Genomic DNA, 60,948 nt, shown 5'->3' with positions numbered 1-60,948 from the left:
TGCGCTGTACAATGTTTGTGCTAATAATCAATGGTAATATACTAATAAAAGACCTGCAAAAGCTATAAAGGAAATGATAAAACAATAGAAAGAATTTAAATTAAACATGGTAGTAAAATAAAAAAAAAAGTGGTTGACTTTGACTTGACAAGATACAATTGGCATACAGGTATTCGTATGCTGGATCAAAATTCAGCTTGCACATGGAATCCTTGATATTGAACTGAATTTTACATTCACAGGGCATATTCACGCTTGAAGAAGAGTGTTTTTAGGTTCCTGCGGAATGCTCCATGTGCTTCAAGCTCTCGAAGTTCCAGTGGCAGTTTATTCCACAATTGTGCACCTAGTGTTTTTATGGCTCTTGTACCGTATTTGTTTGATGATTTCTTCACTACCAGTTTCCATTGGTCGGATGATGATCTCAAGGTCCTATGTGGCTGGTAAACAGGACATAGCTCTCTCATGTATGTTGGCGCTGAGAAAGAGTGTAGTGATTTATGTATTATTGTCAGCACTTTAAACACAACACGTTGCTTTCCAGGCAACCAGTGTAGTTGTTGAAGTACCGACGAAATATGTTGTCTGTAGCATGTTCTTGTGAGACAACGTGCAGCGTTGTTCTGAGCCACTTGTAGTCGGTGAATGGGGCGATCGGTCATGCCAAGCAGGAGGGCATTGTGATAATCAAGGTGGTATATGACTGTTGCATTGATGACCTTCGCACACGCTTCCTAGGTAAGATGGTGTTTCACCTTGGATATTTTCCTGATGTTGAAGTACATCTTCCTTACCACGGAGCTGACTTGTATTTCCATTGAATAGGTGGCGTCCAGGGCAGCACCGATGCTTTTAACAGTAGACGTATCTGTCAATATTGCCTCACCAATCTTCAGACGGATATCCTTCACACGGCACTGGTTGTGGGCGCTAGCAACCACCATTATCTCAGTTTTTCCATCATTTAGTAAAAGTTTGTTCACAGTCATCTAGGTTCGGACACTCGCTATGCATTCCTCCATAATGTTGACGTGATAGGTCCGCATTGCAGTATTTTTTACACTCAAACGGCTGTAAAGTTGACTGTCATCTGCGAACCCATGACGGTTTATGGCATATTGGTTGATGACTATCCTGAGTGGGAGAAGGTACACCAGGAAGAGAAGAGGGCCGAGAACAGACCCTTGCGGCACTCCGGTGGACAGTGGTACATCTGAGGACACACTGGTGTTGATCTTCACTGCTTGGATGCGTCCACTCAAGTAAGACTGTACCCAACGGAGTATATTTATGTAGCAATTGTCCATTATTACCTACTTATGATGTTTATAACTTCCAACTGATTCGGTACGGAAGAGCTTGTTCTGCGTATGACAAGTTTTAAAATCGAGGCAGGCTACTGACAAACAAGTTGATGTTCTAGGGGTTCCAACGTTTATTATTTTATTCTAACTATCAACAGATAATTGATTTGTTCATCTTTATGCATTTGTTTGTATATATAATGAAATATCTTGTACTTAACTTTTGCTGTACGATTATTAATTTTTTTTGCCACCTCTAAATTCACAACATTAACAAAGTGTAGGGAATGGATAAGTAATCAAATTATATATATATATAATGAGAGAGAGAGAGAGAGAGAGAGAGAGAGAGAGAGAGAGAGAGAGAGAGAGAGAGAACTAAAATCCTACAAAGTGTGGGATTTAATTTTATATATACCAGGTCACAGGCAATTGCATCGCTTGGGGGTCGAATTTACTATATAAAGAGTAGTAAACTCGACCCCCAGGCGATGCAATTGCCTGTGTACCAGGTTAAATAAATCAGGATATAAAAAGCACTAAAAATGACCAACGACACGAACAATATTGAATTCTTAAATTTTCAGGACTACCTCTCTCTTGATCAGGAAGATAGAAAATCTATAAATGTATATATATAAATGTTATAAAAATAGAAACAATTTTGCACTAAAACAAAGGTCTTGGGAAAATATATACATACCAATTGAAAATCGTCACGTTTTTCAGAGATTTAAAACACGTCTATTCTCTATTCTCAACAAGAGTCAAGACTGAACTATTGAACTATGATATACATTGTGTGTGTATATATATATATATATATATATATATATATACAATCATCAGAAGATTTGTTTCGTGATATAGGTACATAAGTACTAATACATATGTATTTTTCTTCTTCTTTCAAAACAACAAAACAATCATGCTATCATGCTTAATGTATCTGTAACGGCGATCTATAATAACTGAAAGGAAAGGAATAGTTCGTAATTGTTAGTTCATTCTTGACTAATTCAACTCTCGCACATTGTCGGTTGCTCTTATTTGTATAATATATGCACTGCACGCGCCCTATTTACACGTGCTTGGCAGAAAACAATGACATCGATAGGTTTTGACATCGAAGTCATCATCAGCAGTAGATAAAGTACATTGTAGTTGGTTTGTTATCGTCCCTTCCTCCAGAATTTTTCATTCATTTTGACACGTATCAGATTTAGGTGAAGTAGCATAAATTTAGACCTATGCTTACATGTAGCATGTACCAGTGAGGGTTCGTCATCAGGCCAACGCGCACAGCGAAACGGGACCCCTGTTTTTAAAAGACCCGTAATGCCACGTGTTTGGCGAAGTAGCCATCAATACCTATGTTTTCCGTCTTGGGTTTGAGCGGCCGTGGCACGAGCAGTACTCGAACTCACGACCTCCCGGTTACGAAAGAGTAAGGATCTATTAGACTAGATTAATTATGCTAGATCATGTGTAAAGCAGTAAAGGGTAGTTATATGATCCAAGAAATGCTGGGAAAAGCATGTGGAGTGCTAATAAGACAGTCACGTGGTCAGCTCTCAGCTCGCTTCGGAAAGAACGCATGTAAAAAGACAGGGTGTACTTTCTACAACAGTAGTGTTTTGTATGCATATTGATTAGAGCTTTCTGTTTCATTTTATTCATAGAATACCGCAGTATTGATATCTTATTTAGAATTTAACTTAAAAAGTGGAACATAATTATGTATCTTTAATATTAATTTTCGATCGTACAAAGAGCTGAATTTTTTTAGTATCCACTATATTTCCATATCTGATGACAAAAACAAAATTATAATATTTTGCCGACAGCCCGCCGTAGTTATTAGACGCCGACTATTTATTAATATTTGACATCCACTTATAGATACATATTCATCAAACATAACAGTGTCTATACATTGTGCAAGATTCATCTTCACATAATTATTCTCGAATATTCTATGGGAAAAAAAGGCTATGTAATATACGAAGCCCAGGGGGAAAACAGAAATGAAACCCCTTGAATTTTGGGACCAAAAAACTCTGAAAACTGGGCATCCTTTATTACTGCAAATCCTATTTCAGCACATTTTCATTATATTGAAAATATATCACAGCTCCAAAGGCGGCGAGAGAGTGACCACCTGTATGGAGCGCCAAATTAACATAAACTCAAATAATTGAAGATATCATCAATTCATTTGATGCGCGCAACAATTTAATTAAAGATCTCTTCAAATAATTAATGATATTATTGCGCGCATTAATTGAATTGATGATATAATTAATTCTTCAGCTGAATTGATGCGCGCTTTAATTGAATTAATGATATCTTCAAATGAATTATTGACATCAACAATTGAATTGATGCGTGCTACAATTCAATTGAAGAGAGCAATAATTGATATAATGCGCGCATTAAATCAATTGATGAGAGCAATAATTGAATTGATGCGCGCATTAATTCATTTGTTGATATCACAAATTCATTTGAAGAGATCATTAATTCAATTATTGCTCTCTTCAATTGAATTTATGCTATCTTTAATTAATTTGAAGAGAGCAATAATTCTTTTAGAGAGAGCAACTATATGATTAAAGATATCTTCAATTCAACATATCCGCAATTGAATTAATGATCTCTTTAATTGAATTGTTGCTCTCTTTAAAAGAATTGATGCGCGCATTAATTCCTTATACAAAAGCATTGTAAATAATTAAAGATATCTTCAATTGAATTAGAGGTCATCAAATTATTTATACCGAGCTCTAAATTAATTATTGCGAGCAATATTTCTACGAAATCGATGCTTTCTTCAATTGAATTGAAGAGAGCAATAATTGAATTAATGCGCACATTAAATCAATTATTGCTCTCATTAATTCAATTGATGCGCGCATTGATTCAATTGATGAGAGCAATAATTGAATTGAAGCGTGCATTAATTCATTTGACGAGAGCAATAATTGATTTAATGCGCGCATTAATTCAATTAAAGAGAGCAATAATTGGATTGATGATATCTTCAAATAATTGAGTTTATGTTAATTTGGCGCTCCATACACCTGAGACACACAATCGAACACTATGCATCGCAAGCATTTTCATTGGCTGAAAATTATCAACCCACGAATAACATACATCACATGACTAGAAACCCGTTTATACAATTTTTTTTTTTACTATACTTCAAAACGCGGAAAAAATTTATAAGTTACGGTATGAAATACATGTAAGAACACGCAAATTCAAAATAACTGTTTTACTAAAACCTGGTAAAAATGTACAGTATTTGATCTAGGGTGAAACAACCACAAGTAGTATTACTGATAACTGCTTCGTTCTTTTAATGTTAACTTTATAGTGTGTGTTTCATAAAACATATTTACTGGATATTTGAGAAATAATAAGTTTAAATCTATTTTGTTTTATTTATTGATTAGAATGGGGTTAAAACTGTAGCTTCGTCTGAATGTCAGATTAAAAAAAAATACAGATGAACAGTAAATTAAGATAATGTTGGAAAACAACTGTTCAGCGTGTCTCAAGACTAACACAAATCATCCACGTGACTGATTCTTATTTGTATTGTATTCCAGTCACGTGATCACCGGTTTGCAACCCTTTTCTTTTTATACTTTGTATATTTTGTTTAACCTTTTTATCATTCTCTGCGTATTCTTCTTTTCATTCTGTTTTTCCCCATGTAAATTTTTTTGATATGTGACGCACGAGACAGGTTTCCATCAAAGGTAAAAACATCCTCCAGGACAAGAAGTATATCCGATAATTGTTTCTGTTTAGGAAATGCCAACAAACACCTGACGTTTAATATCAACTTTCTGAGAAGATTAGTATTCCTTACGTCTAAAGTACACATATACTTGTAGGTTTTCATTTGGTTTTTCCAGGTTTCTTTTCAGTAATTAAACTCAAGGCGTTAACTGATTTCCAATTTAATACTAGTAACTTTAATGTACACGTGTGAAATGAAAAAAAAATGACGATTTAATGGAATTAAGAATAGAAGATTGCAACTAAAATATCTTCTTCTACTTGGTGATTGTTTTTGAAAACTTGTTCTAAATCCTATTGTTGATTATCTATAATTAATACTATTTTGCTAGCAGTTCTCAATGTGCTACCCATCACAAACTTAAAGTACAGACTTTTATCTCATTCATAAATACACATGCAATGATTGAAAAATCAAAGTACTGGAAAACGGTTAACATGATTCCTGGGATTTGTAACGAAGTCCTTTGTCTGACATTTTGATATTGAAGTCCTGCACAGTTCATGTACATATATTATAAGATCAGACAAAGAAATAATGAAATTTACAATATTTTACTAAATGACTAGGCCAGTAACACCCCTTCTCAGGAACATCAGTGCATCTCTTTTCTATCGATGCTATAAAAATATTCAATAAATTCCTGAAATCAAAAATTCCTTTCTAGGAGTAGATGTAGTAGAATGACAAATGATGATTCGTGCATAGTGAAATACCCTGGTAAACAATAAATTCTGGCATTTTTCCACATTGCAGTAGACCATTAAATAGATCTTCTGTGTGCATTTTTCATTACAGTATTTAACCTTTCATCAGTATTGTGTTCATGTCAATTCTATTAATTTGATCAATACTCTATAGTAACGTTTTCAGAATGGTATGCAGTTCGTAACACACGACTTTCCTCTTGAAGTTTTAGAAAACCTAATATCACCTTGACAAAACTCTACACAGACCAACTTACTTGTGAATCAGTCAGTACTACATGTAATTATCTCCTGATCAAAATTTGATCAAGTCTGGACTTCAGTCAATTGTGTGGTACCGTCTAATTATCGACACGCCTGGTACATATAGACCATTTAGATTAAAAAAAACCTTAATACAATCAGGTGTAATATTATAACTACATCTTTAACCTCAAGATGTTAGGTAAAGGCACATGTACCGCTACATTCTATAACATTCTGCAAAAATGGACCTTCAGTCCCGGCTTTGTAAACCTGGTAAAAATTACCAATAAACACTCGAATGTCGCAGAATTTATAATGTGTTCCTGGGCGTTTCAATTGCACAATATTACGTATTGAACCTGGTAGTATCGTGCAATTACCGGCCCTCAACCCACACTATTTGTTTGTATATAATATATTACTCCAGGATCGTATCACTTTCAAACGCAAGTACAAGTGAAGAAAATGAACAATGACTAATCTCATAAATCCCATAAAGAATGCAAAATTAATGGAAGGACAAACACGGAACCCTAGACATACCAGAGGTGGGATCAAGTATATAGGAGGAGTAAACATCCGTTGTTGACCAGTCACACCCACCTTGAACCCTATACCTTGATCAGGTAAACGGAGTAATCCGTAGTCAAAATCAGTATGTAACGTTGGTATGAAGCATGTAAGATAACATTCGACCCGGTGATAGCTTGTATTTGCAAATTACATCATTATAACAACAACATAATTTGTGAAATTCTGACTTTAATCGAGATAAAAACTAATCATACGCAGAACATTAATATAAGCTTTTTTTTTTTTTTTTTATCTATCCAGTTAATTGAGCACTGTTTTTGCCTGATCACGGACTTATATACATATATATATCTACAAATACTGTTACTATTCGATCTTCAAAAAGCCTTATAGTACGACTGATATTCGCAGAATAATGATAATATTCATTTATATAGCGCCCGATATGACTATAAATAACCACTCTAAAGTGCTGCACTCAATATCAAAGTACTGAAGGTACTGAAACGAGGTGACGTTTGGCAGTGACTTCAGCTTGTCTTTGGACATGTCTTTGGACAAGAGGCATCATTTCTACATTTGTCATTGAAACTACATACAATTCAAAAGCTGCACCCTCTTCACGCCCAAAGAGCTTTCTCAAAAGAGCTTGTAAATTTGAAAAACCACTGACTGTCAACAAAACAGAGCAACCGTCTGTCTTAACATTTGAGTTTGCATCACGTGCATGTGGATCGAAAACATGGAACAGATTGCCTGAGCAGAATACAGCAACAGAACTGCCATTGCATATAAATATACCTCCATCTTTGGTATTTGCAAAGCATAAATTCAGTGCTGTAGCAAGAGAGAGGAAAGGGCCGTTATCTTTAAAAGTGGATTGTATTTCCCCTGCATAAACTGGTAAAGCAGACACATGAAGCAACTGATTTTGAATGCAAACATTTTTGGGCAAGTCCTCTGGGTTAAGATGTTCATGTGGACAGGCCTGTCTTGCATGCTTGTATAAAACATCACCTTTTTCGAGAACAAAATGAATATCATTCGCATCCCAATCTCCAAACAATTTTTGGTTAACTGCATTAAATGCAATGCACACAAGTGAATTTGCTACACATTGTTTACCTCTGCTATATTCTGAGAAAGTTTCTGACCCTTGATGAAAGTTGGCAGACACGCATTTCAAAATTATGGGATTTTTTCTTACATTGTGACTTTTTCTTTTTTTTTTGACAGATTTTGGGCTCTCCCTTTGATGACTATCAAAATCATGATTTTTTCTTTTTTTGCTACCCTTCATATCTGATGACGACAACAACTGTCAGCTCTTGAAATAACTCATTCAATTCTTGAGTCAAAGTTAAACCAGTCCAAGAAAATTTCCACTCTTGAAATATCAACTCTTGAAAACAAGTGTCAACTCTTGAGATAATTCATTCAACTCTTGTGATAAATCATATTTCGTGACAAAGAAATGTAAACTTGATTTCCAATATATTACTTCCAATGGAGTTCTTTTCTTGAATAACAAATATATTCACAAAAACATGTTCATTTATATTTCTTAATCAATGTTTACAGTTATCTGACTTGACCATGAAAGAGCGCGGGAAATGGCGCTCGGCCCTTTCGATCGAAGATTACATGTTTACACCCAGATTTAGTATTAAAATCTCAAAAAATGCGTCCAAAAGAAATATTTTGGTAAACTTGTACGAAATTAACACATTGGGTTTCAGATAATTACTTTGAGTTAATGCGTTGGCGAGAATATATCAGTTCCCTCAGGCAAGACGTTTTCTCCTTGTTGATAAACAGGATAGCGTGGCGCGTATGGATACAGAGAAATAGTGCAGAGTTTAATATTAAAATTCTAATTACACACAATTTCTGCTTGATAAATACAACAGATCACATACAAGGAAGACTTCTTCAATCTGACATAAAACAGAATTTATATATAACAGTTTAGTAAAAATGGAACATAGTATCAATGTGAACTATTTTTTGATAGGCGATAAATCGGCTAATTAACATAATTTTCAGACATAAGAGGAGACAGCTGTTTACCCAGAATTCCTAGAGAAAAATAGACCATGTTTTCCCCGTCTATATGTGAAAATGCGAATGAATACAGAAGCAATGCAAATCGTTTCCTACAGTCCAATTCTGTTTTTCTAAGATCGTGGAATAAAATGTTGGCAAACGACAAATAATTTTGATCTTGTTTACAAACCAAAACACTAATTCGCGATTCCTTTTGATGTGTGGACTTTGTTTCATATCGAAGGGATAAAAATTGCTATTTCATAAATTCTTATTTAACTCGCTTATCGTAGAGGGTAAACATATGGATCCTATATCAATCTCAAAGTGAATTGTGACAGCTTTTACGTTGCATTAGCATATGTGACAACAAATTTTTTATATTAAAAATCAAAGTGATTTCGCAAATGGTAGTGATTAAAACAGGGCGCCATTGAAGCTGGGGTCTGACATACGAGGCTGACTTACGTCACCTCGAAAAAATGATACAGCATGTTATAAAAGTAGTAAAAGGAAATTATAATAGCATTAAGACAGATAATATCAAAACAATGCTTGAAAAACATCAATAATGTGAAGTAAAATTACTAAAATCTAAAACATGATATGCATGAAATCAAATGATATAAAATACAATAGTTGAAATAAATATACAATTATACACTTGAAAAAGTCATGTTAAAATGATGGTAAAGAAACCATAAAGATTTAACCACCTATAATACTAATAATATGCTAGTCTAAAAAGATGTGTTTTTAAATGTTTTTTAAAAGTGTTCAAATTCTGACAACGGCGGAGGGTATCGGGCAGAGAGTTCCAGAGTGTAGCTGCTGCCACATCCAAGCGCCTGTTTCCATATGTGGAGGTTCGAATCTAGGTCTAACTAATGTCAGTGAATTTTCAGATCTTAGTGAACGATTTGGTTGATAAACACCTCCTCCAAGTATTTTGGTGCCCATCTTCTGAATCACCTTATATGCGTAGAGGATAATTTTGTATTGGCTGCGCCTGTCAATAGGAAGCCAATGTAAAGAAATCAGCACTGGAGTAACGTGATCACTTTTCTTGGTACGAGTGATGATTCGTGCTGCCATATTCTGTATCCGCTGCAGTTTTGCCAAGTCGGTTGTGTTAATACCGAAAAGAAGAGCATTGGCGTAGTCGAACCGAGATGTCACGGGGGCACATACTAGGGTCTTGCACGCATCTTCTGTGATGAGCAACCGTATTCGTCCGATGTTACGTAGTTGATGATAGCAAGCACGAGACTCAGATGAGATTTGCTTTTCCATGCAAAGTGTCTCATCAAACCATACACCTAGGTTCTTCACAAACGGTGTCTCACTGATAATAGTGTCGGCAAAGTTCAGATGGTACGATGGTGAGTCAGTGACTATGGTTTTCGGTGAAAAAACAATGAACTCTGTTTTGTCATGATGTAATTTTAGCATGTTAGCGGACATCCACATCTTTATTTCGTCCATACAAACCCCAAGGCGGCTAGGGTGTTTTGCTAGTCCTGTTTAGGTTTGAAGACTAGATAGGCTTGTGTGTCATATGCATAACAGTGATGTAGAACATTGTTTTTACGACATATTCCACCAATAGGTTAGGAGAAAATGGCATAGAGCCGAGGTCCTAGGACAGATCCTTGTAGTACGCCGCAATTGAGACGGAAATCATCGGATAAGGTAGATCCTATGGCCACTTTTTGGGTCCTCTCTGAGAGATATGACTTAATCCAATTAAGGACCGAGCCAGAAATACCAAAAAGAACGAGACAAAGGAAAATTCCATAGAAGAGTTGTGTGCACTAAAAACCCACAACATTGGCAACAATTTCGTAACATTCGCAAAGAAGTAATTACTCTAGTTCGTAATGCTACAAGATATTATAAAATTAAACTTGCTAATCAGCTCATAGACAAAACCATTCCACCAGGTAAATGGTGGCGCATAGCTAAAACTGTAGCTCAGCTTAAAAAACAAAATTCCGCCCCTTCTCCAATTATGTCCCAAGATGGTAGAATACTTGTTCATCGTATTGACAAGGCAAATGAATTTAATTCTTATTTCTCAAATATATCAAGTATTACTGGGGATCCAGAATTACCAGAGTATGGACCTGGACCCCCTGATTTTGAAAATTTTATAATAACTGAACAAGATCAGTTGAAAATAATTATTAAACATTTCTGACCCTCCAGGACCTGATGGTATTTCTGCTAGTTTACTTAAAGAAACACGCTTTTCTATTTTTAAGCCACTCACAAAGATCCCTCAAGAAAAAAAGTCTTCCATATATATGGAAACAAGCAAATGTTACACCTGTATATAAGAATAATGGTAGTACTGACCAACTTACTAATTATAGACCCATTTCTATAACTAGCTCTGTGTGTAAGATTATGGAGAAAATATTATTTAAATACATGTACAACTTCATCAAAGATCATGAGTTACTATCCAAATATCAGTCAGGCTCCCAGCCAGGTGACTCACCTGGAAACCAGCTAGTTGAAATATATGATAAAATAATGTCAAGTCAAGATAGAGGGAAAGATATTCGTTTCATTTTTTGTGATATTTCCAAAGAGTTTGGCACTTTGGTCTTGTTCATAAACTGCAGGGGTTGGGTTTTGAGGGTAATAGATTAGGCTGTATTAAGGACTACTTAACTCAGAGACAACAAGTAACTCTAGAAGGCTTTTAATCTACAAACAAAATATTAGTTTGTTTCCTTGAATGCCCAAAATATATTCTTCTACAGCAATTTCGTGACATTGGTGTCCCTTTCCAGTTGAACTATATCCTGTATGACAGTTCTGAGTATTCATATAACTTGAATTGTAAAATTATTTCTTATGTTTATTACTACATTAAATCTTCTAAGCGCTTTTGTACATGTTAAATTTTGCACCTTTATTTATTCATTAATTTTCTTTTTTCTTCCAACGGGCAGGATTGATCTATATTAATCTATATATTGATCTATATGATATGTATATATGTATGTGTGAGAATGTAAGTGGGGGTTTTTGTAAGTGTACGTGCATGTGAATGTGTAGAACATGTTGATCTATAAAAATCATTTAATAGCAAAATTCAGCAAAACTCGTATTAACTGCATCTATTTTCATGTAAACCTCATTACAATATTGTCACATCTTCCAATAATCCGGTTATCAATCATGTCTTTGTACTTGACCTTTGTATTTGGAAGAGGGCCTACATAGGATATATGCCTGTTGCCCGATCCTATTGAGTTTCTCAATAAAATATGCATATAAAGAGGCGGATCCAGGAATTGCGGTTAGGGGGGACCTTTTATGAGGCAGGGGGTCTGGGGGCCGCCTTGAGGCCCAAGTGGGTCCAGTGAGAAACCCTGGTGGGGGCCCAGAGGGTGAAGCCCTTGGATTTTACAGATTTTATAAGGTTTGAAATATGTCTCCCATGTAGTAATTTTTACTATTTTCTGTCTTTTTAATAAGATGAAATTAATAAAATGACGCAAATTTTAATGGTTTTGGAAAAAAATCTAAGTTCTCCCAATAAAAGTAATTCAATAAATCAAAAGATTTTGACATTTATTCCTCCGAGAGTGGAGTAAATTATTGCTTCTTTTATCGTTTACAATTTCTAGACAAGAGACCACGATTTACCTGCGCCCCCCTTAAATCCGCCACTGATAAATATAATCACTAAGACCAAACTGGCCTTATGCACGAAAAAATGAAATGACTTTTTAATCAAAATTTGGTGATGTCTTACGACAATGGGGTCTTGCTGTACTTTGAATGTAAATCAAGAAGGAACCATTTATTTTGCAAGTTTCTATTTACAAAGTTAAAGTCATCTTGATGATTGAATATTTCCAGATTTGATTGTGCTTAATAAGTAGAATTTCACGACTGAAGGAAAGGCAATACTTAGTATCAATTTTACCAGAAGCAAATGACACTTGTCAAAGCAAAAATGACACGAATAAGTTTAAATACACCAGAGGACATTGCAGTGATGGAAGGGTTAACAGGATTAATTTATCCGGACAGAGGCAAAGATATAGACACAGATAGTTTGTAAGAGAAATGACAATCTTAAAATTCTCATGTATAGGATCTGACAATGATCTACAAAATACTGTATTTAGTAAAGATACTAATAATACTTTTTATAGAAATACTAGAAGATTGGGACATTTTAATCTTAAAAGAATCCTTTTGTAAGCTTGATAGTTAAAATCCCTCCACTAACTTTATATACGATATTTCATATGTATTTTAGTATGTTTTAGCAAGGAAGGATAAAAAATAATTTGAAGAGATAAAAAGATTTATTTGGAGCAGACACAACATCGTAAGTACGTATTGTTGACGTAAGGTGGACACGGGAGGGAGCCACAGATTGCGTGAACAGGATAGAACAATTTCCCATCGTCATTATTTCTTCTCGTTCCCTCGATGTATTGTGGGTTGTCGTCAAGGCACACGAATTCGGAGGAAGACTTAAAGTCATCGCTATTTGTTGTCAGAATCCCGCTGTACTGAAGCAGCCAGCTTGTTGGACAGGAATTTTTGGCAGGAATCATGAGTACAGCGGCAGGGACATAACAAACGGCACAGGGCACGTCATCATCCAAATGTACATTGCCATAGTTAAACTGGTACTCTGCCCCATAAATGGAGCCCTGATGATAAGGTTGTTGAGGGTGGATTTCGTTTGCTGGCAAGAAAGAACCCGGATTGTGTGGCAAACATAAGTAGTTGACACCACCTCCAACTGTCGAGAAGAGAGCTCCTGCTGCGATACCTATTACAGTATTCAAGAGATCTCAGATTACGTCAAATAAAATAATTTTATATATATGTAGCCTTACTAAGGAAGGAAACTAATACATATCTATATATGATATATTCCATCGCCATCGATAGGATGTTTTTACCATACCTAGATGACATGCAATTATATCGCTTGGGTTCGAATTTACTTTTAAAGAGTGAAGGTATAGACCTCTAAATATAGGGTACCCAAGTTCGTCGACTAAAAAAATAAACCAAATGGTATAAAATTCTACTCTGTATTCTAATATATCCATACATAATCAATCTACATTACTACCAAAGTTCATCCCGAAAAATATGAATTCGGAAACATGCCTATCAATCTTTTGGTCGACTTTTACCTGGGCCCGGGCACTATACAACTAATCAGAATGTTTGAGCATTGCAACGAGGTATTATATAGAATGTGCAGCATTCGATATCATTTCTAAGGTGAGTTTCTTACCCCAATTCATAAACTGAAGTCATGATAACTCCAAGTGACTGAAAATTGTAAAACCGTCTGCACTTTCATTTATCACAGCCATTTTGACCGGTGCCACGAACTACCCAATTTAATATCATTATCATAAATCGTAAAACACCCGTGTTTATGTGGTGTGGATAAAAATAGGCATATTAGGAAATTTGTATCTTTATAAAGACTTGTTATTAACATAATTTATGTACTATAATGAATTAATATCGATAAAAATTAGGATTTGAGTCTCTAAATCGTTATGGGTCCTTTCATCCTTTTTGAGTAATTAGTTGTACCGGTCAAAATGGTTGTGATAAGTGAAAGTGAAATTCGAACCCAAGCGACATAATTGCCTGTGGCCTAGATATGGTCGATCGTTCTAACGTACTAATCACGAAGCACTAGAATTCATTTTACTCATTTATCAAGTTTTGGATTCAATCCCTGTTCAGAGCGTAGGTGAGTGTACTACATACTACTTGTACATGATATTACAGCAAAATCGAAAGAAAATTTGTAAGTTGAACTTTCGGGATTTTAAAGAATAACGTGTCGAACAATAAATATATGATTCAGACTGTCGATCCAGTCGATGAATATAATTGGCAAGGGACACATTGATTGTATCTTGTTTAACGCATATTGAGACATCACCAAGACCGGTAAAGGGCTTCAAATTTAGGCCTTTGCTCAGCGCCTACGGCCATTGAGCAGTGAGGTTTTTTTCAGCGTGCCACATCTACTGTGACACGGGACATCCGTTTAAGGTCATCTCCGAGGACTTGTTACATTCACACCTGATGCCGAGCGTTTGGCGATGGAACTTTCACTACCTGTTTTAACGATTTGGGTTTGTCGCGGCCGGGATTCGAACCCGGCCTTCCGCATGCAGTGTGAACGCTCTAACCTCTAGACCACCGCGGCGCTAGTAAGACGTGTGCGTATTGTACAAGATTACTACGCACAAAAAGTGCATACACTAAGTCCCATTTGGTAATAACTAATTCTAATAGAGAGCAATCAACACCCTATCATGAATTAGAGTATTAATAGTCTCTTCAAATGCACTTGTTACGCTGTAGATCATATGGTGAGATATCTTATACCGGAATATACAAGGCTGGTGCCGTTCATCGCTGGGCAGTCGTGTCTTCCCCATCTTACATACGTACTTCCAACTAAAAGGAAACAGAGAGAGAAAAAACAACATTTAACATTATGTATGTATACTGCCAAAATAGTTATATTTAAGGAGTGTGCAAAGTGGTTAGGTAACCACTCCTCCTTTTTTTGAGAGATAAACAATGGAATGTTTTCCATAGTGGTTCCAAAGTTCTTGCTTCTAGATCTCTTGTCACTTGTACTTACTTCTGTCAATAGCTCTCCTCAGTTGCTGAAGTTGGATGTGTTCAACAGTTCCACCTTCTAACAACAGGCCTACGCATTGACAAACATTGAGAAGTACTATTCCGTTTATGAAGATAAATACTACCGCCATTTTAATCTTATCTTTGACCAGATTAAATGTACTTACGATGGTTTCAGGACAAATATCTACTACCAAAGAATTTATGTAACACATTGGCTGTTTATATGCTGAACAATCAATTATTTTTGTGTTTTTATGTTGTAAATTTTTTATCGTGATTTGAGAAAAATAAGCATGTTACTGCGGAACTGATTTCGTGGTTGAGGAGTTGCTATTCTTTAGTGACCAACTCTTTATTGTAGTTTACTTAATAGTTTCACGGATGTATCTACTCTATGAAAACAACAAAAATCAAAGGTACATAATTATTCTCCAATTCTTATGCTGGGTTTGAATAACGATATCAATATTACGTTGTATCATGGCTGTGGTGCTTTTCCTTTAATAAAAAGTGTACAATAACTGGAGATACACCAGTGGGCGGGACCATCATTTGCATATTCTTTTTTTAAACTGTGCTGTGTAAATAAATTATTGAACACCATCTGACAATTTCAATAACATTTTTAATTCTTGAATAAGTGGTACTTTGTTATAAACACAAAAGATAATAATTTTGTCACAGAAAAAAAAAAACATCGAAAAAACTTCAAAAAATTAATGTTCAAATGTACTGTACATGTGGTTGCACGTGCATTAACATGTAACTAGTAAGAAATAAATGTACAGTTGTTATATAAACATCTTTCATGGCCAACAGGGAATGTCCATTTTCTTGGATATTTCCTTCAGAGCTCCGTCGTATTCACGTACATCTTCCGGTTCGTTTTTTTGACAATATCGATGGTGGAGGGTCTAAAACTTTCGACACGGAGCAGGCGATGTCAGCATTAGCCCTTTTATAAGCTCGAACTCCCATTTCAGACCTATGTCCTGTTCTACACATGATATCCTGCTCGTCAATTCCGCTTTGATAGAGTGCCGTTGCGCAGGTTCTTTTCCCCGAGTGGTTTGTATAGTTTCCTTTAAGACCAGCTCTATCGCAGATTACCTTCATCAAGGACTTCAATTTATTGACACCTACTGGTTGCGATCCATAGCGAGGGGGCGATCCTGCCAGTGGACGCCGGTAAAACGACCCCTCATTTCCCATAGCATCCAGGTACACTTTAAAGAAATCAGCCATGCAGCGATCGCCTGTAAAGAATAAAATGTACATTTTATTATTGAAATAAGCAAAACTTATAGCCATATCAGTGTAATTACCCTTTCCCATTCTCCGAGGAGTGTTGAAGAAGAAAAAAAAAAGGGGGGGGGGTAATTAGTCTGATAGCCACGTATAAAAAAAACCAATTACACAAAACAGTAATAGCAAAAATTATTTCTAGTTACATATGTAATAGAGGAGAAAAAGCACGGTACATTCATATCACATATATGCGAGATTTAAATCACTCAGAATAACAGCTCTGAGGAATGGTGAAACTGACCCCCCTCCTCCCCAAGAAAACCCGGCGATATTTGTTTTAACTAATGAAGACTGGCTTTCCCCGAAGAGGTGGTTACATAATTTAACTTACCAGGCTGACAGTAGTGCCGTATTTGTTTGTTGTGTAGTTCCTTGTGAGCTAGTCCTCCCTTGAAGGTTTTTGTGGATCTGCCTGTGAACTCAATATATTTCCCGCGGTTATCCTCACCAAGAAGGAACTGGTTACATTCAAGGGAATGGTGTTCGTCATGGCCCCTCAGTCCAAAGAACTTGCAACAATAGAAGAACACAGTATTCTGAAGAGTTTCTGCATTGTTCATCCCGAAAACGCCTCTCTCCCAGATTGTAGTCTCATCTTCAGAAAGTATGGGATCTGCCTGTTTTCATTTCCCACCTACTCCTCTACTTAAAGCGTCCTTCATTTTACTGTCCAATATTTTACGGAAATCTGCAAATCTTGGATCCCCCGCATCAAGGAAATTGTTGTCGTGTGTTCCATGATCGCGTAAATATCTCAAAATGCCACAACTAATGTAGTACAATGTTTTCGCTGGATATTCTTTACCGTCTCTCCTACGTACTCTCATTATAAAGCGTCCTAAATAAGAGTTCAGCTGCACCGCGTCCATAGTTTGGATTTCTGGAATAATCAGTTCCTGCCCTTGGCCCTGCGCATTTCTTTCACGGCGCCAGCTTTCAAATATATTGAGAGCCCACTGCGTGTTCTTTTTCGTGTTCTTGTTTTCTTGACTTTCTATTAAAGCCTGGGTTTCACTTTCTTCTACTTCTAAACCGAATCGCGGCTCCTCGGGATTTTCAACACATTCCTCTTTCAAATTTGTGAAGTCCAAGTTAAAATTCGCGAAATCTTGGCCCGCCGCGGTGTCGACATCCATGTCATCTTCAAGTTTAATTTCCCCTAATGTATTATTCATCTCGATTTCGTCGCATGCTTGTGATAGAATCAAATCCTCGTGATCATTAAATAAAAACTGTAGATCTAGACCCAGTTCGTATATATCACCAATAGTTCTCTGCTCCGACATTTTCAGCATCCACTTCCTTGGATAACCGGACGAATAGTGCGCGATGACCATGCTTGGCGGGAAGGGGAAAATACCAAAACGGTCACCTGACAAAAACTTTACTTTTCATTGGGGTAATTAAAAAATCACGCAATAACCACTTGTCACATGACATATATTATATTTCTAATTGGTCATGATACAAGTAAATTAAAAAATCACGCAATAACCACTTGTCACATGACAGATAGTATATTTCTAATTGGTCATGATACAAGTAAGTTATTGAATATTTATTTCGGTGTATCTTGATTTATTTGGACGAAGGGCGTAGACTCGTGCTTGCCTCACATAATGAATGGTAATGTTATGCATTACTGCAAGAACAGGACAGAAGGGCTCAAAATTCTAAGTTCAAAAGAGGTATAACTCTCAGAGCAATTATTGAATAAGAATTTCCTGGGAATATTCACATCTACACAGTGTGTCCTTATTAATTACAATATTTCACGAAATTTTGTTGAGCGGTCTCAGAGGAGTTGCGCTGACATGAAAAGGACAGACGGGCTCGAAATTCAAGATAAACGGCTCGAAATTCTAAGTTCAAAAGGGGTATATTGAATAAGAATTTTCCGGAAATATGCACATCTAAACAATGTGTCCTTATTAAATACAAAGTTTCACAAAATTCTGTTGAGTGGTGTCAGAGGAGTTGCACTGACAAGAACAAGACAGACGGACTTGAAATTCTACGTTCAAAAGGGGCATAACTCCCAGAAAAATTATTAAATAAGAATTTCCTGGGAATATGCACATCTACACAGTGTGTCCTTAATAACTACAAGGTTTCACGAAATTTTGCTCAGCGGTCTCAGAGGAGTTGCGCTGTCAAGAACAGGACAGACGGACTCGAAATTCTAAGTTCAATAGGGATATAACTCCCAGAAATATTATACCCCCGCAACAATGTGAGGATTATACTGGAATCGGTTTGTCAGTAGAGGCAATGGTTTCCGGACTCTAAAGCTTTACCCTTTCCACCTACAGCCACCATATCATACATATGGACTACCCATGGAACGAAGATGTTCCCTATCGATTTTGGGGTCAAAACGTCAAAGATCAAGCGCACTGGACATCGAAGTAGCAATATGGTTTCCGGGCTCTAAAGCGTTATCCTTTCCACCTACAGTTACCATATCATACATATGGACTACCCATGGGACGAAGATGTTCTCTATTGATTTTGGGGTCAAAAGGACAAAGCTCAAGCGCACTCCTAGAGAAGAGACTTCCCAAGGTTTTGACATGCATTTTCTTTTTTACACTCAGGAAAGAGGTAATTTATACCTATTAACAACACCCTTTGGGAGATTGGGGTAAGTGGGGGTATTCTTAGTGAGCATTGCTCACAGTACCTCTTATTGAATAAGAATTTACTGGAAATATACACTTCTACACAGTGTGTCCTTATAAATTACAAAGTTTCACGAAATTCTGTTGAGCGGTTTCAGAGGAGTTGCGCTGACAAAAAGGGACTGGCAAACTGACAGACGGGTAAAAAACATTATACCCTTCGCGTTGCGTGGGGTATAAATATGCATGTATACAAAACAAGCATTCTGAGAGTATTGCATGGCAATACATAGTCCCCTACCGGTTGCAAAATTACTGTACCACAACAATATTCGGAGTTCATTATATAGGTTATGGTAAAAGGGAAAATAGGGGAACCAGGATAGGAATGATTGGAAATCAACTACTATCCGAGTATATACTAGACCAGGAAAAAAACCAAATTTATAATTAGGTTTAAGTTAATAGTCAATAAACTGTGACATGTAGGTGATCATTAATATTTTAGCTTTATTGTTGTATTACTATGCTAGAAGTTTTAATGAGTGTAATAGTCTAATCTACAGAGATAAGAAACTTGGATGTAAACTAACAATTCATGCTATTTTTCTACGTCCAAGGGCCAAAACTTAATGAAAAATCAATGGACCGAGACGAAATTCGAACTTGATTTGTAACGTGTTATGACAAAGCAATGTACTAAATATCAAATGAATATCTGCAAGCACAATAAAAGTTTCAAATCTATCTGTTAAGCCATATAGGAGGAGAAGCGTTCATAAGGTAGTTTAACATCTTCCACCCATCTTGGACCCACTCTAACTTTTAGGGAAATAATCGGATCCTCCTGTCCCAACAATATGCACATCTACAAATGGCATAGAAAAATTGTACAAAGTTCCAATTCGATCAGATAAGTCATATAGGAGAAGTGTTCACAAGCTATTTTACACCCTCCACCCCTCTTAGATACACTGTAACTTTTAGGAAAATAATTGGATCCTCCTGCCCTGACAATATGCATATTTACAAATAGCAATGGAGCATTGTGTAAAGTTTCAAGTCTATTCGACAAACCATATTGGAGGAGAATCGTTCACAAGATTTAGTGACAGACAGACGGATAGAAAGTACAAAAACAATGTCTCACCCTGAAAAAGGGGAGATATAAATCGGTTGAATTATTTTGTGCTTTGTTACATACATGTTTATCTAATAAATTCAATATAATTAAACAAATGGTGCATGTAGTTGAGAGTAACATTGAGAATTTTCACACCTCGAAATCCAATGTCCATGGGTTCTCGGGGTGAAAATTTTCAATGTTGCCCTCAACTACATTATACTATCTATATAAAGACATTTTGTATTGAAAGTTGTACGCTGGCTTTTCTAAGCAAGAGAACTGCTAACAGAAGAGAACCATGTACGAGGGCGAGTACTAAGTAACCAGCCTATCCCATTTCCGATTGACCGATATGGTCACGATTTTCATGCCTTGTTTCAATACCTGGGCACACATTTACACGCGTATCGAGTCATTTTTTATTAAGATATTGAATGTCAAACATGGCTAGTGATGCAAAGGCATGCTTTTCATGCTATAATAAGGTAAAACAGGCAAGGAAATACACGGTAAGTTAGCCGATGTTTATGGGTCTTCGGCACCATTTTATGCTCAGGTTAAATATTCTGGGTAGGGGAATTCAAATGCGGTAGAACGTCGTTAGAAGATGAAGTCAGGTCTGGACGCCCACTGGATGCCACCCACTGAAGAAGAAATGTGTAAGAAAGTTCGGGATCTGGTATACTCACTGTAACTCTGATAGGCGAATTTAGGTTGAAGAAATAGCGCAGGCATTATGTATTTCACATGGTAGCGTTTCAACAATCTTACCTGATCTTTTAGGTATGCGCAAGCTAACAGCCCGTTGGGTCCCCAAATCCCTTAACGATGAGCAAATGGCAACCAGAGCATCAGCATGCAAGGTGAAGATAACGAACAGTGATCAATCTCATAACTCCTACAAGCAATACAAAATAGATAGTTGGGCAAACACGGACCCATGGACACACCAGAGGTGGGATCAGGTGCCTAGGAGGAGTAAGCATCCCCTGTTGACCGGTCACACCCGCCGTGAGCCCCATATCCTGACCAGGTAAACGGAGTTATCCGCAGTCAAAATCAGTGTGCCAAGAACGGCTTAACAATCGGTATGAAACACGTCAGACAGCATTTGACCCAATGCGAGGTTGTATTGACGAACTAGATCGTTATAACGACCATAGAATTTGCGAAATGCTGACTTCAATCGAGACTGTTGAAATCCCTGTACCATCAACTTGTTTGTCAATAGCTTACCTCGATTTAAAAACTGACTATACCCAGAACAAGCTCTTGCATATTGAATCAGTTGAGATATATAAACACCATATGCAGGTGATAATGGAATATTGCTACATAAATGTGGGAAGTTGACGATGGAGAAGCTTGTTGAAGCGTTTTAGGTCAAAATGTGATTTTCTTTTGCGTCTGGTGACTGTAGATAAGACTTGGTTTCATTGTCAATCATGAGCCAGAGAATAAAGCTCAGAGTCGTCAGTGGGTAGGGCCTGGGTCACCGAAATCCAAGAAATTCAAGACGCAACCATCTGCTGGCAAGGTGATGACCACAGTATTTTGGGACGCAAAAGGCGTTATTATGTTGGACTTTTCCCCAAGAGAAGTACAATAACTGGAGTGTACTATGCAAACTTGCTAGACCAGCTGAGAACCGCCATCCGTGAAAAACGCCGAGGTAAACTCTCTAAAGGTGTTTTGCTGCAACATGACAATGCGAGAGTCCACACTTGCAATGGATGCTGTAGAGCGAAACGGGTATGAATTAATACCACATCCTGCCTATTCGCCTGACCTAGCTCCTATCGACTTCTACCTATTCCCAAACTTGAAAAATGATATTCGTGGACGTCATCTTCGGTCTGACGAAGAAGTCGTGACGGCAGTTGAGGATTGGCTCAATGGAAAGGACCCTGACTTTTTCAGTTCTGGACTGATGACACTTGAACATCGTTGGTCTAAGTGCATCACACTAGAGGGCAATTACATTGAAAAAGAAGAGGTGGATCTCAACTGGAAATAAGTAAGGCTGGTTACTTATTGACTAGCCCTCGTACGGCTTACAAATTGCCAATTGAAGTTTCCTGACCTTGAACTTCGTTACATGAAAACAAGAAGATAACGAACAAAGATCAATCTCAAATACAACAAAGAATAAAAAACTGAGAGTATGGCAAACACAGTCACCTGGAAACACCAGAAGTGGCATCAGGTGCCAAAGTGGAGTAAGCATCCCCTGTTGACCGGTCACACCCGCCGTGGGCCCTATATATTGATTAGGTAAACGGAGTAATCCGTAGTCAAAATTAGTAATAATGCAAAGAACGGCCTAACAATTGGTAAGAAACACGTCAGACAGTATTCGACCTATTAACAGGTTGTATTTGCAAATTATATCATTATAACGACCATAGAACGCGGCTTTACCGAATGGCTAGTTTATTGGTTACCCTACATCTGATTTTAGCCGTTTAAGAAATCTTGTATACTTTTACAGAGATGGAAAATTTGTCGAGAGATTGATTGCAAATTGTTGTCTATAAAGTCACCATAGTGGAATATCCGACCTAGTATCCACACGTTTATCAATCGATAGTCCACATCCAAAGCAGCCTGACATTCTAAAACAAATCATACCTCTTATTTAAATGCATTTTTAAAAAAATAAAGTAATTACTTTCAATTACAAGTAACTGAATGTACGAAACGAAAATACATTAAATACATTCCAAAACGTCAAGTATTTTCAATTACATTTCAGTTGCTTTTGAATTACATTATTCAAACTTAAAAGTTTGAAATTGATGGAAGGTGTTAGACTCATTCACTGTTGTTTATGCAATAATTAGATGTCTCATTGTGTCTATATACTTGATGCAGCATGGCCACAGTGCCCAGGGCTTTAAGTGAAGAAGTAATTTTGTGTGAACCTCTAAATATGCACAGGTAGAAAAAAATAATTCAGTAAGAGTTCGCTTCATTCGATATTAATACATTCAGATCTAAATATGGCTTAAATGTACTGAATGAATGTCCCAGAAAATGCATCTGGTTTCAAAGTTAAATTTTTAGCAGGTTTTCCTAAAAAACTTGAAAATAAACCAAATTAGGCTTCACCGCCAAGTCTTCCAAGACATTTTGAAATAAGCTTCAGTAATTGAAATGTATTTAATTACCTTCTTCAAAGTAATTAATTACATCGGTTAAAATCAATCTAATTGTAATTGTAAGTAATTGACAAAATCATCAATGTAATCGAAAGGGTTTAATTACATTTTCAATGTACCCAATAATCGATCCCATCCCTGATCAACATGCAATACAAGACATACATTTATTTTGAATCATTATTTGTGTTTATGAATTTTTATTTCATTTCAATAAATCTTTTATGCGAAATGATTTATTTGCATATGAACGAATTAAAACCGGTTTGTCTTTACCCTTACATGATTTTTACTCACAAAAATACTGAAGCGTTTAGAATTTATGAACATTACTTTAAAAAAAAAGAAGCTATTTTTAACAAGTATTTGACTATGAAATATTTAGTCGCTGATCGATATGACTGAGCGATAGTCGAATATTCGACTAATCGTTGACATCCCTTGTTTGCACATACTCTGAGGAGTGAAAAAACCATGTCTGAGATGCAAATTATATGAATTCCTTAATCCTAAGACTTTTAAAATAACATAATTCTTTAAATTATTGATATATCTGCGCCTAAAAACAAAATGAAATCAGCAGTTTATGAAATGTCCAAGAATTTTTTTTGATTATCTAGAATTTTAAAAATTTTATAATGATCTTTTCATTTTCATACAGGTGAAAAATGTTTTCTGCTTAAGATGATGCAAATAGCTCAAGGAGATGTCCAAAGAAAAAGAAAGACTTTTATTAATTTGATCTTTCTATCTGATATACTTCTCTCCCTAAATTTTTTACGAAGTGATTATAGATTATCTTAATGATGTTGCTTCTGAATTCAAAACCTTAAATGCCCTTATAGTGAAGATATTTTCAATAAAACAATCCAATAAAAGTTCCGGAAATACTCAACTTCCTCTAAAAGCATTTGGGTATCGAATCTAAGTAGAGGAAGATAAAACAGCGACATGCCTCTAAGAGGATTTTAACGCTTTCTTTCTTTGTTATTTTTGATACGCGGTACGGAAACAAGTCGGGATTTCCATTGGATGCTTACAACTCATCAGCATTCTAAACAATGCACATCACTCGTACCCCAGTAAACCAGATAATGGTCACTTATGTGTAAATGGATAAGTTATAAATCTTCTCACCAAAACCATTTCATTTTATTGGTGAATTCCGATTTTCTTACAGTTCAACCGTCTTGTCATACGATGCATTAGTTTGCATACGTTATACCTCATTCCGCGTTTGGATCTTGATACAGTGAACTGCATTACGTGTAAATACTATGCGCATTTCCATTCGCCTTAATTGGTTCTGTGATAGCATTCTTTCTGTTACTTCCAAACCCTGTCCGGGTCCCTGTGTTCCTATCTGCAGCACATTTACTTTGCTTTTTCCCCATCTCTAAATTTCTGATATCCCATTGGATCACCCTCACCTTCTCTAAGCCTGTCCACGTTTCGATTAGTCCTCTCATGTTGATCAGACATGCACAAGTTTCTTGCAGAAGCCTCGCTGCTCAAGTACAAGTCTGACAATGGCACCCTTGAATTTCTTTAGAAGGGATGACTCTGAGCTGCTATACAGTTCTACACTGCGGTACTCCTAGCAGTCTTCTCATACACTTGTTGATTACCGTCTTCCAAGGAAGAAGGTATCATATACATATAGTTGAAGTATTTTACAGTCTTCGGACAATGCACTTCCTCTCCTTTGTGATTGGTAGAAAATGTATGATGTGAAAATTCGAAGTCATATATTAGTTTCTAATAAGAGTTTTTAAAAATTTGATTTTATATAAGATTTACCATTTCAGAAAAGTTTGATTATGTGGTCAATTAATAAAAATATAAATACTTACAGCATATACACTTATATCAGTTTACTGTATAAGGTTGTTCCTAAAGATGGCAAGCTGTGTTAAAAAGCTATACTTGCAGTCCTTTATCATCGTCTTAAGGCACTTCTCTCTCTCCTACCTGCAGTGTTTCACCACACAATGTCTTGTTATTGTTTGTAGCTTATTTATTTTACGTCTCTTCGAGAATTTTTCACTTTGATATACAAAGGGGATGTAGGCAGGGTGATCCCATTGCACCTTATTTATTCATCCTTTGTGCAGAAATTCTTGCAATATTAATTAAACAAAACAAAAGTATAAAAGGCATATGTATAGAAAACACAGAACACAAAATATCGCAATATGCAGATGATTCTTCACTAGCCCTTGACGGATCACCTGAATCGCTTTTTGCAGCTCTAGATACGATAGAATTTTTTTCCAGTTTTTCTGGTCTAAGGATTAATTCTTCTAAAACAAAAATTGTTTGGATTGGTTCAAAGAAATTTTCAGATCAAGTTTTTCACCATACAAGATGGAAATTAGATTGGGGATCAACAACTTTTAATTTATTGGGTATTAATTTTTCAGTTGACCTTACAGAAATTGAAGATATAAATTTCGGAATTCAAATACCAAAAATCGTTGCTCTTACTGAACAGTGGAAAAGAAGGATTCTTACTCCCATTGGGCGGACTACTGTCATTAAAACCTTGCTTATTCCAAAATTGAATCATTTGTTTATATCACTTCCTACTCCAAAGAAAGAAACAATCTCTTATTTATACAAAATTATTTTTGAATTCCTATGGAAATCTAGTGTAGATAAAGTTAAGAGGTCTGTGATAACACAAGACTATCTATCGGGTGGTATCAAGATGGTTGATATAAGCAATTTTATTACATCATTGAAATGCTCTTGGATTAAAAGGCTTACTAGGTCCAACTGTCAGAAACCATGGATGAATATTTTTTTTGCCATGTATGGAAATGATATTTTAAAGAAATTATATGACTTTGGAGATAGTTTTATTGTGGAACAATTATGTGTTAAAAGCAATGTTTTTTGGAAGGATGTTTTTAATGCTTGGTTTTTTTATTTGAAGACTAGTCAAAATCTCCCAAATATTAAAAATAATTTTCATAATATTCCAGTGTGGTACAATTCTAATATTAGAATTGCGGGAAAACCTGTGTTTTATGAGAAATGGTATGAAAAGGGGATTAAAGCTGTTCAAGATTTTTTTGATACTGATTGTAACTTCCATACCATAGAAAAATTTCAGTGTTTATACAATCTTCAAGAAGTATGTGTAATGAAATACAATAGCATTATTACTGCAATTTCAAAATATTTAAAACGTCTGTCAATTGATAGACACTCAACCAAACAAAATGTTAATCCATGTATGTCTATATTTTTTGAACCAGTTTTATTACATGAAAGATGTTCTAATATTATTTACAATATTCTAAATGCAAAAGAAGATATCCCAACTTCTATGGGCAAGTGGAAAACTGAACTATCTTCATATGGAGTAGATGATATTTCAGTGCAAGATCTGTTTAAAATTTGTTTCAAAACATCTAGTGATTCTTCTGTTCAGTGGCTACAGTTTAGAATTTTACATAGAATTCTTCCTGTTGGTTATTATTTGAAAAACATTAGTGTTAAAACAGATGATCTCTGTAGATTTTGTACAAGTAATATTGAAACAATAACACATATTTTTACTTCGTGTAATAAGACCCAAACATTGTGGAGTGAGTTAAGTCTTCATATATATAGAAAAATTTCAGAAAGAATTGGTTTTAATGTGTCAAATATAATATTTGGTGAAATTCCACTGTCTTTAAATAATAAAGCCATAAACTTTATAATTTTATATGCTAAACAATACATATTTATCTGTTTAATGCAGAATAAAGAACCAAATCTTGTTAGATTAATATGTCACTTAAAGTTTAAATATCATGTAGAGAAATATGCTGCAATTCAAGCATTTAAAATACATAACTTTGATAAAATATGGATGAAGTGGGAAAATATTTTTGCAGTTGATTAATTATTACTACATGTACTTGTCATTATTTTTAGTACATGTATTATTGTTATTATTATTACTTTCACTATTGTACAGCAAGTAACCTAAACCACAGGGAGATGTATGCATGTATGAAAGGTATGTTTGTGTAAGTGTTTGATGTATTGTATGAAACCAAAAAAAATAAATAAATTATAAAAAAAAAAAAAAAAAAGAAGCTATACTTGCAGTCCTTTATCATCGTCTTAAGCCACTTCTCTCTCTCTCCTACCTGCAGTGTTTCACCACACAATGTCTTGTTATTGTTTGTAGCTTATTTATTTTACGTCTCTTCGAGAATTTTTCACTCATGTCGAGATCTTTTTACGTTCCTTCGAGAATCCCACTCCCCTTAATAGAAACGTCGTTAGCTATAGGTGAAATGCTACAAATTCTGACATGTGCATGTGCGCTTAGAGCCGTATCAGCGAGGGTTCTTTATTATGAAATAGAAATGGTAAGTGTCACGTGACCTCAGCTTTTAAAGACTCAAGATTCTTACTTCTAAATGTCAAGCGTTTGTCGAAGGAGCAGTCATTTAAGAAATGCGCTTAATGAAAATTATACCCGTGTTAAGGGTAGCAGCTCAAACCCTCATGTACATGTATTTCAAAATGAAATTTATTGCATTACCCTGAAGTCCACGCAGAAAATGTATAATGGTACCTTCACATTCACGGATTTTTCTTACGGATCCTTACGTATTCCACAAATCCGTAAAAGTACACGGATTGTTACGATTTAGACACAGATACCGACGAGTGATTTACGAATGCTTGCGATTGACTACGAGTTGGAGATCCGTAAGGACTCGTAAGAAATATCCGTGAGTGTGAAGGTGGTATTAATCGTAAAGTTTAAGTATGTACTCGTAAAGTAATAGTGTCTATAGGTAAAGCGCTCGTAACGACTCTGAACAATCCGTAAAGCGATTGTAACCCGACGTGTACGAAATCGTAAATATTACTTAGGCATTCGTAATAATCCGTAAACAACTCGTAAACTATCCGTAACATATCGTAAACTAACCGCAAAGATTCGTGGGAAAAAAAAACCTGTTTACGAGTTTTTTACGGATTCTTACGAGCAGTTTACGTGTTCTTGCGATCAGTTTACGATACTTACGGATTGTTACAAGTTATTTACGGAAAATGAAATCCGCGGACAATCGTGAATTTTTTTTTTGACATGTCAAAAAATTTGCTCCAACTTTCACAGATCCTTACGAGTCTGTGCGAGTTGTGACGAGTTATTAACGGATACCGAAGAGTGATTTACGAACGATTGCGATTGACTACGAGTCGGAGATCCGTAAGGACTCGAATGAAAAATCCGTGAGTGTGAAGGTGGTATAAGCGAAGTTAAATCGAATGCCATTGGGAAAAGTAAGCTTGCGCATGCAGAATTAGTTACGAATTCACTGGAACCAATTGGATCATCGCTCGGCATTTTCCGTCAAGTCGATAAAAAACTTTTCGACTTAACAAAAAAGGCCGAGCGATGTTCCGACTGCACCGAAGCTTGATGTCTAGATACGACCTAACAGGTTAGCACGTGACCGTACACAGTGAGAAAAAGTCAGCTTGTGCATGCATAAGTACATGCAGCATATCTTATCGGAACCAACAAGGGAATTAGAAAAAAACTATTCTGTATGGTTTGTGAAAAACAGATTTTGGTGTTCTTTTAAATAAAATCGATAAATGTTATAGTATACAAATATTGCATGTAGTTGAGCGTAACATTGAAAACCCCAACTAAAAGCAAAATTTGTTTTATCATACTGAATGTTATATAAGCAACAAAACAGAAAAACGTTCGTCTGTTGACATTTGATTAATCTCTATCATGTGATGTTTTGTATATCCATGCAGGTATTCGTGTTTATTACAAACGCTCAAACAACAATCTACGGTGAACCGTACGCGCATAAATGACGCATGTGATAATCTTGATGATATCACCCGTTGTCAAGAAGTATTTACATTTGCCAATGCACTTCCTTGTATGACAATACTAATGAAATCAACATTAAATTTCTTGTAACATGAAGTTGGTCACGTGATCAGTCTTTACTTGCGTATGGATACAATCACCGCTGCAAAAGTCAGTTCCTGTACATTCACCTGGCTTATTGCTTATGCAATGCAGTGGGGGATTTAGACTCCCTCCTTTTCGCCACAAATTTAAAAAGTAAAAATAGTGCGAGTAAAATTTCAGATTGGCACCCAAAATGGCTGAGTAATTTTGGCCAATACATGTACTTGACTTTCACCTGCCCCCCCCCCCCCCCCCCTCCGTAAACCCTGGATCAGCCACGGCACTGGCATCATAACAGGAACAAACGTAGCAGGATATTTGTACAGAGTTCATTTAGTAAACAGACAAGAAATTCATCAATTCATAAAACAGAAACACTAAACATACCGTTCAGTTGTTTCATTTCAAACAGTTTTAAATACCGCCTGCAACTATGCCTAAACTGCAACTTCTGAATGCCGAATTCATAAAATAACTATGATATTAGAAGCGAAAAAATGTAGGCAGAGTTATAAGCCTATTTACTTTATGATGATAAGTTAACCTGTTGTTTTCTGGCAACTGCCGTGATCTTTTGTGAAACTTTTCAAATGAAAAACGACACTCAAGCTTGTGGGCATCAATATTTTATTTTCAGATTTACATTTGATTCAAACCAAATACAAGGATGAGTGATAGATCAACGCTATAGCTCTGGTAATAAGACTTATAATAATGAAATAGTTGCATGTTTCACGATTCAGGGTTCTCCATCATTTCAAATTTTACTGTGTTGCAGATTGTGCGCGAAGCGTTTCACGACCCTTTTTGTTTTTGATAACGTATCATATATTAAAGAACAATAACAAAGAATAAACATTTCAATAGTTTATACATATATGGTGCAAATATTAAACATTAATCAATCTTGGTCTTGAGTTTTTCCACAAAGCTGCTGTTTCCCCAAAAGGGAACTCGTATCGGGATCTGCTCCTTCGGTGGACAGTTTATAATCTTTTTGCTCAGGGTGATCTGTTTCTCAACTGGTTCTTTATTCTCTTGAGAGCACGAAGTCCTCTCTCACAGTCTTCAAAATGTAAATTGTAATACTTGTATTGATTTTAATGTAATTTTACAAATGTCAGCAAACAATGACAGCCACCTGATGAAAATGGCTCTTCACATGTTCTCCTCAGAGATCCCTCCTTATAGGATACAGATAAGTGCACCAAATCTGACAGTTCTTGGGAGAAAGAGTTTACAAAGCATCCCTACATAAAAGAAATCACATGTATTCTACATTTTTGTAGGTCAACTTATATAGTTTAAGGTTAAAAAAATATTTAGATAAAATTATTTTCAAAGTACACCAAATTTTAATTAAATCTAACGTTAACACTCGTTACATTAAATTTACTCCTTTTTTTCTAAAACAAAGATTAAGTAACTTTATCTGACATATGAGACATGTTCTAGCCATGTGTTCACCAGTAACCAGCCCCCATCAACGCAGGCCTATCATTTTCCTTCTGTCTTTTCCCTCCCCTAAGATCATCATTTTCATCTTTGAAACGAAATAAAGCTGTTAAATTTGATTGTTCCGAAGATGGTTCTGAACACAGTAACATGCTCTATACAGTGTATAAGTATATTACCAATGAATATCGACGATTCAAAATTAAGTGGCTAGTACTGTTCCATTCACATCTACTTAATTATTACTTTTCCACAAATTTTGAAAAAAGTTAGTTTTACTTTTCCGCAAAACGTGTTACTTTTCCATAAAAAGTATACATCTATTGATGAACATGTACTCAAGCATTACGTTGTGGCGATAAGTTCAACTCATGTGATTATCAGATATTGTGTGTCTGCCTTATCTAAGACTAGGTTTCCACTACAAATCTGGACAGCAACTTCAGATAGGGGGAAAGCGCACTACTGTCTACATATGGACCAGAGTCTTTTCTTGCCCATTTCCATTCCCCACACCCAAACATCTTTGTATTCACGGACGTGTTGCAAAAACTTCAGACAACAACTTGCATCAAAATAGGTATCTGACAGCACCAGAAATAGTACGCAAAAGTGACAAAGAAAAACATGACTTTTTGTGTTCAGAATATGCAATATATGCAATACGAAGTTTCCCCGAATTGATTTTTATAAGGGCTGTCGGGTACAAATTTGGTGCCCAAACAGACATGTAAAATTTTCTGGCAACAAAATTATACATAAACAGATTAGAACATTTTATATAGTGCTATTGCTTAGAATTGATAATGAATGCCATTATTGTTCGCAGTGCTGTATGCTGTATTGCCAGAGTTTTAAAAATAAATATGCAATAGAAATGCTTTGATTTTACCTGTAATCCAGGCATGATATTTGCGGAATAGTAAAAAAAAGTTTGATTGATTTGCTGATTGAATATTGTTTTACGTTTTACAGCTAATATTTTCGTGAGGAGCAAAGATAAGGGTATTTTTGTTATCATTTGATATATTCTAGAATGCACAAGTACTTTTTTTGTACTTCATTTATTGACCAAAGGAGCCAGGTGGCTCATAGGTACACTGTGTACAATACAGACAAATGGTAGAGGATTCAGAATTATTACAATATGTAAATATACATTATCAGAGAAATAAGTTTAGAAACAAATAAATCTAAGTAACGAAAAATGAAACTTGTTTTTTTTATTTTTTTTTTTACAAAGTTTAGTACTGAAAAAAAACAAGATGGAATAAAATTTGTCTTACAGCAATGATTTCCTTTGTATAGTAGCCCGACTTCCGTAATATGTCAACGTCGCCGACGACAGGTACCCGTAAATATCATAGGTTATTGGGCTTACAATTATAAGTGCCGTATACCTAGGAATCGACTCGGCTGAGTTTGAAAATTCGAGAGCTTGTAAGCGAATTTATACCTATCCAGTGCCAATATTCACCAGTATAAGTTTAATAATTCCTTTATCATAAAGCCAAACCATATTTCAGTTGCCTTATATTGATAATGTATTCATTTTCTCCTCATGTTTAGAAACTTAAGTATTGTTGGTACTAATATGAATGTGTGCAACATCACATGCACCTTTTTAACAATTCAGCCAATTCCATCTATCAAGGCTAGTGTCGTGAAATGCTTTAAATTGTGAATAATATTTCATGGCCCTTTTATATTTGTAAATTATATTTACAGTACTTTCGTTTGTGTGGAATTTATTGTACAGAGTAGACTCTCTGTCACGCCCCTCTGTACAATAAATTTCATACAAACGAAAGAAAGCACTGTAAATGTCCTGTGTCATGAATATTCATAACATCTTTGCAAAACGAAAATTGCACGTGATGTGACGTCATAAGTCTGGGGTTGATAAAAGATTCGACATGGAGATCAGTGACACCGACTTTTTAGAGTTTCAATTTGATTTGGATGACGTTATGTTATCTCAAATATACATGATATTATTTTGATAATGAACAAGGCGCGGATGAGGGATTGGGCACAATAAGTACGTGTCGCAGACTTTAACTACATATGACACGTGCTTTTTGAAGTACAGAATCTCTTGATGTGCGAGTGGCGGATTGAGAGCCCCCCCCCTTTTTTTTCGCCACAAATTTACAAGGGATCACTGCATGGCATATATAAATGATAAGGTTGAAAACTTTCAAACCCTGCATAAGACATACTGAAATCAGAAATAATGCGAGTAAAATTCCAGATTTGGCACCCAGAATGGCTAAATATTTAGGCTAAAATGTCCCCCTTTTTTTTCGGAAATCCTGTATCCGCCACTGTGTGTGTTAACTGAACACATCAATTGTGTTTCATATATTTATATGTTGCATTTCTTATGTTTTCATCATTGATTAAATATTACAAAATTGTTGTTTACCAGCTATGTCCATAGTTTGGAAGTTATCATACATCTAATACCCTCCCCCCCCCCCTCCCCCCTTGGATGTTATTGTACACTGGATTTCTGCCAAAGTTTTTGTATGATTTAAAGTATGACTAAGATCAAAGGAAAAAGTAACATATCGAACCCGGCTACCAGAGCTTAGTAAACTAAAACTGATTCACCATCTTTGTTTACAGCCAGAGTGTAATAACGTTAACTTTTGCCCGGAACGTTTCGGTGTGGATCCTATTATTTCATGAAAAGTTGTTCAATGACTCATGTATTGCACGTTAAAATTCTCTAAAATCTGAAAACATTTTATTACTGAAAATAATTAGCCATATATTAAATATTAGCTATTTATCGTCATCTACATAATTCAGCATAAAACTTCCGGCAGCATTATATTTTCTTGATACTACTAAATGTGCCGAATGATGACACCCACAGCTACCCGCCTTTTAATATATGACATCCACAGCTACCAGCCGTCAAATATATCATAAATGTATGATGATATCCATGCTACCATTCGTTTGACCAGTTATGGTAGCTCAGTGGTAGAGCGTTCGCTTCGTATCGTAACTGGAAGGTTGAGAGTTCGAGCCCCGCTCGTGCCATGGCTGCGTCAACATTAAGACGTAATAGGACTATAAACATAGGTAGTGATTGCAAGACCTTTTAATCGGAGACCCCGTGTTGTAACAGGCGTTGGCACGTTAAAGAACCATAACTGGTACGGCCCTTAGCGCTAAGCAAACGTCTAAATTTGTAGTACTTCACCTACAATTAGCGACGTTTCAGTAACAGTGAAAAATTCTCGACGGGACGTAAAGCACACAAACCAGTCATCTGATAGATTTTGATGTAGTGATGACATCGGCAGTTGCCGGCGGTCTGATATATTTCTGTGTCCACCCTCAGGGATTTGGAATGGTAAGGAAACGATAATTGAAAACGTAAATACAGCGACTGAAATAATACCATTTAACGTGGACATGGATACTGCGGAGCACGGCAAAGTAATTCTGGTTGTTTATATCCAGAAGGACTAAGGTTTGATAACTTCCAGTGTGGTCTCACATGAGAACAGACATACAAATTAAAAAATATCAGACAAAGAGGTAATTTGCTTATTTTCGCGGATAGTAATTACATCTTTTTTATATTCATACTGTTCGTTGATAATTGAGGTTTAGTAGACAAAAACATCGTCAGTCTGGGTTCTGTATCAATGTATGTAATTTCAATCAAGGGCTAGCAGTTAATCAAGAGCTGAGTGACACTGACTTTCTGTTGAAATCAATGTACACGAATTAAGAAATGCTAGGTCCTTATTTTTCTAAGCAGTCCTGCAATAAACTTCGTTTATCTGAATAAAACCTTACATTTCCTTACCGTAAATAATATTCATTGATTGAATAAAAGATGGATCGATTGAATAATGGATGGTTCGATTTCCTCCGGGTGGCGGCACCTCACGTCCGGCGAGCAGTAGAATCTAAAAACTTAAAATTTAATAGCAAGGTTGTTGAATGTATATATTCACTACATATCAGCAGGATCGCAGAAACCGCCATATACATGTATGTACAGGTATTGATCTTTCGATATAAGTTCTTTTTGGTGAAGATTAAGGGAATTTCAGTTGTCCTTTATATTTCGTTAATCAGACTATATTTTTGTTATTACTGACACACTTTTTCATGTCGTGGGAATCCGGATCAGAATAGGTCTTTAGTAAGAGGCGTCTAAATGGGGCGGTACTTCGGATGAGACCGCAAAACCGAGGCTCCGTGTCACAGCAGGTGTGGCACGATAAAGACCCTTCCCTGCTCAAAGGCCGTTAGCGCAGAGCATATGCCTAAATTTTGCTGCCGTTCACCGGCAATGGTAACGTCTCCATATGAGTGAAAAATTCTCGAGGGACATTAAACAATATACAAGCAATCTAAACTTCTGACCCATTGTTTACGGCCACTTTTCAATTGGGGCTGGTAGCGGACAATATACTCGTATGACGATGACGTACGCACTATGTATGTGGCATCGAATGGCCTTGAGTGTATGTCATAAAACGGCAGCTTGTACCGAGGAAGTAGAAATGTACTTCTTTGAGGTAAATTAAGGTCTATGCATGACTTCAAAGTGGGAGACCACAAGTATAATGTACTTGACATTGTACAGTGTACGTCATCGTGCTTTCAGAAGAGACATATAGTAAGCAATGGCATGAAAATCGAATCGAGTTGGGTCTTCTAAAATAGCAATGTCAATTTCAGACAGCAAATGGCTGGGACTTCAATAAATTTATCATTGTCATAGATATGGAATGATTTTTATTGTCAGCTGTTTTTGAAACCAAAATACCATTAGATGAGGTGATCAATAATGCACTCACTCATGTAATCACAAGGCATCAATACATTCAATAGTGGGGAGTTGTTAATACATAGCTGACATTGAAAAGTATCAGAAAAACTGATATGATATGTTTGGGATAAAACAGTCTAGCTGGGAGACATTTGGAAGACATTTTTTAGATGTAAAAACAAGCTCTGTCACTGAGTAACCGGTACTAGGGTCGTGGAAAAAGGAGAAAAGAGCGCACTCAGACCCTGGTAAAAGGCGGCCCAGGTACTCAACACGGTAATAACCATGAATTAAGCCTCCATATGGTCTGGCAATAAAGATACACGAAGATAATTGACACGGGAAGATATCGATGACTTTGAAGCCAATTAGGTTTCCTAACAAGCTCTGTCAATGCAAACGAAGTATGAAGGAAATAATAACTGAAATATCCAGGGAAACGAAAACGGATGTCTTCTATGTGTAAGACGAGTAGCTACGTCTGAAAGTAAATTTTAAAATATAGCTAAAAGCATAGTAGTCTTTGATGACACACCACGAATATTCCCATGTTATACAGGTCTCATATTGTCAATTTGCTGAATTTCAAATTCCTTTGCGAAAATGTAAATCATTTTAATGGAACTTAACCTGAAAATCATTAACTAATTAAAATTAACAACTGTAGAGTAAATGGTTATTCTGATTAACAGAATGGGCATAAATAAATGTTCCTTTTAATCTACACCTACGCGACTTCGTAATGTTCGTTGTTGCTATTTACGATGATTTTGTAATGCCGAGCATTTATCCTTAAAAAAAACCACGCTGATGAATTTCTCTGCAGTAACATAGCACCACCATAAAACAAATATCTTGTCATTGTAAAGTTGTCAACGTTAAAGTTCGGAGGGAAAATACACCAAAGAATGTTGCAGTTTATGAGGAACCATTAAGAAATCTACCAGTATCTTACATCATTTGAAGTACTGTATTTTGTTTCAGAAAAAAACCCTATTTTTATTGTAGTAAAGACATTATCTGTTCTTCGAAAAATCCCTGATGACTAATAAAAGTTTTCTTCTACTACACTATCCACTTCATACCACAGATAAAAAGGCTAGGTCTTCGAAATGCTTTTTTACTTTTAGAGGTCATCAATAACCTTAGCATTATATTTAGACATATTGAAAATCCACCATTTTTCAAATCTAACGCATTTAATGATATCTCCTTACTATATCGTAATGCAAAACATGTTGTCATTTTCTTCACTCAATTGTAAATTGCAATGAATTCATTATTTGACTGCTTCTTAATTGAATTGTAAAATCCGAATAATGCATTCAAAACTGGCTGTTGAATTCGTCACGGGTATGGTATCTTTACTTATCTTGTTTTAGCCCGTGAATTCTTAGAAACTCATACACACTCTATAATATCGTTAAGGAATGACAAAGACTATTTGACAATGTCAGATTATTCGGACTGCTTCATTTATTTCATTCAATTTTCAAACATCGATTCACATCGTAATGGACCTCTTCAAGAACGTTCTTCGTCAAATTAAGTCTCAGAAATTAAATTCATGCAAAGTGAAAGGAAAATGGGACTTCTTAAGACATATTTCCTCCGATCTACGGATAATATATTGCCTTTTCATTGCATGTTCAAGGTTTTATCTTTAATCAATCAGACCAAGTTCCGGTGTCTCTACTGTTTGCCAACAAATCTGGATATTTCCAAACTAGATACATTAACGACTATCTGTAAATCTGTGTATAGACAGTCTTCAATTCCATATCATACATGTATGTCAGTATTGTTTACTTCCTAGACATGTAGTTTTAACCAATTCCTGTTTGTATTACATGTAAAATATAGACATAGATGACACAAAACGATAAGATTATTGTTTACTAGGTTTCCAGCCATAGAAGAATTTGTATGCTTGCGACTCATGGTCCTGAGCATTCTTACAAGTAATTTTTAAGAAGGGAGAAACGGATTTACCACACATTTAAATAAACAAATTGGTGTAATTTGTCGGTATTTATTGATTAAACTCTTTAAAATAGCTTGGCATGTACATGTGTATCTTATATAGATATTGCATGGTGCATAGGAAACGTTATTTGTGTGATATAGCGAGAAACAGAAAACGGCATATGCGTGATATAGCGTTACGCATTGAAGGGTTGAACCGAAAGTTCATAGATTTTTTTCTCTCTAGAATTTCATTGGGATGAAGCAACGACATGAAATATTCATAGTTATGACCAAGATACATTATGTAATATCAGAACATTTTAAATCTTTATGATAAGATCAAAAGTCAGACAAACAGTTTGAAAATTGTATGTTGCAAAACCCCGGGGAGTCTGTGACGTGACGTTAAAAACGTCGCGTCACATCGGTTGCTTTCTTGTAAAAACTTACTACCACACTGGATACACTTCTACATTCTTAACTTAAAAAGAAACCTAAGCATCTTCGCACTCACCTTCTTATTCAGATTAAATTTTAAAACGCGCTCCATCGTTTCATATGATCTCCCCAACAATCCCTCGTATAGTCCATGGTCATTAACATACCCACTCTTTCAACAAGGGCAGGACGACCCTCAACCGGCCAGCGAGACCTTTTATCGTCTCCTACTGAAGTTTTTCCTTCGTTAAATATTTTGTTCCACTTGAACACGAATTGCTGACCTGCCTCCGTCATAAATTTATGCGTCCGAGTCGATGTATTCTCAAGATTTTCACAAAACTGATAGATTTTCAATGTTCTCTAATGATGTATTGATAAACAACAAACCACAAATAGAATATCTAAGTAATCAATGAAATCAATGGCATTCAACGAATTTAGATAGTTCGAACAATCGATATTATGACGTCATTTTGATTTCATATTACATCTCGTGCATTTTTCTCTCTCATACAACCGCCGCGGTGGCCGAGAGGTTAGAGCGTTCGCCTAAGTCGTTAAAACAGGTAGTGACAGTTCCACTGCCAAACACTCGGCATCAGGTGTGAATGTCACGAGTCCTCGGAGATGACCCTTAAAAATGGATGACCCGTGTCACGCTAAAGAACCCTCACTGCTCAATGGCCATAAGCGCCGAGCATAGGCCTAAATTTGAAGCCCTTCATCGGTCTTGGTGACGTCTCCATTATGAGTGAAAAATTCTCGAGCGAGATGTTAAGCAAGATACAAACAATCAATCTCTCTCTCATACAAGCAACAAAATAACAAAATATTAAGAACAAATACATGTACAGTGTATACAGTCTCCCCACCTTTAACAACGGCCAAATATTAAGGTCAAAAACATTTCGTACATCAATTCAAAGTAAATTAAATATCATATTCATGTATGATTTTGAATTATTTCTGTTGAATTATTTTGCAATAAAGAAATTTCACGAACTTTATGCTCAACCCTCCTATATGCGTTTTATAACGTGTGTGGCGCATAGCCATCAGTGTATACGTAAAATAGCTTGAAGTTACTGCATCCAATCAAAATGAGTCAAACATGCCTGGGACCACACATAAGAGAAGATATTATATTAAACATAATCAATCGCAGTGGTGACGGAAACTACAGGTGTCACCAAATGCATTGAACACTACTAGAGCAATATTTACCAATTTCGAGTTTCCGATATTTTACCCCGACAAGGATATCACGATGGGGTTATTACGACTGCAATATAATTGAATCAGATCCGAGTAATTACACTAGGAAAATATTCATAGTGGTTTACAGTGCACCACTTCCAGTTCTTGTGCAAATAAACAAATAATTTCAACCGATAATGGATTTTCATGCTTTTCTTCTGGTTGTGAGAAAGCTTGTCAATTTGAAATATTTGACAAATTTTGTGGAAATACATGGTGCAGCCATTTAACTCTTTCTAGAACACATGCTCTTATAGGTTAATAAAGATACATGTATCATGAACATGAGCTAAACTTTCCGATAGTGGGTGGTGGGCAGCAATTGCGAAACTTTGACTAAATCTATCATGGATTGATGACAGTAGCGTGTCTGAGACCTTGTCTAGCGAAGATGAGAGTATCTTTATAAAGCCGACGAAGTACTTCTAAAGCTAAAGAAATGTTCTTATACCGTAGATGCGGTTTTAGATAATGTTTCCTCTAAATGCCTACTCCAAGGAACGTTTTAAAGTAATGCAGCATTAATGGCTTCGCCGATAAAAAAAAGATTGATATTACATCATCGAGAATAAATATAATATTATCCATGGTTTTTGTAATACCAGCTTGGTTTAGGAAATTGTGTACTTTCCTCAAATCACGTTATAAACTATGGCAATGATGTTTTTATATACTATATTTGTCAATTTTCCATTTACTTCATGAATTTACAATGTCTTCCCCATGATATATAGAAACAGTACGTAAACTTATCGCCCATAAATCCGGTAAAAGAAACGAAAGAAATAAATTTTCGAACACACAATACCTGTATATAAATATGTCGCAAGGATATTTGTTGTTAGCAAGTTTGAATTGCATACTATCATACAGATTTCAATGCAATTCAACCCTGTCACACTACGCGTACTTGTATACGCGAGAAATGAATATACTGATCAAAAAGAGATTGATTGATTGTTTTACGTCCCATCGAGAATTTTTCACTCATATTGAGGCGTCACCAGCTGTAGGTGAAGTACATGAAATGTACACCTATGGATAGCGGCCAGGGCCGTAGCAGTGAGGGTTCTCCAACGTGCAAACGCCTCCGTTTTCAAGGTCATATCTGAAAGACCTGTGATTCCCACTTCTAAATGCCGAACGTTTGGCAAAGGAGCAATCACTACCTACATGTACTTTAACGTCTTAGAGCGCACAGACCTGTTCGTGACATTGTTCCTACTCCGCAACATATCGTCGGGACCGACTTCAGTGGTCTCATGGCTCACAGGGCCGCGGCAACGTAACACGAGAAATTACAATTTATAACCTGCCTCAATGATCGAGTGGTCTACCAAGAGATTTGATTCCACAGATCTCAAGTTCAATTCCATATTGGGAAGGAAAGCTGTGTTTGGAGAATATTCATAATAAATTTAATCTACTGCTTATACTTGTATTTAAGATTACCATGCTGTGATCGTCTGGACAGGGTTTTGAATATTCATTAAGAGAATGATGAAAGTCGTGAGTTTTAGGAAGAAGTTATCTCGCTCTGTAGATTGTATTTATATGCTTATAAGCACACCATGTCACTATTTTCATGCCCTCGAGTAAAGAGCAAAGGATTACTGTGTAATATGTTTAGATTAAATTTCGGATGAAAGCACTAGATTGGATTTTACAGAAGTATATATACAAATTTCCCTTGCGGATTTCTCTACATTTTAATTGGCACTGCCTTAATCCATGCCTATAACTATTACACAGCTTCAGCGACACTCGTATCAATTTCTGCAGAATACATTTACTTCAGTCACTCCCGGGGGATTTGTTGTTTCATTTGTTGTAAGGTTTCACAATAAATCAACATGCTAGATTTATAGATGAAGTGTACAGACATTCAAAATCTGAAATCAGATTCTCTTTGCCCCAGTGGGAAAATATTAACATCAACAACATGGCTCAAACACTCTGTGGGATACAAATTACTGATCTCTATGTGCATCGTAGATCTAATAAACATGTAAATGTATTTTATAATTGCACATTTAACAAGAGGTATGTGGTCGACGTTGCTCACACGAGCACTGATTGGTTTTTTATGGATTTATATAGATTTTAGATGAACTTCCAAGTGATCACGTACAAGTCATGTGAGAGTTTAATCAAAGTTGAATAAACACTACGAGAGTATGTGAACCAATTTAGCCTTTTGGAAAGTAATGTGAAAAGTTGAACCTTTTAAGAAATGTACACTACACTGCATTTTTTATAAGTATTTCAAATTTGCATAAATACTAAAGATATTTCATACAAAATTCATATACGTATATTCCTATGTAATATTCCAACCTCTATCGTTGCTGGGCTGGACCCTGAAAGTCATAGTTTGAGCAAACATGAATCTGAACAACGTATGCGCCGTTGTGATTAATTCTATGGTATACCAAACCACCAATGTGGCTTTGCCTGACCCCAAGGATCATATTTTGATAAACTTGGATCTACAGTTCACTGTTTGAGGATGCTTGAATATCAGTTTGACAGATCGTACTATTGTATATCTGAAAATTCAAAACAATTTTCTCTGTAACTAACTGTATGAGATTTTAAATCTTTATAATTATTGTGGCCCGCCCTAGTTCCTAGGTCATGGATTGAACATTTCATTCTACACTGTATGGGGATGCTTGCATATTTGCATATATTTGACAAAGTATACCCTCGTGGTTCTTGCTGTGTTTTCCTGTCCTACACTTTAACCGTAAATGTTACCACTACTTTGTCCCCAGGATCATAGTTTGAATAAGTTTAAAACTTCACACTGAATGAGGACTCTTACATAATGGCAAATTGGATCCTTGTAGTTCTTGTTAAAATTTATGACCGCATTTTTTCATGTACCGGTCGTGGTAGCTCAGTGGTAGAGTGTTCGCTTCGGAACCGGGAAGTCATATAAGTAAATAATGAGATCCAATTAGCCGATTTGTCGTCATTGTTGTACAATCTTGCGACCTAATCAAAATTGCTGTTCTATGGACACGTTAGGTAACTTGTCATGAGCAGTAAACAACAATGTATCATGGAGTCATAGTATGCGTTACAAATCAACAATGTCGTGGATTTACGTAATCAGATAGACGTTATTTTTGTCATAGACAGTATTTTCAATGGTGAGATTATTGATGTTTACAAAATTGAACAAGTCTTGCCCTAGCGTTCATTCCAATTGAGCCTAATTAACGGTTTCCAATGTAAACAAAATGGCTCCGCATTTTAGTGTTTTTTCAGCGGTTGGTGTGCAGGGTTATTACTGCCATGTAACCGCAACCGGATGCTTTGTCAGAGCGCTACCTAGGAAAAAAGAGAGCAACATCTCAAGTCTGATGGAAATGCCCAGGATGCTGCGATTGATTTGCAGCGGCAAAACCTGTCGGATATGAAGAGAGAACAATTCTCAATTATTTCCTTAACTGGAATAAGATAAAAAGAACAAAATATATTAATCGGATTTTAGACCATACTTGCGTTTGACAATGATACGATCGCGTAGTAATACATTATTCACAAGCAGATAGTGTGGGTTGAAGATGATCAAAGAATACTGGTTTGCGGAAATATTTCCTGTAATATAGATGGTGCAAGTATTTTTAACACATATCCAACAGTAATAAATGTAAACCACAGCAAGAATTATACGTTTCAGTCGTTCAGGAACACAGTACAAATTCTACGACATTCGGGGTTTTATTGTTAATTCTTACCATGGCGGGACAGACATTTGTCATTTCCTTTTTTTCAACGTTCAAGATGAAATCTTCATTCAATCTAGTTGCCCAGATAAACAAAATGACATCCATCCGAATTTCTTGTTTATGAAAACTATTGAGAATGTTAAGAGAACTATTGAGAATATTATGAGGACTATTGAGAATATTTATGAGGACTATTGAGAATATTTATGAGGACTATTGCGAATATTTATGAGGACTATTGAGAATATTTATGAGGACTATTGAGAATATTTATGAGGACTATTGAGAATATTTATGAGGACTATTGAGAATATTTATGAGGACTATTGAGAATATTTATGAGGACTATTGAGAATATTTATGAGGACTATTGAGAATATTTATGAGGACTATTGAGAATATTTATGAGGACTATTGAGAATATTTATGAGGACTATTGAGAATATTTATGAGGACTATTGAGAATATTTATGAGGACTATTGAGAATATTTATGAGGACTATCGAGAATATTTATGAGGACTATTGAGAATATTTATGAGGACTATTGAGAATATTTATGAGGACTATTGAGAATATTTATGAGGACTATTGAGAATGTTAAGAGAACTATTGAGAATATTTATGAGGACTATTGAGAATATTTATGAGGACTATTGAGAATATTTATGAGGACTATCGAGAATATTTATGAGGACTATTGAGAATATTTATGAGGACTATTGAGAATATTTATGAGGACTATCGAGAATATTTATGAGGACTATTGAGAATATTTATGAGGACTATTGAGAATATTTATGAGGACTATTGAGAATATTTATGAGGACTATTGAGAATGTTAAGAGAACTATTGAGAATATTTATGAGGACTATTGAGAATATTTATGAGGACTATTGAGAATATTTATGAGGACTATCGAGAATATTTATGAGGACTATTGAGAATATTTATGAGGACTATTGAGAATATTTATGAGGACTATTGAGAATATTTATGAGGACTATTGAGAATATTTATGAGGACTATTGAGAATATTTATGAGGACTATTGAGAATATTTATGAGGACTATTGAGAATATTTATGAGGACTATTGAGAATATTTATGAGGACTATTGCGAATATTTATGAGGACTATTGAGAATATTTATGAGAAACTGATGTTAATACTTTGTGACACTATAGAGAAACATTTGGCAGGGAATATTTATAAGAAACCTTATGAATAGTAATAAAACTTAGATTGATTGTTTTGATGTTTTCCGCCACACTCAACAATTTTTCAGTTATCTGGTGGCGTCCAGTTTTTGTTGGTGGAAGAGAGAGCCCAGATGCAATGTAGCTGGGAAGAGACCACCGACCTTCCGAAAGTAAACTTTCTCACTTACCGGCGCGAGCGGGATTCGAACCCGCGCCGACAGAGGTGAGAGGCCGTGTGATTTTGGGCGCGATGGTCTAAACACTCGGCCACGAAGGCCCTAATGAAACTTAAAATATTAATGAAAACTTTATATTAATAATATGAACTTGAAATATTATGAGGACATTTTGAGATTATTGAATCAACTTGGAAAATATTATGAGAACATTTTGAAAGAATATTCTGAGTTGAATAGGCAGTGGGTAGAATATGCTTTAAACATAGTTGAAATTTTTTTAAAGTTGCCATGGAATTGCTTTCGAGAATTTGGAAATATATCAGAAATTATGTAATCTTAAAAACAAATATAAGATAGTGTTTTGTATAGAAATATACTGACTGGGATAAATTTGTATACTTTACATGTTGATTTCCTCATTTGCAAATCTAGTATTTAGTAACGGGATTTTTGTATTAAGTTGTCAAAGCAAATAAATTTTGTATGTTTGAATTGTTATGTCATTTTGATTATAATGATAAATAACATGTTCACTTAATTTGTTGTATTATTTCATTTGATGAAAGGTGACGATAACGAACAGTGATCAATCTCATAACCCCTATAAGCAATACAAAATAGAGAGTAGTGCAAACACGGACCCCTGGATATACCAGAGGTTCAATTCAATATTCAGTATTCAGAGCTGTGGAATGCCAGAGTATTTTTCTCAGGTGGGTGTTTTAATCTCAAAATTGTTGGATGAAAGGCGAAGATAACGTGAGTGATCAATCGTGTAACTCCTATAAAGAATACAAAATAAAGAATAGGGCAAACACGGATCTCTGGATATACCAGAGGTGGGATCATGTGCCAAGGAGGAGCAAGCATCCCTTGTCGACCGGTCATATAAATATTAATGGCATTTGCTTAGCAAACATGATATTTTGAATATTCAAGGTATTTGTATTGTTTGTGAATAATTGATGAAACTGACGTATAATGTTTGTATAGAAAACTATGAATTTAAAGAATAGCAGACTCGAACATTCATTCAATTGAAAATATTTAGATTATTTAGAATACGGTAAGTTTAGTTTCCATGTAGAAGATTGAAGGTCTAATTTTTATACGCCCGTCGTCAGTTATGGTGCTGTCCGTCCAAGGTCATGATTTCCGGACCCTTTTCCGTAACGAATGCAGGTACAGCTTTTGAAATTTGGTCACAATTTCCCCCTTAAGATATGTAAGAGTGAGTCTGCATTTCAGCTGGGTTGGTGCACCTCGACCTACTTAAGGATGTAAGAAGGTCAGTTTTCCGGACTTTTTATACTCCCCGAACGAAGTTCTGGGGGGTATATAGGAATCACTCTGTCTGTCTGTCCGTCTGTCTAGATTCGTGTCCGGGCCATAACTTCTTTGTTCTTTGACTTAGGCATACCATATTTGGCACACAGGTAGATCACCATGAGACGATGTGTCAAGTACCTTCATTACCTCTATATGACCTTGACCTCAAGGTCAAAATTAAAGGTTTTTTACAATGGATTCGTGTCCGGGTCATAACTTCTTTGTTCTTTGACATAGGCATACCATGTTTGACACATGAGTGTATCACCAGGAGACGATGTGTCATGTATCTTCATGACCTCCATATGACCTTGAACTCAAGGTCAAAATTACAGATTTTTACAATGGATTCATGTCCGGGCCATGACTTCTTTGTTCTTTGACATAGGCATATCATATTTGACACATGAGTGTATCACCAGGAGACGATGTGTCATGTACCTTCATGACCTCCATATGACCTTGACCTCAAGGTCAAAATTAAAGGGTTTTTTTTTTACAATGGATTCGTGTCCGGGTCATAACTTCTTTGTTTTTTGACATAGGCATACCATGTTTGACACATGAGTGTATCACCAGGAGACGATGTGTCATGTATCTTCATGACCTCCATATGACCTTGAACTCAAGGTCAAAATTAATGTTTTTTTTACAATGGATTCGTGTCCGGGTCATAACTTCTTTGTTCTTTGACATAGGCATACCATATTTGACACATGAGTGTATCACCAGGAGACGATGTGTCATGTATCTTCATGACCTCCATATGACCTTGAACTCAAGGTCAAAATTAAAGGTTTTTACAATGGATTCATGTCCGGGCCATGACTTCTTTGTTCTTTGACATAGGCATATCATATTTGACACATGAGTGTATCACCATGAGACGATGTGTCGAATACCTTCATGACCTGTATATGACCTTGAACTTTGACCTCAAGGTCAAAATTGATTATAGGGTTTTGACATACCATAAGACATGGGTGTATCACCATGAGACTATGTGTCATGTACATTCATGACCTCTTTATGACATTGACCTTTGATCTCAAGGTCAAAATTATAGGTTTATGTCATGGATTTGTGTTCGGACTATATCTTCCATTTTCTTCTACAAATGGATACCATATTTTTACACTCAGGAAAGAGGTAATTGATACCTATTAACAACACCCTTTGGGGTAAGCGGGGGGTATTCTTAGTGAGCATTGCTCACAGTACATCTTGTTTCATTATGGATACAGATATAATTGCCCTAAAATGTAGTCGCCAACTTTCTCTTGGAGGAATACCGGTTCAATTTGCATTTCAGCTGGATCGGTCCGTCCAAGACCTACTTTCGGGCTAAAAGTAGGTCAAAACAGTTTTCCTACTTTTTCCCCCATTAGGAATACAGATATTACCCTGAAATTTAGTCAACGCTTCCTCTCAGAGGAATACAAGTTCAGTTTGCATTTCAGCTTGATTGGTCTGTCCGTCTCTGTTTCAGTCTAGACTTCCCCGTAATAGTTACAATTTGGTCACAATTTCTTTCCCAAGAAGCGTAAGAGTTAGTTTGCATTTCAGCTGGATTAGTGTACTTTCGGGCTAAAAAAAATGTTAAGCCGTTCTTGGCACACTGATTTTGACTGCGGATACTAGTAACTCCGTTTACTCGAACAGGATATAGGGCTCACGGCGGGTGTGACCGGTCGACAGGGGATGCTTACTCCTCCTAGGCACCTGATCCCACCTCTGGTGTGTCCAGGTGTCCGTGTTTGCCCAACTATCTATTTTGTATTGCTTGTAGGAGTTATGAGATTGATCATTGTTCGTTATCTACACCTTTCAAACAGTTTTCCAGACTTCTTTTTCGTTACAGATATAGACATTGACCTGAAATTTAGTCACAAGCTTCATCTCGGAGGAATACAAGTTCAGTTAGCATTTCAGCTGGATTACTGCACCATGACCTACTGTAAGGATAGAAGTAGGTCAAACAGTTTTCCGACTTTTTTCATTACGGATACAGGTATTGCCCTGAAAGTTTATCACAACCTCCCTCTTAGAGAAATACATAATCAGTTCACGTGCCAGATGGATTAGTGCACCATGGCCTACTTTAAGGATTTTCTATTCAGAACGTGTGTATATCAATTCAGAGTGCATAATATGCTTACAGGATGAATTTCACTGTCCGACAGGCGTATGTTGTACCGTTGCGGTACTCTTGTTCCAAAATGGTATAGAATGTAACGGTATAAGTACCTATAGATGTAGTTATGACATTGCATGTTTGCAGTTAGAAATATTGTTAGTTTGGTTTATATGTGTCAAGCTTGTCGATGAATAGAAAGTACCTTACAAAAGAGTTATGCCAAATGCAAAGTATGTATTGATTGTCAGCATTTCGCAAATTCTATGGTCGTTTTAACGATCTAGTTCGTCAATACAACCTCGCATTGGGTCAAATGCTGTCTGACGTGTTTCATACCGATTGTTAAAACCGTTCTTGGCACACTGATTTTGACTGCGGATAACTCCGTTTACCCGATCAGGATATGGGGCTCACGGCGGGTGTGACCGGTCAACAGGGGATGCTTACTCCTCCTAGGCACCTGATCCCACCTCTGGTGTGTCCAGGGCTCCGTGTTTGCCCAACTATCTATTTTGTATTGCTTGTAGGAGTTATGAGATTGATCACTGTTCGTTATCTTCACCTTGCATGTATAATTCCTATGTTCTGTATTCATAGTGGTTTTCTCTAATGTGAAGAATTACCAGAGTCTAGTGTTTATTAGGGTATCTGTTTTATCACAGTATTCAAGAAGTAAACTACATTTTTAGTGAATGTCGATTGAAGGTGGCATAGGTTACGTAGGGTTTCTATTGGAGTCCTGTATAAATACATGGTTTTTTTAATATATATATATATATATACAATATCTCGACTTAAAAATGCATTTATATTTTTTCCCCATTATGTTAACCCTTTAAAGGAATTTTGATTTCAGGAATTTATTGAATATTATGGCATCATTTGATAGAGAAAAAAAAAGATGCTCCCACGTTCTTTGAAAAGAATGTTACTAGCTTAGTTATTCAGTAAAATATTGCAAAATTCATTATATCTGATTTTTGTCTGATTTGATTGTACGTGAACTTCAATATCAAAAGATTAGACAAAGGACTTCGTTGAGAATCCCAGGAAGCATGCTAACCGCTTTCTAGTACTTTTATCAAAGACTGTATTTAATTGGTCTGTTGCATTCCATCTACTGTGCATATGCTTTTTTAAAACCCGATAAACTCAGTCCGAGAATCTGGTGTATGAGAGAATGGTCTCCAAATGTCGCAGTATTCGTCCATTGTAATGACGTGGTATTCGTCTGGTAATATATCGCACTGTTCGTCTGATACAATAGTGTGATGTATCATAGTCTACGTTTGATAAGATATCGCTGCCTTCACTTAATAAGATGTCGCGGTATTCGTTTAATGAGATGTCGCGGTCATCGTCTGATAAAACGTCTTATAAAGATGTTGAGATATTCGTCTAACGAGATCTCGTGTTGTTGGATATGAAATCTTTTTTGGAAATGTTATTCTGCCTTGCAATAATTCATCAGATCTGTGTGTGTAGTTTTCCATTATCCTCTCTATTACTTTTTTTAAACTGTCTATATAACGGAAGTTCCGTTGTCATATACATCATACTCTAATGGACATTCCATGATGTTCAGATTTGATTAATAACGTTCTATTCATTCCCGCCGAGAAGCCCCAGCACTGCTTCCATCTCTATACTTTGATCACGACATTTAGAAAACCAGCGTCCTCACTAACGGCATTTGTCAAAAAGTAAGGAAACTGAGATCTGAGCAAGTTGTTTTTATCACATTCAAGCGGAAAATCTGTACTCCATTTGAAACCGATCGGTTTTCACTTTCCGTCATTTAAAGGATAATCACTTCCGCATAAATCCATTTTATTCGACGTAAACCCCACTGTAACAGCTTTTTGATTTATGCAGCAGTTTTAACGTTAATTGTTTTGAATGATGAGAAAGAGAGATATGCTTTCATCCAGTAGATAATTCTAAAACAAAATGGAAGTTTTAGTCTGAACTGGACACGAATACAATTTTATTTATTCATAATTTAATTTCAATGGATCTCATATGAAATGTCTCTTTATAAGATGTTATTCTACCCGTGTCTTTTTAAATATCATAAATATACCCTCGGGTTTCAGTACGAAATTAATATCTGTTCACGTTCCAGATGTGATGTGCAACTCAAAGACGAACATAATTCCATATCTACGTAAAATGACATTTAATTTCGATAACTTTATTGACACATGCATGAGGAGACAGTAATTAAAACTTCCGCATTAACAAGACCGCCGCGGTGGTCTAAAGGTTAGAACGTTCGACCCGCTTGCGGAAGGCCGGGGTTCGAATCCTGGCCGTGACATACCTAAGTCGTTAAAACTCTCGGCAGCAGGTGTGAATGTCTCGGGTCCTTGGAGATGACCTTAAAAACGGACGTCCCGTGTCACAGTAGGTGTGACACGGTAAAGAACCCCCACTGTACAATGGCCGTAAGCGCCAAGCAAAGACTTTCACCGGTCTTGGTGACGTCTCCATATGAGTGAAAAATTCTCGATCGAGAAGGACGTTAAACAAAATACAATCAATCCATCCGCAGTAATACAATTATGATATATCCATTCGTGTCAAAAACCTGACTGAACATTGAACTTCCGTTTTCCATAAAAATCACAATTATTCCATTTATGCAAGAAATGCTTAACAAATACCTTACACCCCATTGAAGATCAAGTTTATTTGAACGGATAACTTGTATCCCAGGAACAACTTCTAAAGGCTAGGTATTAAATTGTCGATGTACGCATCATTCTGATGCGTTTTGATTTTATCACCGCCGTAAATGGCTGAAATATTGCCAAAACGGCGTAAAACCGTAATCAATCAATGATTGATTTAAGGAATGAATATATTATCTTTTCGGTGGATGGAGGGATCCACGAACAAAAAAAGACGAAAAACTGCATCATTGCGCGTAGCGCATGATGTAAAGTTTTCCGGGTTTTTTTCCCCCGTGGAATCCCTCCATCCACCAAAAAGACAATATATTCATTCCTTATCATTTAAATATGTAAAGCATTGAGTTTGAATGGTAAAACATGATATGATTTGAGTTGAATTAAAGATTTATTTTTGAACTACATTATATGACGTTTCGAAATTGGAGTAGTAATTTATGAAAACATCAACAGAAAATCGAAAATGGCGGCTTCCACGAACTGTTTACTTTTGACTCACAAACGGGTTCCTTTGAGAACTGAAAGGCGCAGCTTTGAAAGGATGAATTAGAGATGAATTATGTGGATAGAAAATTGCTTGAACTTTGTTGAGTGGAAACTTAAGAAAAAGAAATTATATTTGGCTTTTATTGACTCTAAGGCTGCATTTGATAAAGTATGGCGATTGGGATTATGGGAAAAAAAACTTGTGAAATATTACTTAACAGGGAAATGCCTGAATTTTATTGTTAACTTGTATAATGGTTGTAAATCTAGAATTTTACACAATAATAATTATTCTTAATACTTTCCTTGTCAAAATCGAGTTCGACAGGGCGAAAATTTGTCTCCTCTTCTTTTTGCATTATATCTTAACGACTTAGAAGAATTTTTGATACATGAAAATGTTATTGGTTTGAGCAACTTATCTGATGAAATTGATCAAAAATTGGACTGTTTTATAAGGCTCATATTAATGTTGTATGCAGATGATACAGTAGTGATGTCTGAAACTAAAGATGACCTTCACTACCAACTGAATTGTTTTCAAAAATACTGTGAAGAGTGGAAGTTGCAAGTGAACGTGGATAAAACTAAAATCGTTATTTTTGGCAAAGGTAGACAATCCTAAAATTTAATATTTCTATACAATAATAATGAAATTGAAATTGTTAAAGAATTCAAATACTTAGGAGTTATTTTCTCAAGAACTGGTTCTTTTTACAATACCAGAAAATATGTTGTTCAAAGAGCAACCAGAGTTATGTATGCCATCATTAAAAAAAACCAAAGGAATTGAATTTATCTATGGATTGTCAACTTGATATGTTTGATAAAATGGTTGTTCCAGTACTTCTTTATGGATGTGAATTATGGGGTTTTGAAAATTTAGATATCATCGAGAGACTGCATCTGAAATTTTGTAAACTTACATTGAATCTTAAGACAACTACCCCGAATTATATGATTTATGGTGAACTTAATAGATATCCATTGTGGATACATGTCAAAATTAGAATGATTAAATTCTGGTTAAAATTGTTGAATGGTAAAGACAAAAAGTTGTCTAGTATTTTGTACAAATTTTTATATAACTCAACAACAGACAATGTTGATTTTAAATGGGTTAGAAATATACAGAAAATTTTACAAGAATGTGGTTTAAATTATATCTGGATTTTACAATCTGTAGAAAATGAAAAATGACTGATTAGTGTTATTAAACAAACTCTGAATGATCAATTTCAACAGAAATGGGTTTCTGAATGTAATACATCAGGAAAAGGTGTACTTTATAATTTATTTACAAATAGTATTTTTACGTCGAGAAATTATCTAGAAGCCAATGTATCAAGAAATATTATTCTTATATTAGCAAAATTTAGAACAAGTAATCACAGGTTACCTTTTGAAACAGGCAGATGGAGTGGTGTGCCCAGAAACCAGAGAATTTGTAATTTATGTGAAAATGGGATTGGGGATGAGTTTCACTATATCATGACTTGTTCAGCTCTTAGGGATCGTAGAAAAAATTATTTACCTTCTAAATATACAACCAGACCAAATGTCATAAAATTCTTTAACTTGCTTTCATGTAAAAAGTTATCTGTTATGAGTAATCTTTCCAAATTCATAAATATAATTCACAAGAGAGTTACCCTTCCAGGTTAAAAATTATAAACTGTACACTCTTCCATGCATTGCATCAACTGAATTCTTTGTTTAACATATATATATGTATATCTTCTCTATGTTCTTTTGTGCAATATGAGAATAAATTGAATTGAACTGGCATTCACCTCAATGTTCGATGTCGGTACGAACGGTAAGCGTGGATCATGTGCATGATGTGTAAGGTGAAGATAACGAACAGTGATCAATCTCATAACTCCTACAAGCAATACAAAATATATAGTTGGGCAAACACGGAACCCTGGACACACCAGAGGTGGGATCAGGTGCCTAGGAGGAGTAAGCATCCCCTGTTGACCGGTCACATCCGCCGTGAGCCTTATATCCTGATCAGGTAAACGGAGTTATCCGCAGTCAAAATCAGTGTGCCAAGAACGGCTTAACAATCGGTATGAAACACGTTAGACAGCATTTGACCCACTGACGAAGTAGATCGTTATAACGACCATAGAATTTGCGAAATGCTGACTTCAATCGAGACTGTTGAAATCCCTGTACCATCAACTTGTTTGTCAGTAGCTTACCTCGATTTAAAAACTGACTGTACGCAGAACAAGCTCTTGCATATCGAATCAGTTGAGATATATAAACACCATATGCAGGTGATAATGGAATATTGCTACATAAATATGGGAAGTTGACGATGGGGAAGCTGAAATCATCCCGTTTGTCATACAGTGGAGTTGTCAGTTTGCCGTTAATGTCTACTTTCAATAAAATATCTAAGTATGAAGCAGAAGTGGACGACTCTGTGGTGTCCTTTATTTCGAGCTCACAGGGATATATCAAATCGACATATGAATGAAAGCTATCATTGTTAATAGACAAAACGTCATCAATATATCTAAAAGTCGAATTGAAGGCCACAGCGAGAGATTTTTTCTTCTCACGTAGAAGTTTTTGAATAAATTCTGCTTCATATGAATATAAAAACAGGTCAGCTAACAAAGGAGCACAATTCGTGCCCATGGAAATTCCAACAGACTGTTGGAAGACCTGATCACCAAAGACCACGAAGATATTGTCAATGAGGAACTCTAGCATATTTTTTATTTCAACTTCAGAGTACTTGTGCGTGGAATCAGAGTGTTGTTTAACAAAGTATGTTTTTGAATGACTGATCACTAGATATGAATATTTCCGTTTTTGTTGAAGAAGCAACTGTCTATGATGTCAAAGAGTCTAGTCTTTAATTTATCGTGAGGAATGGTCGTGTATAGTGTTGAAAAGTCATAGGTTTTAATGTTATTGATTTGGGAAAAATTCTGCGATTTCAAGTTTACTAAAAGTTCTTTAGAATTTCTTAGAATCCACATTTGATTAACACCACTTCTGGCATATGTAGTCGCACAGCAAGTTTGAAGTTTCTCCTTCACAGTTGTTAACAGTTTCGTGAGGAGCAAAGATAGGGGCTTTGTAGAGCACTTACTGGATCCAGCAATGTATCTTTGTTTGTAAGGGTTTTTATGTAGTTTAGGAATCCAGTATAGGTACGGTAACTCATATTCATTCGACCTATTGACTGGAACATTAAATGTGTCTAAAACTGAAGCATGGTTTTGAAGAATTTCATCTTTTGAAAGGGCAGTTGGAGTATAAGTATGATTACCAAAAGTGGAATATCATGCGATCAGAGACCAGAGAAGTAGGGTTCTCTTGAGGGTTTCCAGGGGGATGAGTGAGTGTTGCAGAGGGTCTTGCAAGTTTTACTAGTGAATAAATAAGGCATTGCTTTTGATGATCACTGCAATACCTGTTATAACTGCGTACAGACACCTCGTTCCGGTGCCCACTCATGAACATATACATGTAATATGTCGGAGTTCAAAACCATCGTCGTTAAGGGTTAGAATTGCAGTCGCTCTGAGACAGTGTGCGGTGTAATTTTGAGCGCATCCAGAATTTCTAGATGTCAGACATGAATTTCGAAAACTAGTACGCTTTGACAGGCTAATTTGCTGTGAACCACACTTTCTCTGATAGTGGAGACACCATTGCAGTTTCGGAACAATGATTGAATAATGATGTGGCATTCGGGTCTGTGACATGAAGAAGTTGTTGTAGGGTGTGAACTGGACAATTAATTGTCATTCCCCGTTCAGTACATTCGCTTATCCTGTGGAACATCAGATGTGTTGAGACCACCCTGCAAATTCTTTTGCTTGGTTTCATGGGAGTCATATTTATTTTATTTTGTGTAATTAATTGTTTATTTATCATTAATTTTTAATATGTTAATGTTTTTGTTGAATGAATTTATTTGGATCGATAGAGTTGTTAAGTTGTTCTTTTCAGGATTCCCAATCTATAAATAGACCATTCAGGGGAATCTCCAACATTCCGATAGAAAGTAGTTCCGATCATTTATTATTTTATTTTTCGGGGTATACGATATTCATATAATAATTCAACCAATGAAAAGGCGTGTAAACATGTAAAATTAAATGATTTTTATTTACGTCCCGTCGAGAAATTTTCATGCAACTGTTTATATACACGGATTAGTTTTTGATTCTTAAACTGTTTATATACATGTAGTTTTAACTATTATGTCCGTCGGATGGGACGTTAAAGGGTGACCCGTGTCAAGGATCACAACCCCCTTGGCACGCAAAAGATCGTTTCCCTGATGTTCGAAAAAGAGTAGGCTCACTGGGGGCCGTCAGGGAAACTCAAACACTTACAACCAAACGTAATTGAATTAGTTAACCGCCGTAAAATGGCTGAAAATATTGCCAAAACGGCGTAAAACCCCAAATCAATCGAGAAATTTTTACTCACATTGAGACGTCACCAGTCGAAAATTTAGACCTATGCTTAGCGCTCAGGGCCGTAGCAGTGAAGGCCCTTTCGCGACACGGGACCTCCGCTTTTAAGGTAATATCGGAAGTACCCGTGATTCTCACTTCTAAATGCCGAGAGTTTGGCGAAGGAGCAATCGCTACTTATTTTAATGTCATTGGTTTCACGCGGCCATGGCACGAGCGGGGCTCGAACTCAGGACCTCCCGGTTACGAAGCGAACGCGCTACCACTGATTTCAAACATCTCGACCCAAGGAGGTGATCTTGCAACACGCACGAAAACAATATTTTTATTTCTATTCTACTACGACTCAGAAATATAAAGCCGATCATTTTCCTATGTAGCTACGAATTAGGTCACTGTGACGTCATGGCAGTTTCCGAAACGTTTTACATTGTTTTTAGCTGACAAAAAAAAAAAAAAAGGGTGAGATGTTAGGGGCATTCTAAATCTATTTTGAAAAAAATATTTCAAGTATTTAAGTTTGATGCTAACGGATTATATCAACTGTTTTCAATTCAAGAAAAACTTGTCTGTGCATCGCCATGTTTACTTGTGTATCGCTCTCGGAATGCAGACGATTGGTTTATACGGAATGACAAATGTTCTACAGTCATTTATGAATTTGTTTTACAACAAATTGATTGATTTTATGATTATAAAATTGAATTATCAGTCATCCATTGCTGCATTAGCAAAACTCGCAAGTGCAAGCAAGATTTGAATCAATTTTCTCATAATCAGTTAACACGTATTCAGTCTTCATGAAAAACTTTGTGAAGCACAGGCCCTTCGGGCCTCCCAGTATAATAATTTTGCAAGCCCGAACAATATTTTAATGGCACAAAATGTTTTTTCTAATTTGACCACTTGTCATTTGCAAGGTACAAACATACTGTAGGAAATACATATCCAGATGACCATAGTTAAAGAGCAACTGACATTATTATATCTTATTTTATTTTGACATCAGAAGCTCATGTTCTACTGTGTTTTGTTTACACCACGTACAAAACATTGTTTTCTCCCGAATTAAATCTCAGCAAAGGCCTACCCTCGGTCCAATGGGGCTTAACTTTTCGATCTCTTTTTCTCCTTGTCCTACTGGGTTTTTTTTTTAAATTATTTGGATCTGATGGTTATGATTGCGAAATACGCTTGTGAGGTTTGGAATTTCACTGACGAGCCTCCTCCCTACACAGGTTGAATATTATTTTACGCCCCTCTTGAAAATATTTCACTCATATGGAGACGTCACCACTGCCGGTGAAGGGCTACATAATTTAGGCCTATGCTCGGTGCTTATGGCCATCGAGCAGGAAGGGATCTTTATCTTGCCACACTTGCTGTGACACGGGACCTCGGTTTTTGCCGTCTCCTCCGAAGGACCGCCCCTATTAGTCGCCTCTTACGACAAGCAAAGGGGTACTGAGGACCTATTCTAACCCGAAACCCCACAGGAATCCCAACACGGACATTGGAAGTTAATGTAAATATATAGTATGTGCATGTATTTTTTATATACTATATATTTACATTAACTTCCAGTGCCTGTGCCTCCCTATACTTCATAAAAGGCAGGATGGTTGATCATTTTTCGATGTGAAATTTCATTGCTACCTGTAAGTCATGACACAGTCTGAGTCAATCTCGCACTATATTTGTAATATATACAAAACATATAATAAAACATTTACAGGCCCTCCGGACTCCTGGGTTAAATATTTTTAGAAGCCCGATCAAGATTTTACTGGCCTTGGGCATCGGGCCACCGGTTAACGTCGAAGACTGCGTATTAAGATATATCGTAGAATGATGACAACGGCATCCACTTGATCTTTGCAATAACCGTGGTAGAATTTACATTTGCCACGGCAGCCGTGCGATAAATTTGTCAACGATTTCATGCGCGATTTATGGGGCTACCCCTGGGCTATGACGTTCATGTTTATGGTCATCGTGCCATTTATCTCACACGAGCTCCGTAGGATCATCGCAGACCAAATGTAATCTAGGTTTCAACATTCAAATCATTTCAAGATCCCAATGACCTATCTATTATAGATCCAAAATACGGTAACATGGGCATCGTAAGCGAGCGATTTTGAGAATAGTTCATTTACATTGATACGTAACCAGCAGCGGGTGAAGTGCTACAAATGACCTATGCTTGGCACTCAAGGTCGTAACATTGAAGTTTTTTTTTTTATCATACCAGCGTCTATCGTGACAAGTGAAAGGTATCATCCGAAGACTCCAGTGCACTTGTTGAAGAATAGACGAGTCACTAACATGTTGGAGATTGAGTTCTGAACTTGTAGACACACTAGAAATAGTTCTATGCAAGTCGCTTTGTGGCACGGACACTGCGATACTGGGTAGTTGTTTAATGCTGTCGATTTCATCGGAAGTCTAGACCAACAATTCTAACGCGCCAAAATACAACATCTCTGTATGTAACTTACGTCATCTCGTTCAATTTCAAGATATATTTGTATCCGTATGACAGATATTCCCTCTATAGTTGAGTAAAACAATATCACGTGGAGGGCAGGGTGTAATTTGATTGATTTATCTAACGCAATTCAGTGTCATTGTTCCTTGAGGGGAACATCTGACATATGGGACGGCGATATAGCTGCAATTATAATTGGACTGTAAGATTCATTATATTCGGCTTGATGGAAGAAGACCTATTCATCATGCTAGATTCTTATATCGCCTTGATTATCTGAAAGTTTCCTAAATTATACGGCCTGTGAAAAAGGCATGAATTCATATGAGCTATAATACTGGTTTTGCGATATTAATGACACACTGCCTTCTCGTTGAGTGTTAGATGACAATCTTTCAGTATTGGTCGTGAATCGACAACGTCTCTTGCATTTCGAAGCCGTATTAACACTTTTATGAAGTTCTTTAAATTCATCACAGACTGACTTATGCCTGATAACAGTAGTTTTGTGTGATTTGGTCTTTATGTGATATTTTTACGAAGTGACCCATTAGGTTACTTTGAGAAAATGGACCTTGGACTATTTACTGGTATTAATAGAATCTATAATCATGGGGGGAAAGACCAAAAAGAGAAAAGAGATGAAATAGAACATAATGACAAAAATGAGATAACAGCCATCATTCAGTATATAGGGATATATAGTCAATGGCTTTTATTTCTAATTAATGTAATTAATATATATATATATATATATATATATATATATATATATATATATAGTACTTATATATATATATATATATATACTTCGTTACTAGCTTGAAAATACGGATGTATATTTAATTGCTGGAATTAAATTTAGAAATTCATTTCAAAATTAAGGATTATATCTCCCTCATGCATAGCTCTTATCCTTGGACGAATTTGGCTCCAGTTTTTGGCACTTCAGTTTACCTTTTAGCTCTTACAAGTTTTTTGTCATTTCGAATTTCCAAAATTTCGGATTGAGCATCACTGAAGAGACATTATTTGTCGAAATGCGCATCTGGTGCATCAAAATTGGTACTGTATAAGTTTTACACACACACACACACACACACACACATATACATGTATATAGGCACCTGATCCCACCTCTGGTGTGTCCAGGGGTCCGTATTTGCCCAACTATCTATTTTGTATTGCTTATAGGAGTTATGAGATTGATCACTATTCGTTATCTTCACCTTTCAAATATATATTGTCAAAAATCGTATAATTTGATAAATAGTGCCACGTAGTTCAATTATTAATCAATCTAATTTCAAAAGAATTATAACAATTAGTTGATGTATCTTGACTTTATTAAAGTATGAATGTATTTTAGAACTTGCGAAATATGCATGAGAAAAACACATTAGTTGCTGGAACTTGCTCTAAATCTTATTGAATTGTATGCAATATGTTCGTAAAATATGCCATGAAGCATGTAAACGGGTAATTTCCATAACCACGAGCATGCTAAAACTCTTTAAAATAGACTGTAAAGCACAGGATCCTGACACTTTATATGAACAAAAAACGTCAAACAGAATAAGAATGCTGTATTGTTTCTTAAAATTCTGATTTGAATGAGATTTGAGTCCACACATTTTACAGAGCATTAGAAACGCTCGTCAAAGATACATGAACAAGACACAATTTTGCGAGGAGATGATGAAATTAGTGGCATTGTATCTTGTGAGAGTATTTGCTTTCTCGCAGCAATATAATTACCTCTATGTTTTATTGTGAGAATGGATTGGCTAATAATACTTCTGCAGAAGTTTTCCGTGGCACGGTGTACATGTATGTAGGAACTGCAGTATGTCTGCTGATACACCTATAGGCAGGTGTATAGGGCTTACAGTCATTAGCAGGGTTTTTTTCCCCCCAGAGGACAGATTAATTTGAAAGAGGAAGCCTTGGATTTACAGCCATTATATTTACATTCACTGAATCTTTTCTCTTATATTTCTAATGAAAATTTACATTACTTTCATCTGCGACTATGTTTGCATGTTTGTTGTAGTTCGATCTGTTTTTTAAACACCACTTGCCTGTGTAATCATTACCAAATATGGAGCGTCATCAAGGTCAAAGGGTGCATTGGCTGTTCCGTTTAACGTAACGAATGGGTCAACCATATATTTTAGTACTTTAATATAGTTTATATTTTCAAACAATATATAAAATATAAACAATAAAATGTCTTTCTTTGTTGTTTCATCGGGCGATGAAGGTAGCAATCATTGCATATTACATAACCCACTTACGCGGTATTGCTCTGAAATTATTTCAGTCACAACCTCCCTCTCAGATAAATACATAATCAGTTCACACTTCAACTTGATTGGTGCACCGTGGCTTAAAGTAGGTAAAATAGTTTTTTGGACTTTTTCTCATCATGGATACAAATATTGCACTGAAGGTCTAACGAGCACATGTTGTACTGTTTGCGGTCAGGGCTCTACATTAACCATTTTCCCTACTAGTCCATTCGGACAAGGGACATAGATATTTACTTATCCGAACTTCAGCCTATCGTTCTTTTTATCATTTGGAGACTTCTTTATATAAAAAGCACTTGTCCAATCGGACAAGTGCCCATCAATATTCAATTGTTCGAATTTTTCCCCCACTGGCACCGGGCAAGGTTAATGTCGAGCCCTGGCGGTACTCGTGTTCACAAAAGTTGCTCTGCTTTAAAAATGAGATCGGTTTGGTTATCTCCAGGTATGTTATGTGGTGTACTATTCAAACCTTTCGGTGTCTCCATGGTTAGAGGATTCGT

General features: G+C 36.0%; 2 protein-coding genes across 2 annotated transcripts; both read right to left on the bottom strand.

The window, feature by feature from the left end:
* Positions 1–12,966: 12,966 nt before the first annotated feature.
* Positions 12,967–15,509, bottom strand: LOC125670773 (uncharacterized). Its single transcript, XM_048906137.2, has 3 exons — positions 15,322–15,509; positions 15,060–15,131; positions 12,967–13,461 (listed from the first exon to the last, which is right to left on the bottom strand). Exons 1-3 carry the CDS (start codon positions 15,449–15,451, stop codon positions 12,986–12,988), a joined length of 678 nt encoding a protein of 225 aa, XP_048762094.1. The 5' UTR covers positions 15,452–15,509; the 3' UTR covers positions 12,967–12,985.
* A 318-nt stretch (positions 15,510–15,827) lies between these two features.
* Positions 15,828–17,917, bottom strand: LOC125672372 (uncharacterized). The gene is made up of 3 exons (XM_048908616.2): positions 17,453–17,917; positions 16,963–17,248; positions 15,828–16,579 (listed from the first exon to the last, which is right to left on the bottom strand). Exons 1-3 carry the CDS (start codon positions 17,915–17,917, stop codon positions 16,188–16,190), a joined length of 1,143 nt encoding a protein of 380 aa, XP_048764573.2. The 3' UTR covers positions 15,828–16,187.
* Between the last annotated feature and the right edge of the window lie 43,031 nt (positions 17,918–60,948).

The sequence above is a fragment of the Ostrea edulis genome, chromosome 4, assembly GCF_947568905.1.
Source record: "Ostrea edulis chromosome 4, xbOstEdul1.1, whole genome shotgun sequence".
NCBI lineage: Eukaryota > Metazoa > Mollusca > Bivalvia > Ostreida > Ostreidae > Ostrea > Ostrea edulis.
This window is presented reverse-complemented; position numbering and strand designations above follow the sequence as displayed.

Excerpts from the sequence above, each read along its gene's own strand:
- LOC125670773 (XM_048906137.2), bottom strand. The coding sequence starts at position 15,451 with ATGGCGGTAGTATTTATCTTCATAAACGGAATAGTACTTCTCAATGTT. Across the intron at positions 15,132-15,321 it reads GAGGAGAGCTATTGACAGAA|TTGGAAGTACGTATGTAAGA; the intron begins GTAAGTACAAGT and ends GTTTCCTTTTAG. Across the intron at positions 13,462-15,059 it reads CACCAGCCTTGTATATTCCG|GTATCGCAGCAGGAGCTCTC; the intron begins GTATAAGATATC and ends ATACTGTAATAG.
- LOC125672372 (XM_048908616.2), bottom strand. The coding sequence starts at position 17,917 with ATGTCGGAGCAGAGAACTATTGGTGATATATACGAACTGGGTCTAGAT. Across the intron at positions 17,249-17,452 it reads TAGGACGCTTTATAATGAGA|GCAGATCCCATACTTTCTGA; the intron begins GTACGTAGGAGA and ends AAATGAAAACAG. Across the intron at positions 16,580-16,962 it reads ACGGCACTACTGTCAGCCTG|GCGATCGCTGCATGGCTGAT; the intron begins GTAAGTTAAATT and ends TATTCTTTACAG.